The sequence below is a fragment of the Phyllostomus discolor genome, chromosome 6 (assembly GCF_004126475.2).
Source record: "Phyllostomus discolor isolate MPI-MPIP mPhyDis1 chromosome 6, mPhyDis1.pri.v3, whole genome shotgun sequence".
NCBI classification, from domain to species: Eukaryota; Metazoa; Chordata; class Mammalia; order Chiroptera; family Phyllostomidae; genus Phyllostomus; species Phyllostomus discolor.
Window position 1 is genome coordinate 49,287,755 of NC_040908.2, and position 72,089 is coordinate 49,359,843.

Consider the following 72,089-nt stretch of genomic DNA (forward strand, 5'->3'; position numbering starts at 1 on the left):
AGGCCTTGACTTTGGGCTTTAAAGACTTGAAGGAAACACTAACATAGTTTCTAACTGCTCAAAGCCACCTCCTTGGGATAATCCTCGCCCCCCTTAAAGTGCCCATCTGCAATAACCCAAGGTTCCCACAATAATTTTGTTTGTTCCATTCAACCCATAAAGATGGAGCCCTGTGTCCCAGGACTGTGAGATGGTAGGAGTCTACCCCATGAGCACAAATCCCTACCCTCGTCATTCCCTTTTCAATCTTTCACTTCCCTGACTTTACTGGGCCCCTGCTCATCCTCCTCCAGATTCCTTCATTCTCCCTTTAAAGGACCCAGTCACCTCTATACAAATTGAAGTTCAGTTCAGGCTGTACTCTTTTCCCCATTAAAATAGTACATTATGATTAAAATGTAAACTTTAGTGTCTGGCTTTGTTTATCTTCAACAACACTCAAATCTATAATTCTATCCCTGTTCCATGTCTTTTTTCTTCTTTGAAACTATTCTGAGGACATTCATTTTTATACCATCTTACTTCCTCACATCTCATTCCTTTCTTATTCTAAATAGGATAAATGATATTATGTCTGCCTTAGATAAGATGGGAAATTCAGAAGTGAAATAAGAAAATATAAACATATTTGACTATATAAAACAAACATTTCAGGTAGCTAAAGAAAGAATTTTTAAAGTTTTTAAAAATAATGCGCATGAAAAATATTTGCCAATAACATAACAGGTAAGATTGTGATGTATACCACAATCATGCAAAAAACTCCACAAATTCATAAAAAGAGGTGCACAACTCAATATAAATATGGACCAAGTCTATGAATATGCAATTCATAAAAAAGAAAGCAAGTGCCAATGGCCAAAAAATACACATGAGTAAATGCCCAACTACAGTAGTAATTTAGACAAACTATCTTTGAGTATATTGGCAAAAATTAATAAGACTAATAACATCTTACTGCAGGAGAAAATGAGGTAGAATGAACTGAGATCTCAGGAATGACTTTCAAATATTGTTGGTGGTTGTGTGCATGACTAAACCCTTTTTTTTTTAATTTTTAAAAGACTTTATTTATTTATTTTTAGAGAGGAAAGGGAGGGAGAGAGAAACATCAATGTGCAGTTGCTGGGGGCCATGGCCTGCAACCCAGGCATGTACCCTGGCTGGGAATTGAACCTGCAACACTTTGGTTTGCAGCCTGCGATCAGTCCACTGAGCTATGTCAGCCAGGGCTGACTAAAACCTTTTAACAACAATTATTTAAGTCAGAAATCCTACCTTTGGGAATCTATTCTACAGAAAAAATCAGCTGCAAGGATATACCTATGCACGTAACCTGAATGTCCATCAATACCACACTTATGGTTATTTATACAATTTACCATTTAATAAATTGTGGCACATTCATTCTATGGACTATTTTACAATTATTTAAAAAATTAATTAGCTTTGTTATAAGTTGAACTGGAGAACATCTAGAATGTAAGTTTAAATTAGAAAAGAAACTTGCAGGTATTGCAAAGTAATACCCATAGCATAACCATATTCTTTTTTTTTTTTTTTTTAAAGATTTTATTTATTTATTTTTAGAGAGGGAAGGGAGGGAGATAGAGATAGAGGCAGAGAGATAGAGAGAAACATCAATGTGCGGTTGCTGGGGGTTATGGCCTGCAACCCAGGAATGTTCCCTGGCTGGGAATCGAACCTGGGACACTTTGGTTCCCAGCCCGCGCTCAATCCACTGAGCTACGCCAGCCAGGGCCATATTCTTTTAAATAACAAAAAACCCCAAGTACTAATATACATGTGCATCTGTATACATATAAAGCAAGATGTGGAAGTTTATAGACTGATTTGTTAACATTAATTACCTCTATTCTACAGAAGTAATTACCTCGAGAGGAAAAATAAGGGAATTATTAATCTTTTCCTTATTTACCTATATTGTTTCACTTGCCACAGTGAACATATATTAACTTTTAGAACTTTAAAACTTTAACAAGTTTTCAACAAAACTTTATTAATTAATATGATAACAATATGTAATAAAGTTTTTAAAGCTTAAAAAATACTTCTGCTATATCCATACAATGGAATTGTATATGGTTTAAAAAAGGAATGAAGTATTGATACATGGTATGACATAGATGAATCAAAAAAGCATAATGCTAAGTTGAAGAAGCCAGTAACAAATGACCATTTACATTATTATTGTATGATTCCATTTACTTGAATTGTCTAAAACAGGCAAATCTATAGAAACAAAAGATTAGTGGGCTGGAGATTGGGGTGGGCTAGGAAATAGGGAATGACTGCTAATTGGTAAGGGTTTCCTTTTAGGGGTGATGAAAACGTTCTAAGATTGATTATAATGAGGATTGCGTATCTCCATGAATACACTAAAATGACTGAACTGTACTTTAAATGAACATATTGTAAGTTATGTGAATTATATAAAAAAGCTGTTAGAAAATACAATGCTACTCACCATTAATATTTGTCTTATTCATCCTCAAAAGATTAATATTTTATACTTTTAAGTAAAGTCCAAAGGATGTGCCATAGATTCCAAAGACAATTCCAAAAATGGAAATCCAAAAGTGTCACGGTCTAAACTACTTTGAAGAGGACATCTCATTTTTAATGTGCACATTCTCCTATGTTTACAAAATATTTCACCTAACTTATGAAATGCAATAGTGCATAATGAGTACACTAAACCACATTTCAGAACCCTAATTATTCTGCTTCCCCTCAAAGAGTGCTGAAATTTATAAATCTTCTGACTCATTTGGTTTTAAGATTCTTGTGATCGATTTGCATTAAATAATTACATAAAATGTTTTCCAATGTACACTGAGTATACCAAAAAACGCAGATAAAAAGAAAAATTCAGCATAGATGCAGAAATATTCTCTTGGCTCTCAAAAATTTGCTTAACACAAATGACAAATTCTTTTTTTTTATTTTATCTATTTATTTTTAGAGAGAGGGAAAGGGAGGGAGAAAGAGAGGAAGAGAAACATCAATGTGTGATTGCCTCTCACATGGTCCCCAGTGGGAACCTGGCCCACAACCCAGGCATGTGCCCTGACTGGGAATCAAACTGGTGATGCTTTGGTTCACAGGCTAGCATTCAATCCACTGAGCCACACCAGCCAGGACAAAAATGACAATTTTTTTATGAAGCTCTTACTTTTTAAAATAGTTATATAATACATTTTAAGAATTAAATTTATTGGGGTGACACTGCTTAATAAAATTATATAGGTTTCCAGTGTACAATTCTATGATACATCATCTGTATATTGCACTGTGTACCCACCACTCAAAGTCAAGTCTTCCTGGGTCACCATATATTTGATCCACTTTTCCCTCCCCCTTCCCCCTTCCCTCTGGTAACCACCATACTGTTGTCTATGAGTTTTTGTTTGTTTGGAAATCTGTATTGTTTTGTGGGGGGTTTTTTTTTAGATTTTTTTCTTCTTTTTTTATGGGTTAGAGAAAGAAAGGGAGAGAAAAACTGATTGACTGATTCCTATATGTGCTGCCACCTATACAGGATCGAACCCACAGCCTTGGTGCATCGGGACACTGCTCCAACCAACTGAGCTACCAGGCCAGAACTGGAAACCTGCTTTTGTAAATTAAAAAAAAAAAAAAAAATGTAATTGAAATTTCTCTGTACAGAAGAAATAGGAACACCCATTGAATTGTACTTGAATGAGAGAAAATAAATTATTTCTTAAATCATTAAAAAAACAGCAAATTATAAACTGATACTTTTGGTTTCTAATGAACAAATTATCCTGAGCACGAACACTCACTCGTATTTAGTCCTAGAAACTTCAGCAGCAGCAAGAGCTAACAGCGCCGCTGGTGTAGTGGTATCATGCAAGATTCCCATTCTTGCGACCCGGGTTCGATTCCCGGGCGGCGCATGCTTTCTATTTCCTACTCTTTCTACCTTTAAGGGTTTAATAAACCTTTTACTTCTAGAAACACAACTTTTAATTCCTATGTAGATTTCTATTTCATAATTCATTGTGAAAATATTCGAATCTGGAAAGGGAAGACAATTTCAAAAAACAAAAAAGCAAGCCTGGAAATAGTTAACCTTTACGACTGCCCAGTCGGAGACATTCCTGACGTCGGTGGAAGAGCGCCTGCGCATCTAATGAACCTATGGATTGAGGTGCAGCTTGGCGCCGGAGGGTTGAAAGTGCACGATTATTCTGCGCCTGCGCGGTTCTGGGCACTTCGCTGGCTGCTGGTAGGCCCCCGGCTCGCCGCCATCTTGTATTGGGGCTTCATTGTTCGCGCTGGGCCGGGCGATTTAGTATAATTGCCGCGCAAGAAGGAGGTGGAGTAACCTCCTGTTAGCCGAGAAACCCCGCTATTCTGCAGCCAGAGCCGCTCAGGCATTTTGGGAGGTAGTAAAGAGTAGGGAGCTGGACCCAGAGGCGCCGCCGCGACAGCAGCAGCCATGGAGGACGAGATGCCCAAGACTCTGTGAGTCTGAGGCAACAATATGGGGGTGGGATGGTGGTGGTCCAGGAGGGAGGTCTCGTCCCTTCGCCGCTCCCCAGACTATTGTCCTCAGCAGACGCCACGATGTCATGATTCCTCTCCTTAGTGCACACCTGGATGCTTAGGGACCGAGACTCTGGCTGTGAGAGGACTAGGTGGAGCGAGTAGGGGCTCAGCCCTCGGAATCAATCCCTTCACTTGACACCATATCATGGCCTTTGGCCTCACCACCAGCCCTCTGGGGTCTCAGGCCTGGAGAAAAGACTTTTTCATTCAAACCTGTTTTTAGAACTCGGCGATCCTTCTTTTTGTCCCTTGCTTTCCTTTTCTTTTTTCCCTTCGCCTCTTCTTGATTAATCTCTTTTGATCTATACGGTCGACTTTAATTTTACTTTGATTTCTTGCTGAAATTTTTTCCTTTAATTTTTCCCTCGTCAATAGGAATTTTTCTTTTGAGGCTGCTTGTACTTATTTCCAGTGAGGTGAACTTTATTGTCGCAGTTGCCCACTGGAAAACCAAGTATTTTGCTTTAAGCTCTCTTTGGCTTTCCTTCTCTAGCATTCTCTACCCCCACCAGAAAGTCTAAAACTGGACATCCTAAGGATTTTGAAGCTGCTTTTGAAAAATGGAAATCTCACCCGGAGGTATATATCAACTGAGGGGAAGTAGATAATAATGCATTTTTATCATCGCTTGTTACTGTTGTGGTTGACATGTTCCTGAACGAGCGGGCAGCTTTTATGAAGCAACAGTTGATAAATGCCTTAACATATTTAGTCACCTCTGAGAATCCTTACAGTGTTAAGGATTCTCAGTGTTAAACGGTCTCAGCTTAGGGTATTTTCTTTGTTGGCTAGTTTCTCCCACAGTGTCCTCTCTTTTTCAAAGTACCATCGGATGAGTTGATTCTCATTGTTGCTTTTCTGGAAAAGAAAGAACAAAAAGCTTGATAAGCTTTGACATGCCTTTTTGTTTTATTTGTAAAATACTGGCTCTTTCAGAACTGTGCATTAAAAATACAATGTTAAGTTTCTTTTTTGCAACTCTCCGGACATTACAGTTGTTATGAAGTACAATGTAATCAAATATTTCTTTTCCACCGAAAGTTTCCATTTTGTAATCTACATGAGTAGTCACACTTAATACTTATGTATTCTTAAGTATTAAGACTTGAGAATACTTATGTATTCTTACTAGATTAAACATTTTGCTAGTTTATCTGATAACGTTAACTTCAGTATCTTTTCAATAGGATGCAGCAATTAGTACACGACCTTTGTTTTTTGAAAGATTATATCTGTAGGTGAATACTCGCTAGAAAACTTAGCCCCATAGAGCTTATGGAAATCTTTTTTTTTTTTTTTTTTTTTTACTCTTGTGTCTTCTAGAAGTATGATAGCCAGCAGCATACTGGGTTTAAAAATGTACATCTTTTGTAATGTCTTCAGAGTTAAAATTCTTGTATTATTTTGTAATTTTTAATTTTAGAAACTCCCAGAAATATCTGGAAACAACCTTTTTAGCATGTTAATAACGAAGTTAACTTCAGCTCTCTTGGGCCGGTGTACAAAACCACTTAAATAGCTTGGGGACAGGAGACCAACCATTACAGAAGAAATAATGAAGTTTTGTTCAACAAATACTTACAGTGTTTGTGATTTGTAAGGTTTTGTGTAAAATGCTGTTACGTGCTTGATTAATCCACATCAGAACTCTGCAGTAAATGGGTCCATTTTGCTGCTGAGGAAAAGCTTAGAATTAAGTCAAACACTTTTTTTGTTCAGCTTTCTGCAACTTTTCTGCCCTCAGCTCTGAGCTCTTAGGACTAATTTTGCCATGTGTGCTTCACTGGAAGACACCATCCAAGAATGTTTTTCCCAAAGTATTCAAAGCTCTAACATGTCTATCTCCTCCATTCCTTCTACAGCCTTCAACCAAAGCTCCCATTTTCCAGTCAGACCAATCTTGATTAAATGAGTAGGTGTGGCTCAGTTGGTTGGGTGTCAGTCCACAAAGCGAAAGGTTGTTGGTTCAATTCCAGGTCAGGGCACATGTCTGAGTTGAGGGTTTGGTACCCCAATGGGTGTGCACAGGAGGCAGCCCATTAATGCTTCTCTCCGTCTCTTCCCTCAGTACCCCCCTCTCTAAAAATAAATAAATAAGATCTTTTTTTAAAAAATGAAAGATGTTAATCCCTAAGTTTTCCTAGCCGTATTTTTACTTTTACTATAAAATGTTTTAATGACCCTGGAAGTCAGGCCCTTTTAATATGTTCTTAGCACAGTATCTGGTTTGTGGAAAGTGATCAATAAATCTGATTTAAAAACTGGTACAATTCCAAGCAGTGAATTCAGATTTTACTCATTTTTGAGGGTAAGATATACTTTGAATCACAGTATCACCTATGTACCTAAAATGGCTCAGAAAACGCCATCATCTGCCACAAATGAATGTTCAGCATCACCTTTTTAAGTTAGAGATTACCAATATTCAGTTTCTTGTCAGCAGTACTTTGGGACTACTATATTGTGAGAAGTGGTTTGAGTCTGGAAACATTTTGAAAGTAGCGCAACAGCAATTACCAGTGGATTAGATGTGGAATGTGAGAATTAAGTTGACAATAAGTAGGTTTATTTATAAATGTGTCATTTCAGTCATTTAAAACGATAACTTGTTGCAAAATATAAATAAAAATGAGAACCGGCTTAAGAGCATGAATGTCTTCAGTTGTAGTGTTACATACGTTTGTTCAGGCTGCTTTATATATTGTATGTGGTCTAGTCTCCAAGTGAAGGTGGTGCTAGCTAATAACATAAGAGGCTTTCAGCTATCATGCAACAGACTATCCTTTGTTAAGAGTAGACAGTTGTTTAATAGTAAAGTTATGATGCTGGTGTACAGTGTATATGTATAAATGTATATATATGTGTTTGTATAGTATATATATGGGTGTGCAAAAGTAGGCTTACAGTTCATATGGAAATAAGTACTCAACTGTAAACCTATTTTTGCCTATATATGTGCTTATGTACATATATAAGAATTTACTGTTCTATATAATTTCATAATTAGTAGAAGATATGTACCTTTTCCCCCTGAACTAGAGCAACTCAAGCAGAATAGGATAATTTCCTAGCAATTTGAAATATTCAAAAGTAATTCTGTGAGTACAATTACCTCCTAAATAGATATTTATAGAACATTTACAGTGTTTCAGGCAGAGTTCTAGACAGTAGATATATAGTATAAATAAAAATCTCTTTCTCAGTTGTGGCTAGGTAGTTCAGTTGGTTAGAGCAGCGTCTGGATATGCCAAGGTTTCAGATTTGATCCTGGGCCAGGGCACATACAAGAAACAACCACTGCATAAATTAATGGAACAATAGAAGGTTGTTTCTCTCCCTCCCTCTCTCTCTCTCTCTCTCTCTCTCTCTCTCTCTCTCTCTCTCTCTTTCTCTCTTTCTTTCTCTCCCTCTCCCCCCCTTTTTCTCTCTCTCTCCCTTACTCCTCCTCCTTCCTATCTCTCTAAAATCAATCAATAAAAAAACCTTCTAATCAAGTTTATCATTAGCAAAAAAACCTATTTACTCATGATGTTCATTCAGATTTTTACAGAGGTCTTATATCAAATTCTGCATTTTTATACAATGATTGTGGCTCAAAACAATCCAATACAGCATTCTGCTTTGTAAATGTTTCTAGGTTAAATTTTCTAGAGCTGTACTAATATGAATTAATATTTTAAATGTTTTAGATTACAGTTTTACAACTATCTGAACTTAGTTACCAGCTTCAAAAATATGTGCTAAATTGATATAAAATCCTATCCTGGCAGAATGTCATGTTTTCATTGTAACATTGGTGACTTCTTAATTGAATCTTCACAGGTAGCTTTTTACTTTGAAAAAATTAAAAACTTACAGAAAAGTAACAAAAAATAGTACATTAAAGAGTTAAGTAACTTACATGTGGATTTACCAGTTGCTGATGGTTAGCCAAATAGTCAAAAGTAATTCTGTGAGAATGTAGTTATCTTTTTTTTTTCCTGAACCATTTGAAAAGTCATTGAAACATGTTAGGCCTAACTACTTTACTATGTGTTTTCTAAGAACAAGGGCATTCTCTTACATAACCATTATACAATTTTCATGTTAAGGAGACTAAACATCTTGAAGTAATATACAATTCACATTCATTTATCCAGTTGTCCAGGGAAGACACTTTTTAGTTCATTGAAATCTATTTGCCTTAACAGTTAATTATCTTCTACTCTTTACTTCCCATTCTGCGTAAGATTGGTCCGTGATCTCATAGGTGTTATAACACGGAATACTTCAGTCCATGCTGTTAACAAGAAGTCCATTGGACAATTAAAAATAGATGCTTCAGCCGTGGCTGGTGTGGCTCAGTGGATTGAGTGCTGGCCTTTGAGCCTTGAGGTCACCAGTTCATTTCCTGTTAGGGCACATGCCTGGGTTGCAGGCTAGGCTTCTAGTTGGTGTGCAAGAAGCAACCAATTCGTGTTTCTCTTGCACATCCATGTTGCTCTTCCTCTCTTTCTCCCTACCTCCCCCTGTATCTGAAAGTAAATAAATAAAAATCTGTTTTAAAAATGGATATTTCAATGTTATTCTCCAAAAAAAGCATTTTTGAAAAATAAAAATTAATGTAGGAAAATTACAGTTTTGTTTAGTAGTCCAGTAGACATCATGATAGGAACCTTGGCTTGCTTGCCACTGCCCTGAGTGTCAATTTTTGTATCAGTCAGGATTTTCATAAATGCAAGCAGCAAAAATAATTAACCATAAAAGGAATTAATTAAAAAGATAATGGACACTACCAAAATGTCAGGAGGGTTATGGAACCTAACTTAGAAAATGTTCAGGAAAGAGAGGGAACTGTCAGGCCACAATCCCTACTCAAGCTACAGACCATCGCAGAAAAGATGCTAGTACCAAATCTATTGAGGATCAAATTCACTGAGCATGGGACTTCATTGCTATTTGACACCAAAATGGAGTCTAATCTCTGCTATATGCCTGGTGTTCAGGGCTGGTATCTCTAATTTGACTTAGCCTAGATTGAATGCAAAGTAGACTGCAAAACCATATCTAGGTGTTTCACCTCCTATAGAGGAGTCAGGCTTTGTCTTAAGGTGAGGAATTTTCTAAAAATAGGAGGGAAGATGTTTGGTGTCCAAAAAGAAAAAATTCTGAATTCATACTGTTAATATGAAATCCTTTGGCTTCAGAAACAGAATAATATGTGACATGGAATGAAACAACTAAAGAAAGAAACATAAAAATGAGAATTAACTTTGTAAAGTATAGAGCATTCTACAAACTAAAAAACTTACTTTCCATTGGAAGTACTTTGAGATAACAAGTATCTGTAGATTTCAAATTTCAAACTTCTATGTATTCAGCAAATAGAGTTGGAAAGTCATAACATCATCAAGTTGTTTGTAAAAATTTGAGATCGATATCAGTGATTAACTTATTGGTAAAAAGAAAAGACTAGCCCTGGCCAGGTAGCTCAGTTGGTTAGAGCACTGTCCACAATATGCCAAGGTTGCAGGTTCAGTCCCAGTCAGGGCACATGCCTGGGTTGCAGGCCACGTCCCCAGTGGTGGCCACATGAGAGGCAACCACACATTGATGTTTCTCTTTCTGTCTCCTTTCCCCTCTCTCTGAAAATAATAAATAAAGTCTTTTAAAAAACCCACTAATTTGTAACCCTGGCTGGCGTAGCTCAGTGGATTGAGCGCGGGCTGGGAACCAAAGTGTCCCAGGTTTGATTCCCAGCCAGGGTACGTTCCTGGGTTGCAGGCCATAACCCCCAGCAACCGCACATTGATGCCTCTCTCTCTCTCTCTCCCTCCCTCCCTTCCCTCTCTAAAAATAAATAAATAAAATCTTTTTAAAAAAACCCACTAATTTGTAATGGGTTATTTTTTTAAGGTTTTATTTATTTATTTTTAGAGAGAGGGGAAGGGAGGGAGAAAGAAAGGGAGAAAAACATCAATGTGTGGTTGCCTCTTACGTAGCCCCCACTGGGGACTTGGCCTGCAACCCAGGCATGTGCCCTGACTGGGAATCGACCCCGCGACCCTTTGGTTTGCAGCCTGCGCTCAATCCACTGAGCCACAGCAGCCAGAGCTGTAATGGGTTATTTTTATTAGCACAAGGAAGAGAAAGATGTCTGTCCTTTGATTAATATGGAAATGTTATACATGTTAATTATAGTTTATTGTAATGGTGCCTAAGGCTGAGTGCATCTTGTTTCTGTAACTTTCTCTGAAGCATTTCTCGAAACAGCTCTGTGTAGAGTTAATTGATAGAGGTTCCTAGAGCTTACATCAAATAAACAAATGTAAAGGCAACACAAACCATAGTGCCTTTTTTTTTTTTAATCCTCAATGGTGGACAAGCTCACTGATTTTAGAGAGAGGGGAAGGAAGAGAGGGAGAGAAACATCCATTGTCTGCTGCCACCACACAACCTGAGCTGCTACCCAGGCATGTGCAATACTAATACTCTCTTTGTCCTGCTTCCCTATCTATGGAGATGACACTCACAACCAATCAAACCATACTTGCTAGGGCACCCATAGTGCTCTTTAAACTAGCTTAATTTTTTTTTAATCACATGTATTCAAACTTAGAAAATATTTCTCAGAAAATCTTAGGCAGTTTTGCAAAGAGTAAATAATAGAATTCGGGTTCTCTAAATACCGTGCACTTGTCACTAGGTTATCTTGCTTTAAAATCAAAGTACATAGATATTAGAATTAAATTTTCAAAAGAGCTGTTTTTTCATTGACATTGCAATCCTGAGAATTTCTCATAGGAACAAGAGTCAAGTCAGAATACACACATAAGAGTTATAGAGAAAATACAGTTCTCACATAACCTTCGCCCAGCTTCCCTTAAAGTTAACATAAACTTACATAACTATGGTATGCTTATCAAAACTGAGACATTAGTATGGTACAGTACAAGCTTTATTCCAGTTTCCCAAGTTTTTCTACTAATGTCTTTTTTGTATTCTAGGATCCATTCGAAGATATCATGTATTTACCTATTTATTTTTATTGATTTGAGAGAAACAAAACATCAATTTGTCATTCTACTTATTTATGCATTCATTGATTGATTTTTGTATGTGCCCTGACCTGGGGTAGAACCTATAATCTTGGTGTATGGGGACAATGCTCTGACCAACTGAGCTACCCTACCAGGGGCAAGATACCACTTTATTTAGTCGTGTCTCTTTACTCTCCTTTAATATGAGAAGATATCTTTTATGACCCTGCATTTTTGAAGGGTACTGTTTCTCTTCTTCTCAACATATTCTGTTAATTAGAATTGAGTCACTAAGGCTGACCCACACTAAAGGAGAGAGAAATTAAGCTTCACTTCACAGAGGCTGCATATCAAAGAATTTGTGGGCATATGTTAAAACAACCAATTCATTGGTTAAAATGAGTAATTAATACATATTTTATAGGTGATACCTGAGGCTTTACACATACCTTATGTCTCCTTAAAGTTGTATCATCTATGAAACATCCATGGGTGGATTTTGCCAGTTGCAATTATTACTGTGGTATTTTAATGGTGATTTCCCTCATTTCTTCCACAGTTATTGGGGGGCTGCCCCCACCCCCCAATCCAGGATCCAGTCAAGTATTATTTATTATATTTGGTTGTCAGTGTCTTTTAGATCCTTTTAAATCAAGAACAGTCCTCCCTTTTTAAAATACTTTTTTAGAACAATAATATTTTGGAGAGATCAAATAAGTTACCTTATACAAAATTCTATATCTGGATATGTATAATTGTTTTATTATGTGTCTAATATTCTGTAAACTTCTATCTAAATTTAAGCTTGACTAGATTCAAGTTAGACCTTTTTGATTTGACTGCTTCATAGGTGGTGTTGTATAATTTATACTGTACACACAATGACTTATTGTTCATCTATAAAATTACTTGATCACTAGGTCAAAGTGGTAAAACAGCCAAAGCTCTCATTTTTAAGGTAGGGCTTTTCCCTTTGGAGTTGTTAAATGATCTATGTGATAACTTTGATACCCTTCAAATAATCATAGTATAATACCCATAAGGCTTACACATAGTTAATTTAATGTGGTCTGTCTAAATTTATTGGCTAGCATTTTTCTGTAAAGAGTTTTACCCTCATTTACTGGAGCTGTTAGATAACATTATACTGGAGTTTCTACTGCAAAGGCAAGATAAATGCTTAATTCTATCCCTTTAATTACTGATTTTCAGAACAAGAGCTTGGTATAATAATAACCTCCAATATTGGAAAAGTTGCTTTTGGTTAGATGTTGCTTTTATACTTTTTACCTGATCTTTAAATGCTATTCATTGTTTTTTAAGATTCAGCACTTCTCCCTTTACCATTTTAGCCTATTCCAGTGCCTTTACAGTAATCATTCAATGTGTTTATTGAATAAGTAAATGGAAGGAAGGAACTGATATGTATAGATGTTTATTTTTCTGGGGAAAGAGTCCATATCTTTCATCACATGTTTTCTGAAGGATTCTTGGCAGAAGAATGAAAAACTGCAGTTGTTAGGAGACAGCATTCTCTGATTTTAGAGGTGATAAACCTCTAATTCTAATATGTCTAGAGGTAATCTTTCAAAATCCCATTTTGAAAATTTATTTATAAAACCTTTAAATAAAGATAATCTCACTCATGTGGTCTTGTAACACTGCATTAGTTAACTTTGCTAGTCACCAATTCATATTATTTGTTAAAGGTCTCTTCTGGAATCTTTGTAGTCCCTCTGCACATCCACTAATCAGTGATAATTCATTTATAAGTTTTCCATCCCTTGCCCCAGCCACTATGGCTCAGTCAGTTGGTCATTGTCTTGTAAACCAAAAAGTCACAGGTTCAATTCCCATTCAGGGCACATGTCTGGGTTGAGAGCTAGGTCCCAGGTTGGGGGCGTGCAAGAGGAAGTCGATTAATGTTTCTCTGCCTCTCTCTCTCTCCTTAACCCTCTCTAAAAATGAGTAAGTAAAACCTTTATTTTTATAAAGTGTATCTGCCTAAGGTAAACCTAGGAACTTAGAAAAAAAAACTGGTTTAATTTACAATACCTTGACAAAACACACACTAGCTTCCCCTCTACTAGCAGTGTCTAATGTACTTGCAAGTCACATTATAGTACATCTTTTTTTGGGAGAGATTTTAATGTTTTGGCAAACTATTATAAGCTGTTCCCAAGTAGTATAGTTACAGGTAAAGATCTACCTTTTCTTAAATTCATTTTTCAGTAAGCAACTTTAGAAACTGGTCCAAAGAAGCAAATTTAAAATGGTAAGTTGTTTTTCTTTGTGTTTCAGATACGTTGGTAACCTTTCCAGAGATGTGACAGAAGCTCTGATTCTCCAGCTCTTTAGCCAGATTGGACCTTGTAAAAATTGCAAAATGATTATGGATGTAAGGGTATTTTAACTTAACTTTCTTTTTTATGTACATTATTAAATCCATTACTTCTAAATCTCTTAAAGTGGTTTATATACTGTGAATTCATAGGGGTTTTAGTGAATTTGTAATGAATCTGTTTTGGCCACTGAGTTTAATGTTTTATTAAATAAAGAAGAATAGAATTAATCATTTCTAGAGCAGATGAGAACTATATATATGTAGGTTCCTTTTTTGCATTGAAGCGTCAGAATTGTTTATATATGTATCAGTCAATAGGCTAATCTAGAGATTCAGTTATTACAATTAGATTGGGAAATTGGGTCAAAAATAATAGATAATTGATACTGGGATATGTTTTTAACTTTATTTTCAAAGGTCATGATTCAAGGGGGGTTTTTTTGTTTTTGTTTTTGTTTTTTTGCATTATGGCAATCACCATTCATCAGATCTTAATGTATAGAAAAAACCTTGAATTAATTCCTCTAATTGGTATTAATCCTGAATCATAACATGTAAAAAGACATCTAAAGAGTGTTTTTGATAGTGAAGACAGCTAAAGAGAAATCCTTTTATCCCATGGAGTCCTTTTTGTTTTTCTTTTCATTTTTCTTTTCGTTTTTCTTTTCCCCAGGAAAGAAAATTGTGTGTGTGTGTGTGTGTGTGTGTGTGCTACTTTTTCTGTTGTTTTCTAGTTTATCTCTTTTTTTTACTTGGTAATTAAAAAGTAATTGTTTAGCCAATTGGCTTTTGTTTGTTGTCTAAGATTTTAAAATGTCAGACCTTTCTCCTAAAGTGTCAGTTACCTGCATGTAATAAAGATGGATTCAACTAATGTTTTTTATCTTTATACTCTTCTTAAGTGTTTTTGTGTCACATTCAATATTTATATGCCCTTGGATAAAGAAGAAAAGATCCCTCTGTACCCATAGAGAAAGATAAGAAGTAGAAATTGGAAAATGATGAAAAATTTAAAATCTTTGATTGATGTGGACCTCCTTCCTTATCCCAGTAATAGCATCTATGGAATGCTTGCCTCTTATTTAATGCTAATGCATTATTATAATTGCTCAACAGAAATAGTGTAAAGCACATGTTATTCACATTTAATATGTGCAGAAATGAGCAAAGCAAGAATGTAAATCCAAATTGAACTATCTAAATGCAAATCTTCTCTGTTGGTTTGTAGGCTGCCAGTCTCTCCCTTAGTCACTCTAGATATTTGACTGCTCAAGATCACTAGGCAAAATGTTACTGACTGCCGTGGCAGGGTGGCTCAGTTGGTTGGAATGTTGTGCCATATCCTAAAAGGTTGCAGGTTCAATCCCTGGTTAGGGCAAGTATGGGAGGCAACCATTAGATGTTTCTTTCTCATATCTATTTATCTCTATCTTTCTCTCCCCCACCTTTTCTCTTTATAAATCAATTTTAAAAACATGTCCTCAGATGAGGGTTTAAAAAAAATGTTAGCCCTGGCTGGTGTGGTTCAGTCGATTGACCACCAGCCTGCCAATCAAAGAGTCACCAGTTCGATTCCCAGTCAGGGCACGTGCCTAGGTTGTGGGCCAGGTCCCCAGTAGGGGATGGACAAGAGGCAACCACACATTGATGTTTCTCTCCCTCTCTTTCTCCCTCCCTTCCCCTCTATCTAAAAATAAAATAAAATCTTTTTTTTTATGTTTAGGTTTATACTTTCATTTCTTTCTTTTATTTTTATTTTAATCATTGCTCAAATACAGTTTTCTGCCCTTTGACCCCATTCCAGCCCACCCACCCATCCCTCCCCACCTCCTTCCCATTTTCACACCCCCCCCTTCATATTTTGTCCATGTGTCCTTTATATCTGTTCCTATAAACCCTTCCCATTCTCCCCTGAAATTCCCTCCCCTCTCCCCTCTGGTCACTGTCAGCCTGTCCTCTATTTCAGTGTCTTTGATTGACTATATTTTGCTTGTTTCTTTGTTTTGTTGTTTAGGTTCCTGTTAAAGGTGAGATCATATGATATTTGTCTTTCACCACGTGGCTTATTTCGCTTAGCATAATGCTTTCCAGCTCCATCCATGCTGTTGCAAAGGGTAGGAGCTCCTTTCTTTCTGCTGCATAGAATTCCATTGTGTAAATGTACCATAGTTTTTTGATCCATTCATTTACTGATGGGCACCTAGGATGCTTCCAACACTTAGCTATTGTAAATTGTGCTGCTATGAACATTGGGGTGCAAAAGTTCTTTTGGATTGGTGTTTCAGGGTTCTTAGGATATAATCCCAGCAGTGGAATTGCTGGGTCAAAAGGAAGATCCATTTTTAGTTTTCTGAGAAAGTTCCATACTGTTTTCCATAGTGGTTGTACCAGTCTGCAGTCCCACCAACAGTGCGCTAGGGACCCCTTTTCTCCACAACCTCTCCAACACTTGTTAGTTGCTTTGTTTATGATGGCCATTCTGACTGGTGTGAAGTGGTATCTCATTGTGGTTTTAATTTTGCACCTCTCCAATAGCTAGCAATATTGAACATCTTTTCATGTGTCTCTGGATCCTCTGTATGTCCTCCTTGGAGAAGTGTCTGTTTAAATCCTTTGCCCATTTTTTAATTTATTTGTCTTCCTGGAGTGGAGTCATGTGAGTTCTTTATCTATTTTGGAGATCAAACCCTAGTCTGAGGTATCATTGGCAAATATGTTTTCTAATATAGTTGGTTCTCTTTGCATTTTAATGCTGTTTTCTTTAGCCATGCAGAAGCTTTTTATTTTGATGCGATCCCATTTGTTTATTCTTTCCTTTATGTCTCTTAAAATAAATAAAATCTTTAAAAAATAAAATAAATGACTGCCTGACTTACAGAAAAAACTCGGTTAGCCTTTGCCACTTTATATAAATTTTGGGTTTTTATCACTCAAAGGTGTAGATTAACATTTTGTTTTTATTATTAAAGTCTTAAATTCCAATCTATTCATATGATGTTCATATTTATGAATTTTACACATTGTGGAATATTAAAGTTGATAATGTCTATGCTTAGATTCTTTTTATCTAAAAAGTACAGTTTTTTCTGGGTACAGATCAACTAACTGAAGTGAACATTCTTTTATCATTTACTACTCTTAAGTATAAGCTACTTTTTCTAACTACCTTCTGGTTCCTGTTGACATTGATCTGTGTACTAAAATTCTCATTTATCAAGTGTAGTATTTGAATTAGACAACTTGAAAAACGTGTTTATATTCCCTAATGTTTTTAATATAAAGTAACAGGTAGTCTCAATATTAATTTGTTGTCTCCTCTTTGCTCTAAAATACTTAAGAATCATTTCCAATGACTTTTAAATTATTAATTGTGCTTTAAACAAAATGATATCTTTATTCTAGTATTTTAGTCTTTTAGTTTCTTATTTTAACAGTCTTTCTTAGGGGATTATAGCAAGAATTTTAAAATGGTCTATGATATCATTTGGTATTTTGCACTGATAGGTGGTGGGTGTTTTTTCTGCTTTAATTTACACTAAAACATCCAGGCTTCACATATCATCAAATGTCAACTACTTGGAACACCAGCAGAAAAGAGGAGAGAATTTTTAAAAAGACTATGAAGCAGCTAAAAAATGACGTCAGAAAGTCCAAATTCTAAAGCCTATTCTAAAACTTTACTTACCAGAATACCTCTTGTATTTACTTACATTGTAGAAACAAGTTTAAGATGGCTGGATGAGGTTTTCTGCTGCTCAGTAAGTTAGAGGCACCAAGAATATATGTACATCTATAGCAATAAAAAGAGAACATATCACAGGGAAGAGACAGAAAAGTTATTAAAAGCCACCCTTACTGGTGTGGCTGAGTGGGCTGAGCATCATCTTGCAAACCAAAAGCTCTCCTGTTCCTTTTACTAGTCAGGGCACATCCCTGGGTTGCAGGCCAGGCTCCTGACTAGGGGCATGCTAAAGGTAACCAATTGATGTTTCTCCCTCATATCTGTGTTTCTCTCCCTTTCTTTCTACCTCTTTTCCCCTCTGAAAAATAAATAAAAATTTTAAAAAATAAAAGCCAATATGCCCTAGCTGGCATAGCTCAGTGGATTGAGCGTGGGCTGCAAACCAAAGTGTTGCAGGTTCGATTCCCAGTCAGAGTACATGCCTGGGTTGCAGGCCATGACCTCCAGCAACCACACATTGATGTTTCTCTCTCTTTATCTCCCTCTCTTCCCTCTCTAAAAAATAAATAAATAAAATCTTTAAAAAATAAAAATAAAAGCCAATACCAACACTTGATAATATAGGATTCTAGTCAAACATAACCTCTGTAGCTTAAAGAAAAGGTGGTATTTTATGATAATGGTGAGAATGTAGCTATATATTATTTGTCCATAATTGGGACACTTAGTCATTAATAAAAGATTAAATTATACATAGTAGTATAATACAACTTGATGAAGTTAGTTTTCTATAAAAATAGCTCAGTTTTTTGCCCTGGCTGGGTGATTCTGTTGGAGTGTTGTCCAGTGTACCAAAGAGTTGCAGGTTCAATCCCTGGTTGGGGCACGTACAGGAGGTAACCAAAAGATTACATCTCTCTGTCTCTCCCTCCCTGACCCCCCCTCTCTAAAATCAAACATATCATCGGGTGAGGACTTTTAAAAAAAAACTCAGTTTTAAGTGTTTACTTCCTTATCTAAAGATTTACCTGTGGGTCCTGGCTGAGTAGGTCAGTTGGTTAGAGTATCACCCTCATATGCCAAGTTTGTGGTTTTGATCTCTAGTCAGGGCACATACAAGAATCAATCTCTCTGTCTCCTCCACCCCCCAAATGAATGAATAAAAAATTTTTTAAATAAAGATTTACTTGTGGAATGGACCTTCCATTTTTTATGGCCTGGTAATGGATGTTATAAACTTTAAGATAATGGGAGTATAAAACTTAAAATTGGCTGTTGTGTTTTTTGTTTAACAGACAGCTGGTAATGATCCGTATTGTTTTGTGGAGTTTTATGAGCATCGTCATGCAGCTGCAGCACTAGCTGCTATGAATGGGCGGAAGATAATGGGTAAGGTAAGCTATCATAATTAAAGGTGACTTGCACTGGATATTTTAAGTTGTATAGTTTTGTTTTCTTTTTAGAAGCATTATATTCACTTTATAGAAAATGATCATGTGTATTATTAAAAAGGTGGGATAAAAGCTATTAGAGGGCATGTTTATGTTCATATTCATGGTGCCTTGGCACATGGTAAATGCTAAAATATTTTTAATTACTCAAGCTTGGAACATCTAGGAACATTGGATACTAATGGGAAGAATAAAAGGCAAAATTCATTAGTACTTTAGGTAATAAAGGATTGGTTGAATGTTAACAGAAGTATGAGGTCTGTCCAGAAAGTATCCAGCCATATACTATGAAAAATAGAGATGTTTATTAAAGACGATAAAGATACAAGGAACATTGTACATAGGACAGTGATGCCTCAGTCCCCTTCAAAGTAGGCATCTTAGGACCTCACACTGTTCTCCCAGTGTCTCTTCCAGTGTTATAACACTCTGCAAAATCCTTTGTTAGAATTTCCATCAGCTACCCTATCATATTTTCCTGAATCTCATCAATAGTCTGAAATCTCATCCCTTTCAAAGGTGGGTTTTAGTTTTGGGAAAAGCCAAAAATCACAGGATGCCAAATCTGGACAATAATGTGGCTGAGATACCTGGGTGATTTGACGTTTCGCAAAAAAACTGTAAGACATGATGTGTGATTGGGCACATTGTTGTGATGAAGCTGCCAGTCACCAGTTGCCCATAGCTGCAGCCTTCTGAATTATCCAAATAGTTTCCAAGGAGGAATGTTCAAGCTTAATGCAAAATCTGATGCAGATTTGTTGCTCTACTTGCTCATTTGGAATGCAACAGCCACACAGTACACATGCTCACTCAGTGGCATCTACCACCCCCACTGAGAGTGAAGTCATCATATTCATACATGTTCATTTCAGTTCACTCTCCTTGGCTGCCAGGTTACATTGATGTTGTACATGCCATTCTTGTTATATTAACAATGGTTGGACTTTTTTCCGGACAGACCTCATATGTAAGATTAAGATTTGACAACATTTTTTCTGTACATGTAGGTTAAAAGATAAACTGACCAGAAGTAGTATCTGTTTCATCTCAGGCATACACCTTCCTATGTGTTGTTTATAGATGCAAATCTTGTAATACCTGATTTTGAGCTTTTTTTAATGGAGTGTAAATGTAGAAAAATTTTTTTAGGAAGTCAAAGTGAATTGGGCAACAACCCCCAGCAGTCAAAAGAAAGATACAAGCAGTAAGTATATTTTATACTCTTCGAACATTTGTTTTTATTGTACACAGTAGTTTTATTGTAAAGCATTAAACATCATACGTGTTTGCACTAATGTTTTGATCGTTATCCTTAGATATGATTGAATGTGTTTGTGTTAATAAATTTAAGAACAAATCTAATCTTTGTCATCAGGTAGTACCGTTGTCAGCACACAGCGTTCACAAGGTAATTGTATCTTCTTAAACATAAAATGAAATCTCTTGAAAGGGTATTCACTAACCACCTGAAATTTTTTTGTTTGATGTTGGGGGGAGCGGGGAGGGAGGAGGTCGTGTTTCTATTTGTCTCTCTGGCAATATTTTTCCCCCTTCTTCCCAGTGTTGACCAAGTGTGGCTTGTCCACCACTTTGGTGCTATTTCAAGCTCTCTGACCCTCTTGGAGGCAGCTGATGCCTTAGACATACTTTCACCAACTCAAGGGCAAGATACCCTGCTTCCTTGAGGTCACGATCTGTGCTCCATATCCAGATCTCCTGATTGCTTGAGTTGCTTCTGAAACTGTGTTTCCCAAATGACAACCCAATATGTTGCTTAAGGCCTGCCAAGTAGGAGTAACTTTTCTTTCCAAATATACTTTGTCAAAATTGATATATATATGTCTATTTTAAGTGTTGATCCAACTATTTTGTATTTTTTACATGTTTTTCTTGAGCATTGTCTTCTTTTTTTTTAAACTTCACATGGGATGATTATTTCTCTCCAATGCTTTGTTAATGGTTCTAATATAAAGTGAAGGGATTACTGTTTTCATTCTGTTGCCTTCAGTCTTAGTTCACATGCACATGGATTCACATAAACTGAATGGTGTAATGTCTGGGCAACCAAAACTGTTGGCTTTTGAGAAAACTGTCAAATACTTTAACATCAAACTGTTGCAATGCAAGGTATTTCTTTGCTTGTTCTTCACAAACTATGGTTAAACCAAGTATATCATGTAGCTAGCTTCAGTGAATTGTCTTAACTGAGGCAAATCTAGTCTACATAAGTCACAATACCACTATTTAATTTGTAAGCTTTAATAGAGTGGTAAATTGATTAATGTAAATAATTACTATTAAAATGGTACTTAAGTCATTAATTTTTTGCAACACTTGTTATCTATCATATTAATAGTTTATTTTCTTAGACCAGTATAATAATTGGTTATAAGCAGAAATATAACTCAGTTTCCAGTTAGATATATCAGTCTTTAGGAGAGTCTTTCCTGTATTGTTACCTTGATTTATTTTGTTTAAAATTGATAGGATTTGTATAGATATAGGATAGTGTTTTGCTTATATGTTACTATAAATCCATAAATTATTTTAAGGAAACTTTATTGAATAAATTTTAGCACTTTTTAAATTCTAAAATTTTATTTTTCTTTTCACTTCCCCTTCCTTCCCCTTATAAGATCATTTCCATGTCTTTGTTGGTGATCTCAGTCCAGAAATTACAACTGAAGATATAAAGGCTGCATTTGCACCATTTGGAAGGATATCGTAAGTAACAGAAGATAAAAGTAAAATACTTTTAATTAGGAACAATCTTATTTAGGAGTACTTTGAAATTTTTTGTGAATTTTGGACATTAATTTTAACACTTGAATATAATGTATTACATTGTTTAGCAACTATTCATGCAGTTAAGAGCCAAAGATTGTTTTCCTTCTGATAAATAAATTTTTTGTCTTCAGTTATCTTAAAATCTTTTTTTCAATTGGCATTAGCTTTTGAGACAAATTTACTATTGTGCATCTTGTTTCATATATAAGTGTCTTGCTAGCTTGGTCATAATCTTTAGTAAACTCCTGCTGTGACTGAGGAATTTAGACCTTTTGGGCACTTCTATGATACCGTGCATTTTGTGTTAATCTATTTTAACAAAGAGAAACCTCATTTTAACACCAAAAGCAGTTACTAAATGTTAATTCCAAGGTATTTACCATCTTCTTGTTGTTACTGTTAATAGCAATAACAGTAATGCCTTTTGGTTTTTTGTGAAGCTCTGTCTTGCTTGCATTTGTTATTATTAATCAGCTTAAGCCCTTTGTAAATAGCTCACTCAGGGCATTATTCATCATAAAAGAACTTCACTATTTTGAAAAACATGCCATAATAGAGTAAGAATAATAATTTAATTGTAGTACTTTCTTACACATAATTACTGAATTTAGAAAAGAGAATTTTGTTAGGATTTCTGGTTGCTTTATTATTGTTGTTCCAGCTAAAAGAGAGTAAATTGTCTTAACTGAAGTCAAAAGGAATCACTAGCTTTGGTTTTGTTTGATGAACAGACCAGCAGCAAATAGAGGTGAGGAGAAAAGTAAATGCCAATAATTTGGTGATGAATTTTGGGAGAGTTTTCATTTGAAGAGTTGTATTTCATTAGTAGGATGATGAACGTGCATAATAAGGGAAAACTTTAAAGGCAGTTGGTGAGATTAGGGTTTATAAATAGACTCTTTTCTGGTAGGTGACTTTTTTTAATCCTACCCTAGGACATGCTTATTGATTTTAGAGAGAGGAGAAGGTGATGGAAAGGAATGTCAATCAGTTGCCTTTCACATGGGTCCTGACTGGAGACTGAACCTGCAACCTTCTGTTCAGGGGAAGATGCTCCATCCAACTGAACCACACTGGCCAGGGCTGATATTTTTCTTTATGAGAACTGATTAGGAAAATAAGTTCTAATTTCTTGATTGTTCCTTTTAGTCTGTCTTTGAATCTTGCTGATCATTAGCTTGCCTTCAAATATCTAGACTGGATGGTCTTAACTGTTGGCCTTTCAAAGGCTGTATAAATTTCTGTATACAAAATATGTTTGTTTTCTTTTTGGTATGGAGTATCTTTGTAAGTTCTATCATATTTCCAGAGTAGTCATAGGACCATAAAAGGATAAAAGAAGGATTAAAGAACCCTGGTTTAGATATTTGCTGCTGCTGCTTCCTTAGAGAATCCTGTCAAAAATAAGTAAGAATTAAATATATTTTAAGGCTAACATTTCCTGAAATTTAACCCTAGGGAAAAAAATTTCTAACATTTTAATAGATTAAATAGCTATTTTATTAAATGTTTTAATTTTTCTTGAGGTAACTTCTGAAAACATGGGAATTATTGTTTGGGATTAGATAAAGATTATTTAACAATCAGTGAAGTTAAGTTAAAGGATGTTCAAATTTTAGTAATTTCTTGACTTTTTAATCATGGATCAGTAATTTTTTTTTCTTAAATATGTTGGTATCATAATTATAGTCTGTAGATCTTATTATGGCCAACCATGATTATTTATGTATATATTAGTTTTTCTAGAGTAAGGCCTTTCCTTAAGTTTTATAATTTTTAGTTGAGGTAATATATAAATAATATTTAAGCTTTGGGCTACCCAAAGAGTGTGTTCCTAAATTTAAAAGAATCATTTTCAGTAGAGTAGCATCATTTCCTGATTATATTTGTTGTTAAAGGAAATGAATTGGTAACTATATATTAAAAGGTTCTTATGATAGTCTCAGTAGAAATCCTACAACAGTGAGTTACAGAAAATACACAATAAATGATGACCTAGTGAAATATTTAGTATAAAAAACATAGCTCTTTCCCTAATTAATATAGTAAACTCTTCCTGTTCCTTGAGTTTAGGGTAATCTAACAAGTTTTGGTATAGAAATGAATCAGCTACCAAATTGCATGTGTACCATTCAGATAATTTAATAAGTATTTTTACATAATAAGTGACTTGAATTAGTTTTCCCTTTTTACCCCTATGTCTTTGTCATTTTGACCCTAAACACTTCATAAATCACTCCTAAATTGATCAAAATATGCTTATGTATACTTAATATAAAATTATATTGCATGGCTTTCTGACTTGGGTTTTTATTGTGAAAGTGCCTGTTTTATTCATGTTGTCCTGAGAGAACAGCATTGTGACATACCTGGCTAACTTAAAAGCAGATTGCCTGTGAAGCACAATTTGAGTCCAATTTTTGAGGTATGGAGTTTTAGCTATCATGACTGGGTTTTTTACTCAATCTCAATAATAGGGCTCTGGTTATTTTGCAGAGTATCTCTGAAGAATGGACAGAATTGCCCCTGGCTAACTACAAGCTACGGTTCACAATGGATAAATGTTGGCGTGCTTTTTTACTTTCTGACTTTTTAAAATTTTGCTCTTATATCTTGTAGTTTCCAATCAATCTTATATGATTGCTACTTTAAAATTCAGTATAAAATCCTTTCATATATAGTTTAAAACTAAAGTGTATGTGTAGTATTTTTCTTCAGTTATTAGCATTTCTGAAAATATCAAGTTTATCAAAATTTAAATAGTCCATAAGGAGGGGGATATGAATTGATCTGAGAAAATGATTTACTTAATTTAGGGAATATACATCTTTTTCATTTTCTTAGTTTCCAGTTTTCTATCTTAATTTTTTAATGATTAGGTAGTATATGGTATCAAATAGCAAATTATAAATTGCATGGTTAAACAAAGCCATTCATCTAATGTGCCTGTGAACCCTAATAAGTGGTTTAGTAATTTATCTGAATAGCTGTCTGCACCATGCTTAGTATTTAAAAGTTTAAAACTTTTGAAATGGGAGGCAGTTTCTGTACAATGTATACATACATATTTAAGAAGTTATTGATTTGCATGTTATAAAATTAAGCCTCATTTGCTAATACATGATAAATTTTATAGAATAAAAGGTGAATTTGTGTTAAAGGTTCATTTTAGTGAAGATGAAACCTGAAAATGAGTTGTGTGTGAAATTCTCACTTCTTGTCCACAGGAGAGTTTGCAAACCTAAACTTCTGATTGCTTCTGATTTCAGAGACGCCCGAGTGGTAAAAGACATGGCAACAGGAAAGTCTAAGGGATATGGCTTTGTCTCTTTTTTCAACAAATGGGTGAGCTCGATAAAAAGTGCATGTGCAGTACTTCAAGAGTAAAGAATGAAATATGCATTTATTTTAGTTATTAATCTTTTCTTTCATGTGCCATTTGTTCATTTCACTGAAAATTAACACCTTCAACTAAAGGATATGTTCTTTCTCCTCTTTGGCTATTTATTCACTTCTGTTTAGTACCTATGCATGCAGAGTACTGATAAATGTTTTCAGAATATAGAAAGTGGACATGTTTAAATTATCAGCCAAAGATATTGAAAATCTCATTTTATCAACCTGTTTATATGCCCATGATAATTTAAAGTAGCTAATAAAATGCTTCAATAGGTGGGGACTTTTTTAACTGTTTATTATGTACTTGAAATGTTTCATCATTTCTTTCATCCAACAAACATTTACTGATACTAATTCACATGGATTTGAAATTTCTGGTTTTTCCAGAGAAAAGGAGGACAGTGCAATTTATCAAATGAGAGGTGAGAGTAGGGTATAAAGAAAGAAAAGGCTCATTTCATGTGACAGCTGGAGAAATCTTTTTGTGTCCTCTATACAGTGTAAATACTGTGCTGTAGGTATTTTTTTTAAAAAGGCCTTGGCTGGTGTGGCTCAGTGGATTGGGTTGCTCGGATTCCCCCTCAGGGTACATGCCTGAGTTGCAGACCAAGTCCCCTGTTGGAGGTATCTGAGAGGCTCTTGCATAAGGATATTTCTTTCCCTCTCTCCCTCCTTCCCCTCTCTAAAAATAAAATCTTTTTTAAAAAAGAATATGAAGCTTTGTAAGTACAGATTATGGAAAGATTTCATGGTATATTGTTAGGTGGAAAGCTTATTTAGGTGTAAAAGGGAAAGAGAACATATGTTTTGTATGGTGGTGCATGCGTGTGTGTGTTTTCTTTGCTCATAAACAACCTTGTTGCAGCTTTCCTGTTAGTGAGTAGGTAATAAGAGTTAGGCAGATGGGGGACAAAGAGGAAAGTTTCTCACTGTATTGTATGTTTGAGGTTTGAACCTTGTAAATGTATTACAAGTTCAAATAAAGTAATTAGTGTTTTAGTGTGGTAACTCAAGGTTTAAAACAGTTAAATGCAGAGATATCACACTTCCAAAAATATAGGAGTGGGAAATTTGATAGGCACTAGTCTTGCAGTATACACAAAGGTTTCATTAACCTTGGGTTTTCTTGTATTGCCTCTATGTTATGACTTTTTTGTCAATGGTAAGTACAGATTTACTGTACTTGCTGTGTAAGAGTGCCTTAGAATGAACCATTGAAAGTTTTTTATAGTATAAAATGTGTTTTAGAAAAGACTTTTCTTGGTTTAGTAAAGGGAATATTTGAAATAGATACATAATTTCTTGATGGCTTCAGATTGAATACATCAGCATCAGTTATTGTGCCAGTTCCTTCTTGGTTTTTACAGTTATGCCAAATAGTGTCAGACTATTTTGTTTTTTCTAGTTCCCGTGTCTACTTAAATTGGAACTAATACTAATACCTGGTTATCCCTCACTGTGAGTTCTTGATGAGGAATATTGGCTATAGCATGCAACCATTTTGCCTAGAATTTACTTTTCAAATAAAAAATCTGCCCTAAAAATGTTTACATGGATTACACATTCAGATAAGGGAATGTAGAATGCAGTAGCATTGCTCAGTTCACACAGGAACATTGTGTCTTCTGGGTGGATTATTTAAGTGTATAATGCAGTATAGCTATCATCTTCTCGTGAAGTGAAAATGTCTTCCAAGAAAGGGAAAAAATCTGTGAAGAAAGTGGGTAAACCTAAGAGGTCAGGAAGAACCCACATATTAGAAGAAAAATTGTAAATGGTAAAGCATATTGAGAAGTGAAAACACAAAATTCTACCATATATTGTCCCATCTACCAATTATAAAATTTTTTTCTGTGAGAAGAGAAAATAAAAACTGTGAGAATGTAGTTGGTTCTGAAGGCTTTACTGTTAATCATAATAGTTAGGAAAATACCCCATATATTGGGCTGATGCCACAAATAGTGTGAGTTCCTTGGAGGGTGGATATATATAGGATTTTTAGTATACTATTTGAGAAAGTAGGTTGGAAGCTTTGGGTGGAATAGGAATTTGCTCTTTCCATTTGAGATAATGGAATAAAGGTTCCTGCTTTAGATACATTACATATTATATATGTATAATATATATATATATATATATATATATATAAAGATTTTATTTATTTATTTTTAGAGAGTGAGGAAGGGAGACAGAAAGAGAGGGACAAAAACATTGATGTGTGAGAGAAATATTGATCATTGCCTCTTGCATGTCTGCAGCTCGGGACCTGGTCTGTAACCCAGGCATGTGCCCTGACCTAGAATCAAATTGTCAACCCTTTGGTTTGCAGGCCGCTACTCTGGCCAGAGCAAGTCCCCTGCTATATAAAAATCACTATTAAATGCATATTTAGTTTGAAATAGAATCAGATAGCAAAGAATGTCTGTGGGTGGCCTCTGGAGTTAGCCAGAGATGAATTTGAACCCTGACAACCATCACAACTTTGAGTAAGCAGTTTGATCAAATCTTCTTGAGTTTATATTTCAGGTTTTATGAAACCTGTGATGTGTGATTACTAGACACTGGTGTTGTGAAGTGCCACAGTCCAGATTGCAGTTACTCCCTTTGCCTCTACCCATGTTATGCATGCTAGGCAAACCCCAATGTTGATTGAACATACCTTTTTTTTTTTTTGCCTACTCTGCCATAAGTGAATGTTGCTACAGAAAAACTGGTTTCACTTCTAATTTAATGGTCATACACGTTAGATGAGCACATAATGCTATGTTTGCAAACCTGTTTCTCTAGTAAATTTGATGTTCTGTTCTTTTTATTTTTCTACTTACTGATTTTAGAGAGAGAGAGAGGTACATTGATTTGTTGTTCTACTCGTTTATGCAATCATTGGTTGGTTATTGTATGTGTCCTGACCAGGGATCCAACCCACCACTTTGGTACATCAGAGAGCATTCTAACCAACTGAGCAGCCAGGGCTGCATTCTTTGTTAACTATTTCATGTCCCCTCCTATCTCCTCAAATAGTCTTTACTCTTCTCCACCATCACTCTGAGTTGCATGCTTCACTAAGAAAATAAAAGCTATCATACAGGAATTCCTCAGATTTTTTTAAAGCTTTTTTGTTTTCGTTTTGTTTTGTTTTTGTTGTTTTTTATTTTTTTTACTTTTAGAGAGGGGAAGGAGGGAGAAGGGGAGAGCAACACCAGTGTGTGGTTGCCTCTCCCACTCCCCCCACCAGGGACCTCTCTGGTATCCTCATCTAGTAGCTGCATCACTTGGATCTTTGTCTTCATCTTTACATAGTCCCCTTCCCTCTGTGTGTATCCACATCAGCTTCTCCTCTTCTTATAAGGACCTCATCTTAACAAATACATCTGCAAAGACCCTATTTCCAAGCAAGGTCACATTCATAGTTACAGGGATATGGTGTTAGTTAGAGCTTCATATTAATTTAAGGGACACATTTCAACCCATAACGGTAGATAAAGATCGTATGGCGTTCAACAAACTGGTCGGTGTGGTGAACAGTGTTTCTTTTTTTTTTTTTTTTTAATATATTTTATTGATTATGCTATTACAGTTGTCCCATTTCCCCCCTTCTCTCCCCTCCACCCTGTACCCCCCTCCCACCCACATTTCCCCCTTTAGTTCATGTCCATGTGTCATACTTACGAGTTCTTTAGTTTCTACATTTCCCATACTATTCTTGCCCTCCCCCTATCTATTTTCAACCTACATTCTATGCTACTTATTCTCTATACCTTTTCCCCCTCTCTCTTCCTCCCACCCCCCTGCTGCTAACCCTCCATGTGCCCTCCATTTCTGTGGTTCTGTTCCTGTTCTAATTGTTTACTTAGTTTCTTTTGGTTTTGCTTTAGGTGTGGTTGTTAATATTTGTGAGTTTGCTCTCCTTTTACTATACATGTCTTTTCTTTATCTTCTTCTTAGATAAGTCCCTTTAGCATTTCATAAAATAAGGGCTTGGTGATGATGAACTCCTTTAACTTGACCTTATCTGAGAAGCACTTTATCTGCCCTTCCATTCTAAATGAGAGCTTTGCTGGATAGAGCAATCTGGGATGTAGGTCCTTGTCTTTCATGACTTGGAATATTTCTTTCCAGCCCCTTCTTGCCTGTAAGGTCTCTTTGGAGAAATCAGCTGACAGTCTGATGGGAACTCCTTTGTAGGTTACTGTCCCCTTACCTCTTGCTGCTTCTAGGATTCTCTCCTTCGTTTTGACCTTGGCTAATGTAATTATGATGTGCCTTGGTGTGTTTCTTCTTGGGTCCAACTTCTTTGGGGCTCTCTGAGCTTCTTGGATTTCTTGGAAGACTGTTCCCTTTGCCAGATTGGGGAAGTTCTCCTTTATTATTTGTTCAAATACGTGCTCAATCTGTTGCTTTTCCCCTTCCGATTCTGGTACCCCTATAATTCGGATATTGGAACGTTTAAAGGTGTCTTGGATGCTCTTAATCTTTTCCTCAATTTTTTGAATTCTTATTTCATCATGCTTTCCTGCTTGGTTGATTCTATCTTCCTTCTGGTCCACTGTAGTGTTTTGAGACTCATATTCCTTCCTTTCACTATTGGCTCTCCTCCGCGTGTCTTCCTGCATCTGTTTTATGGTAATCTGCATTCTTTCATCTAAATTTCGTCCAAAATCAATCAGTTCTGTGAGCTTTCTGATCACCAGTGTTTTGAACTGCGCATCTGATAGATTGGCTAATTCTTGGTCACTCAAAAGGATGAGTCCTGGGGGACTGATCTGCTCTGTTGAAAACATATTTTTTTTTTCCCCGTCTCTCCTTTTTTTTTTTTTTTTTTTTCCGGTCTGGTTGCTCTTGTTGCGGTGGGGGGCGGAGCCTTAGGTGCTCACCGGGGCTGGGCACCCCAGTCGCTAGATTGTGACGTTATCTGTGGGGGCGGGGCGGGAGCGGGGAGGGAGAAAACAATGGCGGTAGTTCCATTCCCCTGGACTCAGACCTTTGTCTGGGCTTCTGGGCCGCGGGTTCTGCCCTGGTCCACAATCGCTACCCCTCTGGGTCTGCCAGCCGCAGCTTGCGTACTCAGGGATCACCGCTGCCTTCTTGCTCGCCGGATGGCTTTTGTGCCGATTTCGCGCCAAACTTTCCCCCGACCTCCGCGCGCCGCCAGCCCCGCGCCCGCCCGGCTTATCTTCTCCTACCAGTCCGGATGAACGCATCTACTTCAACTTCTTGGCTTCCCGACTTCCATTCAGATAAATCCTCTGCCAGATCTGGGTGTTATTCTGATAGTAAATTATTGTTGTAAATTATTGGTTTTCTAATCTTGGTTGTACGAGGAGGTATGGTGCGTCCACCTATTCCTCCATCTTGCCGGAAGTCCGCCAACAGTGTTTCTTTAAAAGAATACAATAGTACCCCTTATCTGCACTTCACTTTCTTTGGTTTTAGTTACCCAAAGACAACCACCATCTGAAAATACTAAATGGCTAATTCCAGAAGTAAACAACTAATACATTTTAAATTTAATGCCATTTTGACTAATGTAATGAAATCTCCATCCCACTTAGGACATTAATCATCTCTTTGTTCAGTGTTATCCACACAGTATATACTACCTGCCCATTTGTGGGTTAGCTGTCTATTATCAGATCAACTGTAGCAGTACTGCAGTGCTTGTTTTCAAGTAATCCTATTTTACTTAATTATGGACCCAAAGTACACAAATAGTGATGCTAGCAATCATCTGTGTCAAAGAGAAGCCATAAAGTGCCTTCTTTGAGTGAAAGGTTAGTACAGTACATTAAGATATTTTGAGACAGACCACATTCACATAAGTTTTATTATGGTATATTGTTCTATTTTATTAGTTATTGTTAGTAATCTCTTACTATGCCTGATTTATAAATTAAACTTTATCATAGGTAGGTATGTATGTATGCATGTTTGTGTATATGGGAAAAACATAGCATATATAGGGTTTGGTACTATCTGCATTTTCAGGCATAAACTGAGGGTTCTGGAACATATTCCTTACACATAAGGGGAAGCTACAGTATGTATTTCCTTTTTGTGGGTCTCAAGATGGCTTTTATCCTTGACTTTGTCTGTTCTTTTTCTAAGTTAAGTCCACATTTGACACATGCAGACCAAAGCTGCACCCCAATTACTTTTCAGTTCACTCTAAGCTGGCTTTTTTTTTCTCTCTAGTATCTCTCTATCATTGTCCACCAACACTTCTGTTTTAAAGTTCAGTTCTTGGCTCTGTGACAGTATATTTTTGTGGATTTCTTCCTTCATCACTAGCTACTCCTTAGTCACCTTAGCTGTCAACTTTTCCTTTACCCAACATTCAGGTTTGCTGCATTTCAGGGGCTCTGTCCCAGGATGCTTTCTTTTCTCGCTCAAATTTTTCTCCGTGACTCTAATTTTATATCTCCAGTTCAGTTTATTTCTTTGTGCTCTATGCATATAAATGAATGATCTTCATGTAAGTCTCTTATAAGCATCTCAGACTTAATGTGTCTTCAGTGGAGTTCTTTGTTTCTTCCTCAAAACTTGTTCCGCTCCTCCCTCGCAGGTTTCGTATTTCAGAAAATGCTAGTGGTACTGTCCTGCCCTACTATCGAAGTAGGAATTAGGAAATATCTTTCATTCCTCTCCTTTTACTTACTATGCATCCCCTAGTTCTGTTGACTTCCTTTAGATTACATTCACTGCTACTGTACTAGTCCTGACTGCAAACATTTTTTAAATCTGGATATTATATTAGTCTCATAAAATATCTTTGTCCTTTTACTACCCATTTCCCTAAACCATTCTCCTCCTAGTACTAAGAATGGCCTTCTTAAAACATGAATTAGAGCATGATAATCTCTTACTTAAAATCTTTCTGGTTTTTCTTCTGGCGCCCTTCCTTTTTGCTCAGTAGATTCCACTGAAATTTAGTCATCTTTCATATTCTTTCAGGTGCATATGAATCTCTTTATTGCCTTTACACACTTTACAATGCTTTTCCTTCTACCTGGGCTTTCTTCCCTGGTGTTGTGACTTGGCTAGCTCCTTTTCCTCTCAATTTCTGCTCAACTATCATTTCAAAGAGACCCTCCCTAATCATGCTAGCTAAAGTAGATCCCCATGTCCGTAACTCTATCTCAACCTTTTGTTCTGTCATGGCATATACAGTTTGCAATTACTTTATTTGTTCCCCCAAAATATGTAAGCAGCGTGGCAACAGAGATCACGTCTGCCTCACTCACCAACATATCCCTAGCACTTAATCTGCTGCCTAAAACATGATAGCTGTTTAATGTTTACTTGTTGAATAAAATGAGAAATGAAATGCAGTGGTACCTTAGTACTTGTCGGCTTCAGAACTTGTCAAACCTGGTACTTGTCATGTTTTGACAAGAAAAAAAATGTTTCAGATTTCGAAACTTATTCACCACCTTGTCATACCTGCTAAAACTTGTATAAGTCATGACACTACCCCCCAAAAGAAGATGCTTCATCAGTCATCACTTGCTCGTCACTCATTGGAATGACTTAATTACGAGTACTGAGGTGTCACTGTACTGTCATTAGCAAACTTCTATAAAGTGAGACTTTCATCCGTAATACTCCAATTTATTATATGAACTTTTAAGACAGCTACCTCAGAAGGGTTTTTGGGCTTTGGTTTTTTTCGCTGATTAACATCACCAAAATTTGATATCTAAATAAAAGAAAGATAATTTATTTTTTTTATTCTTTTTATTGTTGTTCAATTACAGTTGTCCCAGTTTCCCTCCCCTGCCCTTGCTCTCACTTGCCCTGTCCATTCCCCCCTCACCCCATTGTCCTTGTCCTTGGGTCCTTTATACATGTTCCCTGACTTAACCCTTCCCCTTCTTTCCCCCATCATCCCCCCACACACACCTCCCCTCTGGTCACTGTCAGTATGTTATTTCTGTGTCTAAAGAAAGATAAAAGTACCATTGCATTTTAGATGAGCTATCATATATTGTGTACTTCAGAAAGCATTTTCATTTAAAAATATTTGTGAAAAGCATACACAAGTTTTCTCTGACCAACAGTTTTTAAACACTAACTAATAGTGGGTTCTTTGTTATTTCTAATGTTGTGTGGAACAGGATGCGGAAAACGCCATTCAACAGATGGGTGGCCAGTGGCTTGGTGGAAGACAAATCAGAACTAACTGGGCAACCCGAAAGCCTCCAGCTCCAAAGAGTACATATGAGTGTAGGTGTATTGGAGAAGAAAAGGAAATGTGGAATTTTGGAGGAAAATACACTAGATTTTAAATGTTAGAGCTGTTCCCGGAGACTTATTGCAGAACTAGATGAGAAGCAAATCAAGACTACTATTCTAAAATGTACTTAGTTTCATTTTGTAATTACACATAATAAATATTATCTCTAATGTCAAGTCTCCTGTTAAATAGACAGTATTGGGTAATATTTTAGACATTCTTGGGGGAGGTTTAATCTTCATTCATATGTAATATATATGACATAAGTATTTTGGTCAAGGTAACTATTACCATTACAGTAGTGTAGTTAATACTGCATTCCTCTTTCTGAACATTTTATTTAATGAATTAAAAACATAAAACTTTCCATCCCCAGCAAACACCAAACAGCTCTCATATGATGAAGTCGTAAATCAGTCTAGTCCAAGCAACTGTACTGTATACTGTGGAGGTGTCACTTCTGGGCTAACAGGTATGGGAGCTTTACTTGTGTGGCATTTTGAGATTAATTTTTAAACTGAAAAGCTTAATATTGCTAGGATTTTAATTTAACTTAATGGGTTTAAAAATTTTTTTTGTCTTAACAGAACAACTAATGCGTCAGACTTTTTCACCATTTGGACAAATAATGGAAATTCGAGTCTTTCCAGATAAAGGATATTCATTTGTTCGGTAGGGGTAGTTTTGTTTTTTTCTTTTAATCTTTTTCCCCCAAAACTATTTTTAAATATTTAATTTAGTGGTTTTCTTAAAAATTTACCTTGGTAGCCCTGGCTGGCGTAGCTCAGTGGATTGACCGTGGGCTGTGAACGAAAGTGTCACAGGTTTGATTCCCAGTCAGGGTATATGCCTGGGTTGCAGGCCATGACCCCCAGCAACCACACATTGATGTTTCTCTCTCTCTCTCTCCCTCTCCCCCCCCCTATAAATAAATAAATAAATAAATAAATAAATAATTTGCCTTAGTTATAAAGAAATAAAAATTTCTCTTAGCATTGAGTGTATTTGCCAGGATTTTTTTTTATAGCTCCCTTCTTCCAACACAAAGCCAGTAAAATATCCTGTATTAAAAGAAGTTTTTCCAAGCCCTAGCCTAGTGGCTCAGTTGGTTGGAGCATCATCCCGAACACCAAAATGTTCAGTTCTTGGTGGGGGCACATACAGGAGGCAGCCAGTTGATGCTTCCTCTCTCTCTCTCCCCCGTCCCCTCATTCCCTCCCTCCTTCCCTTACTCTACACACACACACACACTCCCTCCCTCCCTTACACCTACTAAAATCGGTGACCATATTCTCTGGTGAGGATATTTTTAAAAATGTTTCTCCAGAATTACAAGATCTTTAGGGTAGGGGAAGCAAAGAAAATATGCCATGTATTGATTCTTATGTATGAACTGCCTGGCTCAACTTGATTTTTAAAAATAAGGTTTTATTCTGAACTATTTAAAATAATTTATATTGAATGATTGTTAATAATTGTTTTTAATAGATTCAACTCCCATGAAAGTGCAGCACATGCAATTGTTTCTGTTAATGGAACTACCATTGAAGGTCATGTCGTGAAGTGCTATTGGGGCAAAGAAACTCTTGATATGATAAATCCCGTGCAACAGGTGAGAGGGTTCTTGACTTTGCAAAGTAATACTAATAATAAGGTTATTTGAAAATGAAATTGCTGATAATCCATGTTAATAAGTTTCTAGTTCATACTAAAATGACAGTATATAAGGGATCTTCCTACATGTATTATAGTTCCAGAGTGGTGGCTCATGGATTGCAGTTGTGACATGATGAATGTGACCGCCTCAATTGACTCATACACAGTGGATTTTAAAATGCTCCGACAAACCTAACAGGGTATTAAATTTTTTCTTAATACTTGGTAGATTTATTCACATACTCTTTGGAGAACTGACATGCATTGTTGACGCAATTGAAAAAAATGTAGTTATATTTATGTTTAGGGCTTTGGCATTTTGCTGCTTTTCTTTTTTCTAGGCAGCTTTAATGGTTAACTTGATCCCATAAAGATTTCTATGAGGGAATTGTAAATGGAGCATCACTATAAATAGGAGTAAGAAAACCCTAAACTATAAGTTCTTTAAATACACTGAATATAGAAGTAAATAATCTTTGTATTTTCCTTATCTAAAGGAAACAGTCATAAAAAGTGTACAGAACACTTGAACATTATACTGAGTTTAATATTTATTACTAGAACATTACGCATTGCCTTACAAAGAATATGCCATTCAGAGCATCAGGTTGAGTTACAGCAATATAACCTCACTTTTTTTTTTTTTAAAGCAGTCACTTGCTAAACTTTTGTTGATTCTTTCATTTTATATGTAATGATGGCCCTATGTATTATGGCTATGCATATTAGTTATTTGTGGTATATTAGGACCTAACTTCAAATAATACTAATAATCTGGTGTAATTTTACTTAATAGCCAAATCAAATTGGATATCCACAAGCTTATGGCCAGTGGGGTCAGTGGTATGGAAATGCACAACAAATTGGCCAGTATATGCCTAATGGTTGGCAGGTACCTGCATATGGAATGTATGGCCAGGCATGGAACCAGCAAGGATTTAAGTAAGCATATTTGCTCTTTTCCTTTATTATTAGCCTTTGAAAATGTCAAGAACTTTGGGAGAGATTTTAAGTACCTTATTTTTTCAGACCATAACATGCACCTAGGTCTTAGAGGAGGAAAATAGGAGGAAAAAATTGAAGCAAAAAAATGTGGTAAAATATTTAATAACATAAATAACATAGTATTTCACCAATGTATATGTAAACAGAACTCAACAGCAGCATTAACAACCATTATTCCTCCCAAATGGTGGGAGTGGAGTGCTCTTACAGTCCAAAAAATATGGTAATTAGTAGGCAATGTGGCCCTCTTTCTAAAGCATAGCTTTAGCCTTTGAAGGATTTATTTAGAGTGGTTTTTAATTTATAGTTTTTGGTATATCTCTTTAAAATTTTTCCCAGAGAAATGTTGCCTTGAAGTTAAACCAGCATTACAAGAATTTGGGTAATGAAGCAACTAATATTTAAGTAAGAAAATAAGAGCTTGCTCTGGCTGGTGTGGCTCAGTGAGTTAAGTACCAGCCTGCAAACCGAAAGATTGCCAGTTCAATTCTTAGTCAGTGCACATGCCTGAGTTGCGGGCCAGGTCCCTGGTTGGGGGCATGCAAGAGGCAACCGATTAATGTTTCTCTCCCTCTCTTTGTCTCTCCCTTCCCCTCTCTCTAAAATTAATTAAAATAAAATTTTAAACAGAAAATAAGGTCTTAATAGTTATTAGCTTTCTTGTGACTAATGGTCACTTGGCAATTCTTTCATCGAATTTTGTTGCTGGTGATTTTATTTTGTTTTTTTTTCTGTGCAAAAGGGTTTATTGTCCCATGGAAACTTCTTGATAAACCCTGAATTGTGTAATTTTGCTTAAATTTCTGAGAAACAAACTAGAAATTAAAGTACTTTTTTACAATTTTTATTTAAAAAGTAATCATATTTATAATGTTGAAAAACTTTATGAACTTACATATGCTGTAATTGTTTTACTTTCTTCTTTGAGTAATATAAATGTCGTATCAAATGGTCAGGTTTATTTTAGGAAATTACTTGTTCAGTGTTTGTCCAACCCAGTTGGACAATATTCCTTCCTGAAACAAACCAATAAACAAGTGTTGGAGAGGCTGTGGAGAAAAGGGGACCCTAGTGCACTGTTGGTGGGACTGCAGACTGGTACAACCACTATGAAAAACAGTATGGAATTTTCTCAGAAAACTAAAATGGATCTGTCTTTTGACCCAGCAATTCCACTGCTAGGATTATATCCTAAGAACCCTGAAACACCAATCCAAAAGAACCAATGCACCCCAATGTTCATAGCAACACAATTTACAATATCCAAGTGCTGGAAGCAGCCTAGGTGCCCATCAGTAAATGAATGGATCAAAAAACTATGGTACATTTACACAATGGAATTCTATGCAGCAGAAAGAAGGAGCTCCTACCATTTGCGACAGCATGGACGGAGCTGGAAAGCATTATGCTAAGCGAAATAAGCCAGGTGGTGAAAGAAAAATACCATATGATCTCACCTTTAACAGGAATTTTATCAACAAAACAAACAAGCAAAATATAACCAAAGACACTGAAATTGAGAGCAGGCTGACAGTGATCAGAGGGGAGAGGGGAGGGAATTTCAGGGGAAAAGGGGAAGAGTTTGCAGGAACAAGCATGAAGGACATGTGGACAATAACAAGGCAGGGAGTGGAAACAGGAGGGAGATGTGGAGGGCTGTGGGTTTGGGCTGGGATGGGGATAAAAGGCAGAAAACTCTACTTGAACAACGATGAAAAAATTTTTTTAAATTCCTTCATGATATGAAAGATGAGTTTTCTCTGATGTCAAAGGGGATAAATGTTTACAGTTAAGGGTATTTTCATAGCTGTAATTAAACTGCGCGAATTAAGCCTATGAGGGTGCTTGTTTTTAAGAAGAAGAAAAAACTTTTGCTTTCCTTTCATAACAATTCTTACATTTGGGCTTCAGAGAAAGTATATTTCCTTTATGTATGTTATTTATTCTTTGCATTATATTTTGTTTTAACCAGTGGATTTCCCTCCCCTCTGCTTCTTTCACATGCTCTACCAGTCAGACACAGTCTTCTGCGCCGTGGATGGGACCAAATTATGGAGTACAGCCTCCTCCAGGACAGAATGGCAGCATGTTGCCTAATCAGCCTGCAGGGTATCGAGTGGCAGGGTATGAAACCCAGTGAAAAAGGACTCCAGAATCTAAAGCCAGTGGCTCAAGGCTACAGGGAGTGTAGTAAAGCCGTTGTTTACTTAAAGATTTATCAAATCAGTCCGTGCAAATGTCAGATACAATATATTTATTTAAAAGGTTCAATTTTTAATCATGAATTTACTTACCATCCATATTGTTTTAAAAAGAAACAAGATGCTGGATGTCTGCCAATTTTTGCATTCATCAACTTTTTAAATAAAGTTTCTCAGATCCTTGTTTCAAATACAAATGCAGGGATTGCTGCCACTTTTTTTAAAATTAAGAGGCAGAAAATTGCACAATGTTGAACTTTTTTCCACTAAAGTAGTGTGCAGTTTTAGTTTGCATTCCTAATATGATTTCAGACATGTAATATAAAGATGTTTAAAAAAAAAAGCCAAAACTGTGCAAAGCCTAGAAGTTCTTTGTAATCTTCAGCTTGTGCACAATTCTGTTTTAAGTTTGTTTTTATTTTTTTTTTAAGGTATTGTTTGAACGATCTCATCTTTACCATTTTCCCTTTGGGGTTTTTAAATATAAATTATTAGTTTACATCATTTTTGTATCTACATTTTTTCAGAAATTTGTCTTGCCTTATTAAAGTTCTGTAAAATATACTTAAATGGGAAAAAAGAAGTTCACTTAGATTGAAAACTTTTCTCAGATGGATTAATTGCATTCATCTTACATTTTATATGAGAAGGTGCCTCAAGAACTCCCTGTTGACCTTGTTTAAAAGAATTTTTATCTTCTGATAAATTTTGCTGTGTACCAGGAAATACAAAAACAAAACTTGTTACTAAAGAAAATCTCTGAAATGTGATGAGTTATTTTGAACCTGTGCTAATTTCATATGTCAACTTCTACATTTACATGTGTTATTTCATTATGTAAAATGTTTGACCAGTTTAGTATTTTGCACCGTTAGGAGACTTTGTATGTCATTCCCTTCTTAAAGGTATCATTCAGAGTTGACAGGAGATTTATAAGGTTTTAAGTTGTTTGCATGTGAATATCAAATATACACTTTGGTAGTCTTTGAATGCAAAGTCATCTGCTCTTGTTTTTTGAGAATTTTGAAACAAAAATTTATGTAAAGAAATACATTAATTTGTCATTTTCTAGTGCATATGTACTCAAAAAGAGTAAATCAACTTAATCTTAATTTGTACAAATGATAGCTGTGAAACTGTAGAAAATCCTTATGTCAGGCTTGGGTTTGTTGTGAACTCCAAAATTAGCCTGAAGAACCAGCTGAGCAAAGCATTTTTTAAATGTTCAGAGGCCAAAAGATAAACAAACAAAAAAACCTTAAAATCCTACCTCTTTAAACAGCCTTCAAAGAGGAGAATCCTCAGTGCAATCATTATTTTGATTCTTTTGGTACCTGCTTTCCTGGAGTTCCCAATTTTATTATTTTTGGGTGGCTCCTAGGATTAGAGGTTTAATTTTTGATGGCATTGTTCTAGTTTTGAAATTTCTAGTACATTTCAGAGTCTCTTAAATTAGTTATGGGAGATTTTGTTTTGTTTCATTTTCAGTGAAACTCACAAACTCCCTTCTTCCTTGACTCACAAAGGGCCCCAGTATACATATTTGGGTGGGCAGTTGTTTTTAAGACCTTCAGTGAGCTCCTAGCATTTTATTTAGGAACAGAAAAGGCCTGTGTAAATTTTGTGTTTTCCTGGCCAGTAGTATTCTCCAAGCAGGAGCAAATGACTCTAAGCTGGTCTCTAAGCCAATACTCTTGTAAACCAGAGCCCAGGAAAGACAACTAGTAGGTATATAATTCTCTGGAGCTCAATTCTATGCAGTTGTACTGATGTTTCATTAAGTCACTGTGTATTTTTAAGTGTTACATTAAAAGTTGCTTTATGAAAGATGAGCAGATTTTTTAAAATACCTGGAAATTTTATTTCCTTGTTAACTTCTACAGATCAGGGCATGCAACCAAAAGCAGCTTAAGCGAAATACTCAAAAAATAAAATATCAGGAGCTATTTTTAAATTCTTCTGGCTTATGTTTCTATTTTAGGACCCTTATTTTTCTGTTTCAGAAATATTTTACTACACAACTGTGGAATGCAGGGTAAATTATTTGAGCATAGATAATTTAATCAAAAATATAGTTTTTCTTTCATTTTGACTATCTCAAGTAATAACACTTTTCATTAGCCAGTATATTTTTTTATTGCACAAATCTTAAAATGTACATTGACTACTTTTTGAAAAGAAAGTGGTATTATTCATGATGAAAAGGTTACTACTGAACAAATTCATATTTCAGGAACATTGCTAACTTTGGTTTAAATCTTACTCTAGTGTTAAAACAAATCATTCAGAGACTTTTCAGTCTAAACCTACTGTCATTAGTATCAGGTAAGGAAATTAAAAGTTTTTAAAATGGTTTTATTCTCTGCGATATGCATTCAGATTTTACTTTAAAATACATCTGGTACTGTAAAGAACCTAAAGTGATTCACACTTAATGAATGGGTCATTAATCCAGTATTTTTTGCCCTGTTTGGATATTAAAATTCCTTTATGTTTTCTATAACCTGTGGGATCTTCTTGCAGTGATTATTGTGTGATTTTGGGGGGTTTTGGTGTAGCTATATTGTTACATTCATTCAAATACTTGTTTGATTTTTTTAAAAAAATCTTATTCCAGAAACAATGGTTTGCATTGTGTTACTATTTGATGGCACAAAGAATTGGAATTCTCTGGATTCAACTCCTTATGGAAACCAAGATCTCATTTTCCTTGTTGATATTATCTCTATGTTGAAAACAAGATTCACATCGTAGTTTTATTCTTCTCTTTTGTCCCTGTGCTTCCTCCTCTTCCTTTTGTATATGATGTGTTAGAGTTATATTACATTTGAGAAGGCAGTTGATAGGACTAGATTGCATATATAAAGAGAGTTAGGTTTATTAAGTGCTGTAGGGTGTTCTTGAGGTTAGAGTGAGTTTGAAAAATAAAATGTGTTTATAGGAAATAAAAAGCACACCATTTCCATGAAAGAGTGATTTCTAAAAACAAAATCATTTTTTGTATGGGGATTATTACATTTTTTTTTCAGTCATTGCATTTTACTGTTGTGTTTAGAACTTGAAGAATATACCTCTAAAATATGAAATTTTCATTTAAGAGCCATAATAAAATGTATGTGAATGTGTCTCAATGGAATAGTATTTTATATTACAGCCTCTAAAGTTGGAGGCTAAAGTTATTTTGATAGTAATTCAACTTTTAGTTTCCTTTTTAAGGAAAAGGTAGACATCTGACTCAGGTTACTAAGCTAGGGTGAGATGCTGCACAGAAAATAGCATTTAAGCATAGTTTTACATACTGGATAAATGAGATCCCTAGCTCCTTCTTGTTGAGCTCTAGAGTATAAACGGCCACACCTGCACACACTAGGCAGGATCTGGAGGATTCTTCTTTGGAAAAACTAAACTTTTTTTTTTTTTTAGATTATTTATTTATTTATTTATTTATTTTTAGAGAGAGGGGAAGAGAGGAAGAAAGAGAGGAATGGAAACATTGATGTGTGAGAGATATATCAATCAGTTGCCTCTCATGCCTTCAACTGGGGATCTGGCCTGCAACCCAGGCATGTGACCTGACTGAGAATCGAACCAGTGTACTTTTAGTTCACAGGCAGGCGCTCAATCCACTGAGCCACACCAGCCAGGGCAAAAAACTCTTGAGATTAGAGACAGATGCTGACATTTGAGGGTCTTCACCAAAAAACCAAATGGCCACCAATCCCCCTACAGTGAGGAGTATGCCAATCATTAAGCCCTTCTCATGAACACAAATCTTCCAAACAGGTTTTTAATGCTTCTCTTTTAAATAAAGACAACCAAAGACCACCAGAAATTGAGGGAAAATTTTATTGTAATTGATAGATCTAAACAAAAAGCAACTATCAAAGAATCAGAAAATTGTCAAGAACTATAATATCCTGAGATGAAAGAAGATACTATATTCAAGAAATTAGAACAGGATACTAGTAAAACATCAGAACAAAAAACTAAAATAGTAAATTCAGTGAGATTATTAAAAGACAAATATTCTAGAATAGAAATGAAAAATACAGGGGAAAAAATACAGATCAATTCAGGAGGTTTAATATACAACCAATAGGCCTAGGAAAGGAACTGAGAAAATAAGGGAATAGGTGGACTTAATTGGAAAATAAAAGAGAATTTCCCTGGTAAAATGATTCTCAAGATTGAAAGAAGGCTACTGAATCAGCACAACAGATAAAAAGACCCTTACAAGGGCATACCACTGTGCAATTTTAGGATACCAGACATGACAAAGAGAATATTCTAAAATTTACCAGGTAGCACAAGGGTTGAGAAAATACTCAACCAAAACATTGGAAACAGGATCAGTGGGGTATTATCTTAAAAAGTTTGAATTCTCTATCCAATTGTTTTGTCCTGATACAAATAGAATAAAGGCATTTTTAGACATACAGGTTCTCAAAAGATTGTCTTCCCATTCACTGCTTCTCATCTACTGGATACACTGTCGAAACAAGAAAATAAAAGAAAAAATAGGTAGTGTCTAGAAACAGGATCCAACACAGGAGTGAAAGAAAGGGATGCCCCAGGATAACAGGTGTGAAGCAAATTGTCACCCAGTCCAGATTGATGTTCAGAGGGCTAGACTTGATGACCAGACAGGTTGGGCTATGCAAGTAATATAAAGTATGGAGGATGTGAGAAGACAAATACTGGGAGAAAATCAGGTAAAAGAGAAAATTGTCAGGAAAAACACTGTAGAAGAAAACAGTTCCTTCCCGAGCCAAATAAATGCACTGTAATATTTTAGAAGTTTTCTAGGATTTTACATTTTTGTACTAGTCTACTGCTTTGGTTTTCTTTGAAATTCCAATTGTATGTTGGATTTCCTGTCTGGCATCTGTTTTTCTCAGTTGTTCTTAATTCTTTTTATCTTTTTGTTTGCTTTCCTTATTTCTAAACTGTTCCTTAACACATTTCCTGTGATATACAGACTTGCTTGTGTTGGTCCTCGTTTCTGAAATGGTTTTGTCTTTCTCTTTTTTAAGTTCTACCAGTTTCTGTTTCACTTTAGGGACATCACTGAATTTTTGTATTTTTAAACTGTGATTGCTTCTTTTTTAAATTGACATTGAAATATTTGTGCATTATTTTTAACTGCACTGTGCAAATATTTTTCCTGTGAGTTTTTTCCCAGGGAAACTAGTTAAGTTTTGCTACTCTTTCATACTTTTAATTAGAGTATCTTTGTATAAATTCTGTGCTATTCATTCATAGTTGAAACAGTTGAGATTTCCTAGACCAAGTACCCATAAGAAAATGAAGGGACCTTGTCTAGGTTAACTCTAAAAGTGTAGCCATGTGTCCTCTCTTGGGATGTGACCTTGTTCAGAAGTTCTGTGCCAGCTCTAAGCTCCCCTGGTTCCTTCATCTGCTACTTAAGGGACCTAACTCCAATCCCCAAACTTGCTTTCTGAAACCATCTCTAGACCCCCTAGGCTCTTCACACACTTTCCTTCCCTTCTCCTAGCTCTCACACACTTGTTCAGTCTTCAGGGCAGGTTCTCTTCTCAGACTGAGTATTTGCTATAAGATCTGCCACCACCAGCCCCCTCCTCACTCCCTGTTCTTTCCCCACTGCACTCTCTTGGCCTCCCATCCAGTAGTACACTTCACCTCAATGTGGAATTCATAAGTTTTTCTCTGCCTCTCTAGTTTCACTTAAATACTGTTTATGGGGATCAGTGGTCATGTTTCCCTTGCTCTCTATGATTTCCAGAAAGGAAAATCCAGAACTAGGCTGCTAATAACATTGTTCTACCAAAAATCAGAAGCCCAAATTTCTTTTTTAAATATATTTTATTGATTATGCTATTACAGTTGTCCCATTTCCCCCCCTTCACTCCCCTCTGTGCTGCACACCCTCTCCCACTCACATTCCCCACTTTAGTTCATGTCCATGTGTCATAATTTCTTTAACTTCTACATTTCCCATACTATTCTTGCCCTTCCCCTGTCTATTTTCTATCTACCATCTATGCTACTTATTCTCTGTACCTTTTCCCCCTCTCTCCTTCTCCCACTCCCCTGTTGCTAACCCTCCATGTGATCTCCATTTCTGTGGTTCTGTTCCTGTTCTAGTTGTTTGCTTAGTTTGTTTTTGTTTTTGTTTTAGGTGTGGTTGTTAATAATTGTGAGTTTGCTGTCATTTTACTGTACATGTTTTTTATCTTCTTTTTCTTAGATAAGTCCCTTTAACATTTCATAAAATAAGGGCTTGGTGATGATGAACTCCTTTAACTTGACCTTATCTGAGAAGCACTTTATCTGCCCTTCCATTCTAAATGAGAGCTTTGCTGGATAGAGCAATCTGGGGCATAGGTCCTTGTCTTTCATGACTTGGAATACTTCTTTCCAGCCCCTTCTTGCCTGCAAAGTCTCTTTTGAGATATCAGCTGACAGTCTGATGGGAACTCCTTTGTAGGTTACTGTCCCCTTATCTCTTGCTGCTTCTAGGATTCTCTCCTTCATTTTTACTTTGGCTAATGTAATTATGATGTGCCTTGGTGTGTTCCTCCTTGGGTCCAACTTCTTTGGGACTCTCTGGGCTTCCTGGAAGTCTATTTCTTTTGCCAGATTGGGGAAGTTCTCCTTTATTACTTGTTCAAATAATTCTTCCACTTGTTGCTTTTCCTATTCCCCTTCTGGTACCCCTATAATTTGGATGTTGGAACATCTAAGGATGTCCTGGAGGTTCCTAAGCTTCTCCTTTTTTTGAATTCTTATTTCTTCCTTCGTTTCTGTTTGGTTGTTTCTTTCTTCCTTCCTGTTGTTTTGAGTCCGAGTTTCCTTCCCATCACTATTGGTTCCCTGTGCATTTTCCTTCATTTCGCTTAGTGTAGCCTTCATTTTTTCATCTAAGTTGCAATCAAATTCAACCAATTCTGTGAGCATCCTGATCACCAGTGGTTTGAACTGTGCATCTGATAGGTTGGCTATCTCTTAGTCACTTAAAAGTATTGGCTCTGGGGCTTTGATTTGTACTTCCGCTTGAGCCTTTTTGGAGGGGGGTGTCTGGTCGTGCCTGTTACTTAGGAGGGGCAGAGCCTTAGGTGTTCACCAGGATGGGGCAACCCAGTCGCTGGGATGTGATGTATGTGGGGGTAGGGTCTGAGAGATAACTGGCGCTCCTCTCTCCGTCAGATTTCAGTGCCTTCCTCGGCTTTCCCCAAGCTAACTGGGCCTTTCTGGTGCTAATTCCCATGTGGGTGGGCTTGTGTACGTTTTAGGACCCCGTGGGTCTCTCCAGCGCACTCTCCTGTGAGGCTGGGAGCCTCTCCTTGCACTTCAACCCCCACAGGTGTTTTCAGTCAGTGTCCGGAGGCTCTGTTTTCCCGCGCTGGGACCCTGGGCCGCACAGTCTGTCTCACTGCCTAATTTAGCCTGCTTTATCTGCACGCGAGTGTGGCCCGGACCGCCAGGCACCTTGCGTGCATTGCCTCGCTTCACAGTCACCTTATGCGCCCAGTCCCAACCACTGTTTGTGGTGACCCCTCAGCCCCTGACTGTCCATCTCCACCCCTTCTACCAGTTTGGATGAATGTGTATACTTTAACTCCTTGGTTGTCCGACTTCCATACAGTTCAATTTTCTGTCAGATCTGGTTGTTATCTTGTTTCTAAATTGTTGCTGACCTTATTTTTGTTGTTGGAGGAGGCACAGTGTGTCTGCCTACATCTCCATCTTGGCCAGAAGTCAGAAGCCCAAATTTCTTAAACTCTTAAACATGTACACCTGATCATGACACTCCCCAGCTTGAAAGTTTTTGTTTGCTTCAAATTGCATTTAGGATGTACTCTAAAATCTCTAAAGTGCAATCTATACTTACCAACTTTACAGCAAGCAATGCTGTACTTTCCCATAAGCAAGCCCTACCCACACCACATTCATCTTTGAGCTCTTTGTGTCTTTTTTTAAGAAAGAGAAGAGAGGAAAAGAGCCTCTTTCATGAGACCCTGCTGGGGACCGAACATGCAATCTAGACCCAGTCAATTCATGACCTTCTGGTTTATAAGATGATGCTCCAACCAATTGAACAACATGAGCCAGGGCCATCTTTTAGTTTTTTGAATAAGGAAACACTTTATGTCAGGGTCCAGTCAGAAGACACACCAACACTAATTTTTTTTTAAAGATTTTGTTTATTTTTAGAGAGGGGGAAGGGAAGGAAGAAGAGGGAGGGAAACATTGATGTGCAAGAGAAACATCAATCAGTTGCTTCTCAGGCATGTGCCCTGATCAGGAGTCAGACTGGCAACCTTTCACTTTGCAGGATGATGCCCAACCGATTGAGCCACACTGGTCCGGGCCCAACACTAAAGTTTGAAAAGGACCCTTTAATGTAAGTAGTTGTTAATAGTTAAGTGGTTAACTACTAAGAGGGGTCCATAAGTTGCAGGGCTAAAAAAGCAGCTACTACTTATAGACCAAGTGAGGTGATGAAGGAATGGGTTAGGAGAGCCCTAAGATCCTGACCTCTTCAAAGAGGGCTTGATTACCACAGGAATGTGGAGCCTGGTGAAGAAGCATGCCAGAGGGCATGGGCCAGAGCTGATCTATAGTATAGAAATACAGTAGTTGACCAGGTAGTGAAACAGCTGTGGTTCCCAGATTTAGCAAATAAAGATAATTCTAAATATTGCATGGAAGATACACTAAAAATTAGTTTTTTGACGGAAATTCAAATGCAACTGGGTGTCCTGTATTATATATTCCTGTTTTTACAATATATCTTTAAATCTTCAGTTCCCCACTAGAGTAAAAGCTGATGACTGTTATCTTCAATGCTGTATATATTCAGTACATGGCAAATAATAGGTGCTCAATACATGTTTGTTGAATCAATTAATTGTTAAACAATCTGGTTTTGATCAAATGTCTTTCTACCATGTGCTGATAGTACTACTGGATAGAGTACTGGATGTGAAGTGATGAGACTTAAAACAAAAGCACTAAATTAGGGTCAATTCTTTATGCCATACAAGTGATTTGAACTTCTCTTATCCTAAAGGTCCTAGGGAGCCATTGATCTAATCTGTGTTTAGTCAAGATGTCTTCAGGGTTTCTGGCTTGAGCAATTGGATGGTAGAGCTAGTTACTGGGGTGGGAATAGGAAGAGGAGCAGTTTGTAAGGCAAGTAAGGATCAAAGCTAGAGGGCAAGGGATGAGAGCTGATGAGTTCCATCCTTAAAAATGTGGAGCTTGGACATGTGTGACACTTAGATAGAAATATCCAGTAGGTAATGATTGAGAATCTAGAAGGGAGGTGGAGCTCCAGCCGAGTAGCTCAGTTGGTTAAGTGATTATATACCAAGGTTTGCAGCTTCCATCTCAGGTCAGGAAACACAAGAATCAACCACAGTATAGTTAGAATGTCATCATCCAGATGATCTAGGGTGCTGATGCTCATTTAAAAACTTACAATAGCCCTGGCTGGCGTAGCTCAGTGGATTGAGCACAGGCTGCGAACCAGGCATCGCAGGTTCGATTCCCAGTCAGGGCACATGCCTAGGTTGCAGGCCATGGCCCCCAGCAACTGCACATTGATGTTTCTCTCTCTCTCTCTCTAAAAATAAATAAATCTTTTAAAAAAACGTACAATAGAAATGGAAAGACAAAACTGGAAGTTTTCCGGAAAAAGTGTGCCCTTCTCCCCCTTCCTCCAGTTTAGGAAATAACAGTCCTGGAAAGGCCCCTTTTCCCAGGCAACTTTCCTACAGCACCACCACTAGTAAGTAGCGGGAATCGAGCCAAAGTTTCAGGAAATCAACACACACAGGCCTTAGGAGCTTTGTGTCTTCTTCAATCACGAACAAAGAACATTTAGATTTATTCTGTGTAATTCCAAGGACCAGGACTAGGATATAGAAGGTTGATTTCAACTCATTATAAAAGAAAACGGTAGAGTAATATGTGAGAATGTAGTTAAGGGAGAAAAACAACGATATAAACACTAAGTGATAGAAACAGTGCATACTTCAGTGAATAAGACCTCCTTTGAGAAAACAATGTCTCAGCCGACATCTCCTGACAGCGTAGAAGCTCTAACGCGATTTTTTCATCATTACCAGTGGAGCTCTACTCAGAAAGTGGACTCTCTCAAGGCCTGAAACAGTCATGACAAGCCCTAGACAGCTGTGTCGGCGCCTTCGGCCAGCAGGGAAAGCCAGAAACACCTCAGTCCCGGTGACGAAACTGAACGAAATTCCCCAAGTAAACGTAGATTCTACTGCCTGCCGGATTCCGCAGCAATTCTCAGCAGTCTCTAGGAGGCAGAAACTTCAACTCCCACCAGGCAACGCGAGCTGAGGTGGGCGGGCACTTGCTGCACGTGGGCGGCCCTGACCAATAACGACTTTTGTTACAGCGAAGAGTTTGGCCGTGTTTGTAAAAGACCGCGGCAGGCGAAGAGAGAGGAGGTGAGGGCGGTCATCAGCGTGGGGCTCTGGGACTGCTGGGTGGGGGTTGGGGGCGCAGGGCAGGTAAGGGGTCCCTGTTGACAGAAGGTGGGGGCGGCGGTGGAACAGGGTGTAGAGCCTGGAATTCCGACAGGCAGCGTGTCCAAGCAGCAGGGTGCTGGCCTGGCGGTGCTTCTGCTTAGGCCTACTTAGAACCGGAAGTAAGCCATGGCGCCGAGAATGGATGCCAGGAAACAGGTCCCCGGCGGTGCGACCTGGAACGGGCTGGGTCCCGCAAACCCGGCGGGAGGTACGCGTCCTGGAGGTCCTTTTTACCAAATACATTTCTGTATTTCCCCAGAGGCCTTTCTGCGTTATTCCGAGGCTGTGCAGGTCTAATGGAAGCGCCCTGGACCAGAAGTCCAGAGTTCTGGCTTCTAGCCCAGCCCCTTCCTCTCACTTACGGTTTGACAAGGAATCCAGCAGATTCCTGACGCACGTTAGCATATCTGGTGGCTGGCTGTGAGACATTAATCACATCATTACTTTATCTGAACCAATTTCTTCAACTCTAAAGATAAGTACAGTAGTATCTACTTCACAGGATCATGGTGTCATATAAGAACCGTCTAAATCTGTAAGAATTTTTATGAGTTTATTTGAGCCAAACTGACAACAACTGCTGGGAAGCAAAATCTCAACGGATTCAGAAAACGCTCCAAAGAATGGCAGTTTTGCACCTTATTTTATTTTTAAGAATCAAAGACTAAGACATAAGGGGATTTATGAAATCCATGGGTGATAGATTAGAGAGGTGAGAGAAAGCAAAGCGGGGAAATATCTGTAATTGGATAAAACGTAAACCAAATAGACACATTAGATGCGAAAAGATAGTAGACAGGCTCACTTAAGGTGAAGATTGACCTTTGTCAAGAAAGATAGTGGCCTAGGACATGACTACCCGCCATTACTTGATTTTAGTTAAGAAACTTTAATTTCCGATCATCCTATGTTACTTTAGGTCTCTGAGTTTGTAAGGCCCGCCAAGCACGCCTCCCCTGACCTTGTCAGGATTAGTGGGGGGCCCCTTTTTCATCCACAGTGGTGAATAATGCATAAGTAAAATGCATGGAAAGGACTAACTTCTACTCAGTAAACCTGAGTAAGTTTCATTTGTTCTCTTCACTTACTGTGCTTTACAAACATTAAACAGTACCCACCAAACTTTATAGCTATACAGCCAAATAGTAACTGGGTGAAGACCCACCTTCCAGGGAGCATTTGTGGGTTAGCTCTTCCAGCACCACTCCTTTTACACCATGTTGCTTTTATAGGCAGGATTCAAATACAGGTTCTTTATAAGTTGTGTTAACTTGTTTGTATATGCTTTCTTTTTTTTTTTCTTTTTCTTTCCTATATGCTTTCAATATATAATCTGTAAGCCCTGGCCTCTGTGGCTCAGTTGGTTAGAGTGTCATCCTGTAACCAGAAGACCGCTGGTTTGATTCCTAGTCAAGGGCACATGCCCAGGTTGTGGCTCAGTCCTCTGTTGAGGCACACGTGGGAGGCAACTGATCTGTATTTCTCTCTAGCATCGATGTCTCTCTCTCTCTCCCTCTCTCTCTCTCTCTCTCTCTCTCTCTCTCTCCCCCCCCCTCCCCTTTCCCCTCTCTTGAATGAGAATAAAATAAACCTCTAAAAAGTATATAGTCTGTAATAAGTGATACTAGTATATGTTTAAGATCCAAATACTACAAAACAGTGAAATGTAACTGTCCCTCCTATTTTCTATTCCTAAGTCCCAAGTCACTTCTTGTGGCAATAGAAATTATCCTATGTGTGTGTTTGTGTGTATCTTTTCTTTTTAAAACAACAGTATCATATTAGTCCTGGCTCAGTTGGTGGAGCGTTGTTCTGTACACCAAAAGTTTGCAAGTTTAATCCCTGGTCACAGCACATACCTAGGTTGCAGGTCAGTCCCTGGTCGGGCATATGCAGGAGGCAAATGATCAATGTTTCCCTGTTTCTCTCCCCCAAATCAATAAACAAATGCTCAGGTGAGGATTTTTTTAAAAAGGTATAGTATTCATGAAGTACTACACATTTTTTCACTCCACAGTATATCTTCATACTTGTTCCTTGTCAATATGTTTATAGGCCTGTCTGATTGTTTTTAGTGGCTTTATATTGGCATATTGTATGATTATACCATAACTTATAAGGGGGACCCTAAAAATGAAATTTATTTAAAAATTGTTTATTCTTATGTTTTAACTTCAGTCACCTTCAAACTATTCTACATTTGATACAATATACTTATTGAGACTTTCCACTGCTCAAAACAGTTTTTGAACTCATCCATTTTTATGCCTTTTAGTGCTTCTGCTGCTTTTTTGTTTTACCTCTTCCACATTGGTAAAATGTTTCCCTTTAAGGACTTTTTTTCATCTGGGGAAACGAAAAGAAATCGCTCAGGGCAAGATCCAGTCAATAAGGAGGGTGGAGCATGGGGATCGTGCTGTTTTTGGTCAAAAACTGCTGAACACTCAGCATGGTGTCAGCAGGTATGCTGGTAAATCACCCATCATGAAATGGGTAAAAGTGTTTAAAGAGCCTTAAAAAAATTTTTTTTTACTGAAGCCAAACGCAGCCTCTCATAACAGTGCCAGTTAGTACACCAATATAGATGGGTTCCCAGAACACTCACCTAGTGGGGGAAGCCTGTACTATAAGGGACCTGGCCACCAGAAGATAATTACGGCTTTTTGTTGGGGTCAGGGGTCCTACCTCATATTTAGTCAGCTCTTAGACTGTTTTTGTTTTTGTGCAATTATGGGCAACCCTGCATGGAGTACCCCTGTGCATACTTTGTGTACATGTGACCCTGTAACTACTGAAATCGTAAAAGTGGAATTGCTAAGTCAGAGTGTGTATTTTACATTTATTTTAATTACATGCTTTTAAGAGGATGTTCACTCTACACTCCTACCAACAATGTACAGAACCTGTTTTTCCACATCATCATGAACACGGTATTAACATTTATGTTTTACTGTCAAAGTACTATCTTGCTTTATTATTTATTTATTTATAATCCTCAGGATATGTTTATTGAGTTTAGAGAGTGAGAGAAAGATGGATTGGTTGTCTCCTGCATGAGCCCAGGCTGGGGATCAAACCCAAAATGTAGGTGCGTGTCCTGACTGGGAAATCATGACCTTCTGGTATACGGGGATGATGCTCCAACCAGTTGAGCCATCCCATCAGGGCAGCCCCGTCTTGTTTTAATTTTCCTCTTATTCTAAGGGTGAATTTTGGGTGTTTAAAATCATTTTTATTTTTTCTTTTCCACAAGCTGACTTTTCATGCACTTTGCTTATTTTTCTGGTGAGCTTTTTCTTACTGATTGTAAAACCTCTTTCTTATATTTGGAAATCAGCTCTTTGACATTTGCATTCCTAATATTTTCTGTCTGTTTTTTTATTCCCTTATGGAAATGCATTTCACATAATGTAAAAGTCAGCCTTGTAAAGTGTTACAATTCAGTGATTTTAGTATATTGGCAGAATTGTGCAAGCTTTCATTACCCCAAAAAGAAAGCCAGTTGCACACATACGCACACACCTACGTGTACACACACACGTTAGCCATCACTCCCAATTTCCCCTTTGCCTGCAGCTCCTGACAACCACTAATCTATTTTTTGTTTCTATGCATTTGCCTATTCTGGATATTACATTTAAACAGAATCATAGAATATGTGGCTTTTTGTGTCTCGCTTCCTTTACTTTGCATAATATTTGAAGGTTCATTCATCCATGTTGTAGCGTGTATTAGAACGTCATTCACTTTTAAGGCCAAATAATATTCCATTGTATGGATATACTACATTTTGTGATATTCATCACAAAATAGTTGATAGACATGTAAATGATTCTGCTTTCTTGATATCATGAATAATACTACTATGAACATTTGGGTACAGATTTTTATATGTTTCAGTTCTCTTGGATGTGTATTCTCTTGGAGTTATATGGTAACTCTCTTTAACATTTTGAGGAACCATGAATTTTCGAAAGTGACTATGCCATTTTATAATACCATCAACAATAAATCAGGGTTCCAATTTTTCTAGATCCATGTCAACGCTTATTATCGACTGTCTTTTTTAGTCATATTAGTGCCTGTCAAGTGGCATCTCATTATGGTTTTAATATACATTTCCCTAATAGCATGATGTTGAATTTCCTTTCATGTGTTTATCAATTTGTGTATCTTCTTTGGAGAAATATCCATTCAGATCCTTTGCCTATTTTTAAATTGGGTTTTTTTTTGTCTTGTTGACTTGTAAGTGTTCTTTACATATTTTGAATACAAGTCCCTTATATATAACTTGCAAATATTTTCTCTCATTCTATGGACTGTTCTTTTCACTTTTTTTTTTTTTTTTTAAGATTTTACTGAGAAGGGAGGGAGAAAGAGAGGGAGAGAAACATCAGTGTGTGGTTGCCTCTCTTGCACCCCCAACTGGAGACCTGACCTGCAACCCAGGCGTGTGCCCCAACTGGGAAGCAAACCAGTGATCCTTTGCTTTATAGTCTGGCACTCAATCCACTGAGCCACACCAACCAGAGCCTTTTCACTTTCTTTATGGTGTCCTTTGAAGTACAGATTTTTAAATTTTGATAAAGGCCAACTTTTATATTTTTTCTTTTGTTACATATGCTTTTGGTGTCGTAGCTAAGAAACCATTGCCTAATCCAAGGTCGTGTAGATTTACTCCTGTTTTCTTAACTCTTACATTTATGTCTGTGATCCATTTTGAGCTAATTTTTATGTACAGTGTGAGTGTGGGGTCCAACTTCATTCTTTTGCAAGTGTATACCCAGTTATCCCAGCACCATTTGTTGATAGGACTATTCTTTCTCCATTATGTGATTTTAGTATCCTTGTCAAAAATCAGTGAATTCATCATGAATGTGAGGGCTTATTTTTGAATTCTCAAATCCATTCCAATGTTCTGTATGTCTCTCCTTATACCAGTACTACATTGTCCTTTTATCTACAGCTTTATTGAGATGTAATTGACATATAACATTGTATAAGTTTAAGGTGTACAACAAGGTGATTTGATACACTTTTTTTAAAGGATTTTATTTATTTTTAGAGAGAAGGTAAAGGAGGGAGAGAGACATCAATGTACGAGAAAAATATCAATCAGTTGCTTCTCTCACACCCCCAAATGGGGACCTGGCCCTCAACCCAGGCATGTACCCTGACTGGGAATCAAACTGGCGACGTTTCAGTCCATAGGTCAGCACTCAGTCCACTGAGCCATACCAGCCAGAATATGATTTGATATACTTTTATGTTGCAAACTGATTACCACCATAGCCTTAGTTAACACCTCCATCAGTTCACATAATTACCATTTCTTTTTTGTGGTGAGAAAATTTAAGATCTACTGTCTCAACAACTGTCAAGTATATAATACAGTATTATTAACTATAACCACCATGCTGTACATTATATCCCCAGAACTTACTCATAACTGGAAGTTTTTACCCTTTGACTGATATCTCCCTATTTCTCCCACTCTTAAGCCCCTGGAAACCACCTTTTCATTCTTTCTTTCTGGGAGTTCAGCTTTTTAAGATTTTACATAGAAGTGATACAGAGTATTTATCCATTTTTGTCTGAATTGTCTCCATTTGCTCTGTGGTAAGTTTGAAATCAGGAAGTGTGAGCCCTTCTACTTTCTTTTTCCTTCTCACGATTGTTCTGGCCCTAGCTGTGTGGCTCAGTTGGTTGGGTGTCATCCCACAGACTGAGGGTCTCGGGTTTGAATTCTGGTCAGGGCACAGCACATGCCTGGATTGTGGATTCCATCCCCATTTGGAGTATGTGTGAGAGGCAACTGATTGATGTTTCTCTCACATCCATGTTTCTCTTCCCTCTTTCTACCATTCTTCCCCCATCTCTAAAATCAATAAGCGTGTCCTTGGGTCAAGATAAAAATAATTATAATCATAATAAAATTTTTAAAAACTTAAAAATAGATTTTTCTGGCTCTCCTGGGTCCCTTGCATTTCCATTTCAATTTTAGGATCACCTTGATAAATTCTGCAGTTAAAGGGGGGAACATGGGATTTTGATAGGGATTACATTTTATCTGTGGATCAGTTTGGAGAAGTACTATCTTAAAAACATTACTGTATTTTCCCATGTATAATGTGCTGTCATGTATAATGCACACCCACATTTTTGGCCCAGACTTTCAGGAAAAAAATCTTTTGTTTTAATTTTTTCATACAATTTTTAAGCTCTTTTTGTTTTAAAGATTTTATTTATTTATTTTTAGAGAGGGAAGGGAGGAAGAGAGAGAGAAAGAGAAACATCAGTGTGCAGTTGCTGGGGGCCGTGGCCTGCAACCCAGGCATGTGTCCTGACTGGGAATCGAACCTGCGATGCTTTGGTTCGCAGACCGTGCTCAGTCCGCTGAGCTATGCCAGCCAGGGCTTAATTTTTTCATACAATTTTTATTCACTTATATTTAGATACTTTTTTGTATTATATAGGAATTTTAGCATTTATTTTTTAATATATGGTATAAGAAATTTTATGTAACAAATAATTATAAAGCACAAGAACAGATACAAGGTATTTCAGGTACTACCCATGTATAATGTACATCCTTATTTTCCCCTCAAAAATTTGGGCAAAAAGTGTACATTATACATTGCAAAATACGGTAAGACTTCTGGGCAATGAACATGAAATGTCTTTCCATTTTTTAGGTCTTTAATTTGTTTCAATGATGTTTTGCAGTTTTCAGTATACACGTCTTGCATTGCTTCTGTTGCTCAGTTTGTTTTCATCTTTGGACTTAGCTTATAGTACTTTTTGACATGGATAAAATTTTTGTTTTTATGTAATCAAATATCAGTTTTAGTTTAAAATAGACAAAATATTTGAATAGCTGTTTACCCAGAGAGATAGATATATGGCTAAATAAGCATAGGAAATGTTGTTTAACATGATTATTCATTACAGAAATGCAAGTTAAAACCATAATGAGATGCCACGTCATACCCATTATAATCAAATAGCTATCATCAAGAAACAGTAACATGTGTTGTTAGCCAGGAAGTAGAGAAACAGGAACTCTCTTATGTTGCTGGTATGGATGGAAAAATGATGAGCCAATTTGTCAGTTTCTTAAAAAGTTAAACAAATTTATATGACCCAGCAATTCACTTCTAGGTATCTGCCCAAGAGAAATTAAGACATTTATCTTCACAAAGACTTGCATGTTTATTTTCTCAGCAGCATAATAGCCAAAAGTTGGAAAGCATTCAAATATCTGTCAAGCGGGTGAATGGATAAACACAATGATATATCTATATGATGGAATACTGTTCAGCAATATAAAGGAATTAAGTATGGGTACATGCTACAATGTGGCTGAATCTTGAAAATGTTATATTGAGTAAAAGAAGCCAAACAAAAAAGGCCACATATTATATGATTTCATCTAAATGAAATGTCCAGAAAAGGTAAATCTATAGAGACAGAGAGCAGATTAGTGACTTCCTGGGGGTGGGAATGGTAATTGACCGCAGGTGGCAAGAGGAATTAATAAATATCATTGATTTCCACATTTAAATGGATGAATGTTATAGTATGTAAAATACATCTCAATAAAGAGGTGTTTTAAAAAAATACTGGTACAGCCAGGAAAATTTTTAATCAGTATTTTTTGGATTCTGAGTGTTGTATCATTAGGCCATCCTCATTCTGATATCCTTAAACAATATTTTAAAATCCTTCCCTCTTTTTTTTTATTCCCCCCTTCACTCCCCTCCACCCTGTACATCCTCTCCCACCCAAACCCCCCCTTTAGTTCATGTCCATGTGTCATACTTATGAGTTCTTTAGCTTCTACATTTCCCATACTATTCTTACCCTCCCCCTATCTATTTTCAACCTACATTCTATGCTACTTATTCTCTGTACCTTTTCCCCCTCTCTCCTTCTGCCACTCCCCTGTTGCTAACCCTCCATGTGATCTCCATTTCTGTGGATCTGTTCCTGTTCTAGTTGTTTGCTTAGTTTGTTTTTGTTTTTGTTTTAGGTGTGGTTGTTAATAATTGTGAGTTTGCTGTCCTTTTACTATACATGTTTTTTCCTTATCTTCTTTTCTTAGATAAGTCCCTTTAGCATTTCATAAAATAAGGGCTTGGTAGTGATGAACTCCTTTAACTTGACCTTATCTGAGAAGCACTTTATCTGCCCTTCCATTCTAAAGGAGAGCTTTGCTGGGTAGAGTAATCTGGGATGTAGGTCCTTGTCTTTTATGACTTGGAATACTTCTTTCCAGCCCCTTTCTGCCCAAGAGAAATTAAGATATTTATCTTCACAAAGACTTGCATGTTTATTTTCTCAGCAGCATAATAGCCAAAAGTTGGAAGGTCTGTAAGGTCTCTTTTGAGGAATCAGCTGACAGTCTGATGGGAACTCCTTTGTAGGTGACTGTCCCCTTATCTCTTGCTGCTTCTAGGATTCTCTCCTTCATTTTACCTTGGCTAATGTAATTATGATGTGCCTTGGTGTGTTTCTTCTTGGGTCCAGCTTCTTTGGGGCTCTCTGAGCTTCCTGGATTTCTTGGAAGACTATTTCCTTTGCCAGATTGGGGAAGTTCTCCTTTATTATTTGTTCAAGTACGTACTCAATCTGTTGCTTTTCCCCTTCCCCTTCTGGTACCCCTATAATTCGGATGTTGGGACGTTTAAAGATGACCTTGAGGTTCTTAAGCTTCTCCTTGTTTTTTTTTAATTCTTATTTTTCATGTTTTCCTGCCTGGTTGTTTCTATCTTCCTTCTGGTTCACTGTATTGTTTTGAGACCCAGTTTCCTTCCCTTCACTATTGGCTCTCCTCCGTGAATCATCCTTCATCTCTTTTAAGGTGACCTGCATCTTTTCATCTAATTTGCACCTAAAATCAACCAATTCCGTGAGCTTTCTGATCACCAGTGTTTTGAACTGTGCATCTGATAGATTGTCTATTTCTTGGTCGCTCAAAAGGATGAGTCCTGGGGGACTGACCTGTTATTCTGTTGGAAACATATCTCTCCCTGTCTCTCCTTTTTTTTTTTTTCCGGTCTGGTCGCTGTTGTTACGGTGAGGGAGGGAGCCTTAGGTGTTTACCTGGGCTGGGCACCACAGTTGCTAGATTGTGACGTTGTATGTGCGGGCGGGGGTGGGAGGGAACAATGGCGGTAGTTCCGTTTTCCCAGGAACACAGTCCCTTCTTTGGGATCCTGGGTGCGCGCTCTGCCCTGGTCCACAATCGCTGCTTCACTGGGTCCGCCAGCCTCCACTTGCACACTCACACCGCTGCGATCTTGTGCACCCTGGATGGCTCACTAGCCGAGTTCACGCCCAGTTCGCGCTGAGTTCTCCCCGATCACTGCACGAGTGCCGCCGCCGACCTGTGCCCGCCTGTTTCTGCCCTGCCTACCTGTCTGGGTGAATGGGTCTACTTCAACTTCTTGGCTGTCTGACTTCCATTCAGATAAATTCTCTGTCAGTTCTGTGTGTTATTCTGGCTCTAAATTGTTGCTGTTCTAATCTTGGTTGTGCATGGAGGTAACAGTGCGTCCGCCTATGCCTCCATCTTGCTGGAAGTCTCCCAATAAAACCTTTAAGAAAAGTAGAAACAATGTTTCTATTGTTTCTATAGAAACAATCTACTCCACTGAAATACTTGCATCTGTGTACTAAGATAAATGTTTAGGATGTTGATTGCAGCGTTGTCTGGAGCTGAAAAACCTGTTGGTAGAACTGGTTAAACTATGGTATATTCACAATACAGATTACCGTACAGCCGTTAAAAATCATTTGTGCTGACATGGATAGAAATCTATGAAAAAATGTTAAGGAAACATCTCACAGCAAAGTGTATAATTCCACTTTTCTAAAAACTAAAACCTACATCTGTACATATATTCATTTAGTTACAAACATAAAATGATCTGATGGATATATGCCAGCATTAACTGTAGTTACTATTTAGGAGTGAGAACTTTTTTGGGGGGGGGGTAGGATATGTGGAAATAGTGATAGTGGTAAAAATGGGACTAAAGAGGTCTTTAGCTTTTTTTTTTTTAAGATTTTAATTATTTATTTTAGAGAGAGGGGAAGGGAGGGAGAGAGAGAGAGAAACATCAATGTGTGGCTGCCTCCCACACGGCCCCCACCAGGGACCTGGCCTGCAACCCAGGCATGTGCCCCAACTGGGAATTGAACCAGCGACCCCCTGATTCACAGGTCAGTGCTGAATCCACTAAGCCACACCAGCCAGGGCAGGTCTTTAGGTTTTGATTGTTATTTTTTTAAAATTGATTTTAGAGAGAAAGGGAGAAACATCGATGACAGAGAGAAACATCAAACTGGCAACTCAGGTATGTGCCCTGACCTGAGAGAGAATCCATCACAGTTTGGTGTAGTAGGGAACATGCACCAACCAACTGAGCCACTCAACCAGGGTGGGCCTTTAGCTTTTTAGTCTGCTTTTGCATTTTGTAAGGTGGCTCTGTTATCTGTACATTTTCAAATTTACATTTCTAAAAAGATCATAGTGCCCTGGCTGGTATGGCTGCATAGACTGTGCACCACCTGTGAACCAAAGGGTCACCAGTTCGATTCCCAGTCAGGGCACATGCCTGGGTTGCAGGACAGGTCCCCAGTGGGGAGCACTTGAGAGGCAACCATACATTGATGTATCTCTCCCTGTCTCCCTCCCTTACCCTCTCTAAAATAAGTAAATAAATAAAATCTTAAAAAAAATAAAAAGATCATAGATTTACATGGTTCAAAATGTGCAAATTAATAAACAAACTTCTTTTGCCCTGACTGAGGTGGTTCAGTTGGTTGGGCCCCGGTTGTCCAGCAAAGTGGCAAAGTGAAAAGTCACCAGTTTCATTCCTGGTCAGGGCACATGCTTGGTTGCATGTTTCTCCCAGGTGGGGGTATGTATGAGAGGCAACCCATGAGTGCTTCGCACATTTTGTACCTCTCCCTTTCTTTAAAAAATAAATAAAATCTTTAAAAATGAATAAATGAACTGCTTTTAAAGTGGAATCAGGAAGCTGGAAGAGAGGTTTCATGCAGAGCCACTTAATGCATACTGCTGATCTTAACAAGAAGTGATCACCTTGCGTCTCCCACAGGAAATATACCTTTATATTTTAGCAGGAGGGAAAAAAAGTTTCCTCCTTTCCTGGCAACAGCTTAGCCAATAGAAAACTGCCATAACAGCCAATGAAAAGTCACTATAATTCCAACTTTCAGTGTCCTCCAATGGACTCCTTATTTACAACAGCTCCTGTGGAGTCCATAAAAGAGCATTTCTCTTCTTTGTTTCTCTGGACTTGCTGGTGGTTCCCTATGAGGTTGCGTGTCTCAAATTGCAATTCTTTGTTCTGGAGTAAACACATTTTGCTGGAAAAATACCTGGCTATTTGTTTAACGTCAGCAAAAATAAACTATAAAATGTATGTAGCAAAACATTTCTCTGCCATACTGGTCCCTATTTGCCAATAAGGTAACTATACCTATTAGTGTGTCCTTTTAGAGTATTTTATTTATTTTCTTTTTTTTAAGATTCTATTTATTTATTTTTAGAGGGGAACGGAGGGAGAAAGACAGGGACAGAAACATTAGTGTGTGGTTGCCTCTTGCATGCCCCTTATTGGGGGTTTGGCCCAAAACCAAGGCATGTGCCCTGACTGGCAATCAAACCAGTGATCCTTTGGTTCACAGGCCAGCACTCAATCTACTGAGCCTCACCAGTCAGGGCCTTCTAGAGAGTTTTAAACATTTGTATTTCATTTACAAGCTAATGCAAATATACATCAATGTTTTCCCTTTTATACACAGTTGACAGCATATTATAAATGCTGTTCTATATCTTGTTTTTCCACTTAATATTTCTTAAAGATCTGAACTTCCTTAGTCTGTTTTTTAAAACAGCTGTAAAAGTATTTTATTTTTTGGAATATGTTCCGTTATATGGATATACCACAATGAGTTTAACCAATTTCTTCCTGATGGACATCAGCTTATTTCTAACGTTTTGCTATACAGAAATCCTTCAGTGAGTAGCCTCCTATGTTATTCATTTCACATATGGAAGTATGTCTGTAAGATAAATTCTTAGTGAAACTACTGGGTCAAAATGAATATGCAGACAAAACATCAGATGAGTCAAAGTTGAAAGAAATTCTTTGTAAAGTACCTGACTCTTCAAAATTGTCAAGATTATGGAAAACAAGAAAAGACAAACTCACAGATCTGAGAAGACTAAGGAGACACGATGGCTAAATGCAATGTGGTGTCTAGAATTGGATCCTGGAACAGAAAAAAGGACAAAATCTACAGTTCAGTTAATAATGTACCAGTGTTGGCTTCTTAGTTTTGACAAATGCCCAATGGTAATACTTAATGTATTCTATCTTTGCAACTTTTCTGAAAATGTGAAATTATTCTAAAAACATATATTTTTTAATTATTATTATACATTACCTATAATAAATAAATTAAAGGATTCTTGTCTCCCCTGAAAATGCTATAGCAGAATTTCTTTAAAATACTATTTAAAACAAATTTCAATCGTTAGTCTATTACAATTGTCCCATTTTTCCTCCTTTGCCTTCCTCCCCTTAGCCTACCGTCTGCTCCCACAGTCAGTCCCTACACCATTGTTCATGTCTGTGGGTTATTCATACATGTTCTTTAACTAGTTCCTTCTTCTTTCCACCATTATTCCCTTCCCTCCTCCCTTCTGGCTGCTGTCAGTCTGTTCCATGTTTCCATGCCTCTGGTTCTATTTTGTTAGTTTATTTTGTTCATTAGCTTCCCTTTATAAGCAAGATTTTAAAAAGAAAAGTTTATTGTTTGTTTTTAATATATTTTGTTGATTATGCTATTACAGTTGTCCCATTTCCCCCCCTTTATTCCCCTCTACACTGCACACCTCCTCCCACCCACATTCCCCCCCTTTAGTTAATCTCTGTGGGTTATACATATAAGTTCTTTGGCTTCTACATTTCCTATACTATTCTTAACCTCCCCCTGTCTATTTTCTACCTACCATTTATGCGTCTTATTCCCTGTACCTTTTCCCTCTCTCCCTCCCTCCCTCACCTAACCCCCACTGAAAATCTTCCATGTGGTCTCCATTTCTGTGATTCTGTTCCTGTTCTAGTTGTTTGTTTAGTTTGTTTTTGTGTTTTAGGTTTGGTTAATAGCTGTGAGTTTGTTGTCATTTTACTGTTCATATTTTTTATCATCATCTTTTTCTTAGATAAATCTCTTTAACATTTCATATAGTAAGGTCTGGGTGGTGATGAACTCCTTTAACTTGACCTTATCTGGGAAGCATTTTCTCTGCCCTTCCATTCTAAATGAAAGCTTTTCTGGACAGAGTAATCTTGGATGTAGGTCCTTGCCTTTCATGTCTTTGAATATTTTTTGCCAACCCCTTCTTGCCTGCAGGGTTTTTTCTTTTTTCTTTTTTGAGAAATCAGCTGATAGTCTAATGGGCACTCCTTTGTAGGTAACTCTCTCCTTTTCTCTTGCTGAGAGAATCTTTTAAGATTCTCTCCTTATATTTAATCTTGGCTAATGTGGCTCTTTGCACAACCAAAAGAAGGACAACAAATTTTAAAAGAAAAAACAACCAGAACTGACAGAAAATCAAACTGTATGGAAGTCAGACAACGAAGGAGTTAAAGAAGAAACATTCATCCAGACTGGTAGGAGGGGTGGAGACAGGCAGCTGGGTAGAGAGGACCCAAGGCAAGGCAGTGACTGTAGGACCTGGGTGGGCGAGGCAGCGGCTTGTGGACTGGGCAGTCCCACATTTGCACACAGATAAACCAGGAGGAACAACTGGGGAAATGAGACAAATGGCGCAACCCAGGGTTCCAGCTAAGGGAAATAAAGCCTCAAAGCCTCTGATTGAAAACACCTGTGAGGGTTGAGCCAGCAGCGGGAGATACTCCCAGACTCACAGGAGAGTTCATTGGAGAGACCCATAGGGTCCTAGTACATACACAAGCCCACCCACCCCAGAATCAGCACCAGAAGGGCCCAATATGATTGTGGAAAGTGGGGGAAGTGACTGAAAACTGGCAGAGAGCAAAGCAAGTGGCACTGTTCGCTCTCTGACCCCTCCCCAACATACAGTGCCACCACGAAGCGAAGTGGGTTGCTCTGCCCCTAAGGCTCTGCCCCTTGCTACGTAATAGGCACACTGAGACAAAGAAAAAAAAAAATGGCCCAAATGAAAGAACAGTTCAAAGCTTCAGAAAAAAATACAACTAAATGACAAAGAGATAGCCAACCTATCAGATGCACAGTTCAAAACACTGGTTATCAAGATGCTCCAGGAACTCACTGGGCACTTCAACAGCATAAAAAAGACCCAGGCAGCAATGAAGGTTGCGTTATGTAAAACAAAGAAAAATCTACAGGGAACCAACAGTGACGGGAAGGAAACCAGGACTCAAATCAACGCTTTGGAGCAGAAGGAAGAAAGAAACATTCAGCCAAAACAGAATAAAGAAACAAGAATTCAAAAAAATGAGGAGAGGCTCAGGAACCTACAGGACATCTTTAAATGTTCCAACATCCAAATCATAGGGGTGCCAGAAGGAGAAGAGGAAAAGCAAGAAATTGAAAACTTATTTGAAAAAATAATGAAGAACTTCCCCAATCTGGCAAAGGGAATAGACTTCCAGGAAGTCCAGGAAGCTCAGAGAGTCCCAAAGAAGTTGGACTAAAGGAGGAACACACCAAGGCACATCATAATTACATTAGCCAAGATTAAAGAAAAATTTATTCTTTAAAAAAGGGCAGTAATGGGCCCACTGGTGTGGCTAAGTGGGTTGGGCATTGCTCCAAGGACTGAAAGGTCACCAGTTCAATTCCTGGTCAGGACACATGCCTGCATTGCCAACCAGGTTCCCAGTTGTGGGCATGCCAAGGGGCAACCAGTTGGTGTTTTTCTTGTACATCATTGGTGTTTCTCTCCCTCTCGTCTCTAAAAATATCCTTTCAAACTTTTTTATCTACGTGTGTGTGTGTTTTTAAATAAAAATTGAAGCTCTGGCTGGCGTAGCTCAGCGGATTGAGCGCGGGCTGTGAACCAAAGTGTTGCAGGTTCGATTCCCATTCAGGGTACATGCCTGGGTTGCAGGCCATGACCCCCAGCAACCACACATTGATGTTTAAAAATAAATAAAATCTTTAAAAAAAAAATTGAACCATGCCATGTAAAAAAGGGGGGGAGGCATTAGTGGAAAAACTGCTTAAATCCAAATAAAGTCTGTAGCAGACTGAATAATATTGTACCAAAGTTAAAATCTTAGTTTTGACAAATGTCCAAAATGTTAATTTTTTAAGGTTTTATTTACTTATTTTTAGAGAGGAAGGTAGTGAGAAAGAGAGGGAGAGAAATATCAATGTGTGGTTGCCTCTTGTGCACCCCCTACTGGGGACCTGGCTTGCAACCCAGGCATGTGCCCTGACTGAGAACCGAATTGGTTACCCTTTGGTTTGCAGGCTGGCACTCAGTCTACTGAGCTACACTAGCCAGGGCATATCAGTGTAGTTTTTAGTTAAGCTCTTTCAATCATGTATATAATATTTTTTCTTATTTCGCAAATGAAAAACAACCTGAAGCACAAAAGTTAAAAGTTTTAGTCACCAAAATAATTGGTGGTAATGGGCCAACCAACTCCTCCATCTTTTGACTTTAGAACAACATTGTTTCCTAAGAACCCATGTTTGGCTGAATGAGAATACCTACTAAAGAAATTTATTGACCTGGGAAGGAAATGCTGTGTAAACAGCCTAATGTCTCTAGGTTAGTGATTTTTAAATGGGTTATTTTTGCCCACCAGAGGACATTTAGCAATATCTGGAGACTTTTTTTTTTTTTTACAACTTGGAGAGGGGTGTTGATTGCTACTCGTACCTAGTGGGTAGAGATTAGGGTTACTACTGAACATCCTGCAATGTGCAGGATTCCCCTCTAACAACCAAGAATTATTACCCACACCTAAATGTCAGTAGTGTCAAGGTGGAGAGGCCCTGATGTAGACCATATTTTACAAAGCTTTATTTGCTCAGTGGATACTCAGTAAGCAAATATTACAGTTGAAGAATTAGTTCATAGCGCCAGTGAAAAATGGACATTCTTAGACTTTTCTGATTTGTACTTTTCAGTTTGTTAATCAGTGGACTATAGAAGATACGAAGGGAAAAGGGAGGAAGCAATGCAATAGGAAGCCTATTTCAAAATCACAAGCAGATTACCTTTTTAAAAAAGCATTAAAAATATTGAACTTTGGTTAATAATATGTATGCTGAACTGATGTCTGCAGCTTTCTCTGAAATGCATCAAAGTAAAAGATTGATGGATGGAGAAGAGGGTGAAAAAATAGATATGTAATAAAGCAAATACAGTAAAATGCTGTAGAATCAAGTGGGTGAGTATATAGAGGTTCACTGCATAATTCTATTTTTTATATGTTTGACAATTTTGTAATGGGAAATCAAAAGCAGAGATTTATACTCTTCTTAATAGACACTGGATTTGTAGGAACTGCATAGCTAATATTTTGGGGTGAACTCGGTCAAATAGTTGAATGTTCATCTGAAGAATGGTGGTTGTTTGGCCCAAAGAAGACAGTAATATTGTGAGGTTCAAATAAAATTATGAATGTGAATGCACTTGGAAAAGCATAAAGTGCTCTAAAAATGTAAGGTGTTACTATTAGGAAGGATGAGTAACCAATTATAAACCGTGGCTCTAGGTGTTCTTGACAACTCCCTGTGTAGTGCCATTAGCACTGTTTTATCTTTATCTTCTTGCAGTTGGAAGTAAAAACAACCATTTTCATAACAATTTCTGCCAAATATTTGTGAAAGATTTAGATTACTTTTCTTAAGAAAAAAAAGAATCTTTCTGTCTTTGTATAACTTTAATATTTTTTCTTGTTTTATTTATAGACTGCAAAGATCTCCATGTAGGGCAGCAGGAATCTGCTTTGGCTGAAACATTGGGCAGGAGCTTTGCCAGTGAGTGGCCAAGAAAGAGGCTGCATTGTTACACTATGGAGTTCAAACTTCAGAAGACTTTGGGTTAAGCAGTAACATTTACTCTGTAAATGATTATGTCTTCACCTGTCCTCTGTGATCATCACAAACTAATGAAACACGCTTTTAGGTCTTATAAGTTTAGGTTACACAATTTTCCATATGCTCTGGCAGCTGAAACAGGTAGGATTGGGCTGGGTGTTGTAAGGAAGGGTGGAAGGGAAAGAAGTAACTTTTCCCATTCTCTGGTCCTTGCTCAAGGTAAACATGTGTGCATGTAAAGATTAGGTTCACTAATCTAGGTTGTTGTATAGAGCAAGATTGAACCTAGAGTAATGCTTTAGTTGTCACAAGGCAGTGTTTGAAAGGCAGTGTTTTCTTCATTTTTATTTTGTTTGAGGGTTTAAATCGATGTTGTATTTGAGGGTACGATTTGAAAATAGTGGATAGTTTCTTTGCATTTCATTTTCTGTACTAAATATCATAAATGATTTTAACTCTGTGTGTGTGTACATGTATATATACTCATGCTGATGGGCTTATTGCTTTTTCTAGGGGCCTATAAAAAATGGAACCAAACTCTCTGAGGACTAAAGTCCCAGCTTTCTTATCTGATTTGGGGAAAGCCACATTGAGGGGAATCAGAAAGTGTCCCCGATGCGGTACATACAATGGAACCCGTGGACTGAGCTGTAAGAACAAGACATGTGGAACCATATTCCGCTATGGTGCACGGAAGCAGCCTAGCGTTGAAGCTGTCAAAATCATAACAGGCTCTGATCTGCAGGTCTACTCAGTGCGACAAAGAGACCGGGGCCCTGATTACCGATGCTTTGTGGAGCTAGGTGTTTCAGAGACAACAATCCAGACAGTAGATGGGACAATCATCACTCAACTGAGCTCTGGACGGTGTTATGTCCCCTCCTGCCTGAAAGCTGCCACCCAGGGTGTTGTGGAAAACCAGTGCCAGCACATCAAGTTGGCAGTGAACTGTCAGGCAGAGGCCACCCCTCTGACTCTAAAGAGCTCAGTTCTGAATGCAATGCAGGCTTCCTCAGAAACCAAGCAAACCATCTGGCAGTTGGCCACAGAACCCACTGGTCCACTTGTACAGAGAATTACTAAAAACATACTGGTGGTGAAATGCAAGGCAAGCCAGAAGCATAGTTTGGGGTATTTGCATACATCCTTTGTGCAGAAAATCAGTGCCAAAACCTTGCCTGAGCGCCGTTTCTTCTGCTCCTGCCAGACTCTGAAATCGCACAAGTCGAATGCCTCCAAGGATGAGGCAGCACAGAGATGCATTCATTTCTTTGCTTGCATCTGTGCCTTTGCCAGTGATGAGACATTGGCTCAGGAATTCTCAGACTTCCTAAATTTTGATTCCAGCGGTAGGTGGTATGGTTGACACACTATGTTTTTCTAAAATGGCAGTGAAAGAATTCCACTGATGGCATTTGGAGATTGTCCTAGCAACCTTCAGAAGCAGTTGCTAGATAATTCAAATGAAAAGCATTCCTTCTTTTAATCCCAGGCAGCACTTGCATAAAGGTTGGTTGGTTGGTTGAAATTAATGATCAAGACACTCCGACATTTTCATTGAGACAATGAATCTAGTAAAGTTAGCTTTGCTTTGATTTTTTTACTCTTCCACAGATGGCCTATGTTAATAAAAACAAAAAAAGAAATCCCTTTTATTTTGGCTTTTTTGCTTCTTATCTTTGAAGCTAGGGAAAATAAGTACTTTGCTCAAAAGAAAACCTTTAAAGTTTATAAATCAAATCTTTTGTTGTGTGTATATATATGTATATATATATACACATATATATTTTTTAATCTTGTAAATGCTTTTTACTTTCATTTTTAAATAATTTCTAATTGACAGCAGCTCCCAACTTTTTAGTTTTACATTTCTCTGTAGATCCTTCTATCAAGTTAATGTGCTATAAACAAAAACATGTTTTTGGATGTCCTTTAAAGGAACATTTTTTGCAGGTTCACAATATTTTATTTTATTTTATTTTATTTTATTTTATTTTAATTGTTGTTCAAGTACAGTTTTCTGCCTTTTACCCCCACCCCAGCCCACCCCCCAGCCCTACCCTCACAATCTTTTTTTATTATTAAATTTATTTGGATGACATTGGTTAATAACATTAAGATTCAAATATACAATTTTATAATACATCATCTGTATATTACATTGTGTGCTTAACACCCATAGTCTGGTCTCCCATATATGTGACCCCCTTTACCCTGTTCATCCTCCTCCCTCCCTCCCTTTCCCTTCTGGTAACCTTCAGACTGTTGTCTGTGTTTCTGATTTTGTTTTGTTTTTTGTTTGTTGCTTTCTGTTTTATATCCCACATGTGAGTGAAATCATATGCTTTTTGTCCTTTTCCATCTGACTTATTTTGTTCAGCACAATACTCTCAAGATCCATCCATGTTGTGGCAGATGTCAGTATTTCAGTCTGTCTTATGGCTGAGTAGTATTCCATTGTATATATGCACCACATCTTCTTGATTCAATCATTCATCAAACGACACGTTTCTGTGTCTTGGCTACTGTGAATAATGTTACAGTGAACATAGGAATACACATACCTTTATGAATAAATATTTCAAATTATTTGGGTATCTGTACCCAGAAGAGGGATTGCTGGGTCATATGGTAGCTGTGTTCTTCTTTTTTTTTTAAGATTTTATTTATTTATTTTTGGAGAAGAGGGGGAGACAGACAGACAGACAGTTATCAGTGTGTGATTGCCTGTCATGCCACCCCAACTGGGGACCTGGCCCGCAACCCAGGCATGTGCCCTGACTAGGAATGGAGCCAGTGACCCTTTGGTTCACAGACTGACACTCAATCACTGAGCCACAACAGCCAGGGCTATTACTCTTTTTGAGGAACTTACATATTATTTTCCATAGTTGCTGTGCCAGTTTACATTCCCACCAGCAATATATGAGGGGTTCCTTTTTTCCCACATCTTCTCCAATACTTATTGTTTTTTCATAATAGCCATTCTAATAGGTGTGAAGTGGTATGTCATTGTTTCAATTTGTATTTCGAAGGAACTTATTTTAATGCAGGCAATCACTCCATTATTGGGGAATTTGGATTTTTATAAATTAATTTTTCTTTTTTTATATCCTCACCCAAGGGTATGTTTTATTGATTTGAAAGAGTGAGAGAGAAAAACATCAGTTGCTCCCCATGCCCTCCCTGCACCCACAACCTATAGGTATGTGCCCTGACGAGGGACTGAGCCTGCCATCTTTTGGTGCATGGGACAGTGCTCTAATCAACTGAGCCGCCTGGCCAAGACTAAATTAATTTTTCTATAAGCAGAGTCCATACTTCCTCTTGGATAGTATTAGTAATTCAGAAATCTGTTATATTTTAGGTCTTAAAGAGATTATTGTGCCCCAGTTGGGTTGCCATTCAGAATCAACAATATCAGCTTGTGAGTCTACTCCATCTAAGGCAAAAAAGAGGAAAAAGGATGAAGTATCTGGTGAGAAGATGTTTCATTTGTTTGTTTGATGGTATTATCTTTAGAGATTGTTTATGTGTTTTACTGAATCTCAGCAATTACAAGAAACAGTTTTTATGGTTTTTTTCCTGAAAATATTTTATCCTCCACTGATGATTCTTTGTCCGGTCAAGCTAAGATTGGTTTTACTGGCTAAATATAAGATCAACCCAAACTCAGCTTTTATTATTGAGTATGTTTTTCCATTCCTTAAACATTCAGACTAGTCTTACACCTTCACTTACCTTAGGACAGTGTTATGAGATTTTCATCCAGAGTATTTTAAGAAATGTGTTACAATAATTCATTATATTTTCCATACTATTATAGGAATGTAGTTTATGACTTGTGTTTTCATATATATATTTTTTAAAGATTTTATTTATTTAGCCGTGGCTGGCATAGCTCAGTGGATTGAGTGTTGGCTGCGAACCAAAGTGTCACAGGATCAATTCCCAGTCAGGGCACATGCCTGGGTTGCAGGCCACGGCCCCCAGCAACCGCACATTGATGTTTCTCTCTCTCTCTTTCTCTCTCTCTCTCTCTCTCTCTCTCTGTCCCTCCCTCCCTCCCTTCCCTCTCTAAAAATAAATAAATAAAATCTTTTAAAAAAAAGAAAAAGAAAGTGAGATTTCTTCCTTTAAAAAAAAAGATTTTATTTATTTATTTATTAAAGAGAGGGGAAGGGAGGGAGAAAAAGAAGAAGGGAAACATCGATGTGAGAGAGACAGGTCCCCTGCACACCCCCAGCTGGGAACCTGGTTGCAACCCAGGCATGCCCTCTGACCAGGAACCAGACCTGGTAGCTTTTTGGTTTGCAGGCTTGGGCTTAATCCACTGAGCCACACCAGCCAGGGCTATATACATTTTAAATTCAAATAATACCACTGTCATTTAAGGTCTCTTATAAATCAATATGAAAATGCTGAAGTACCCCATGAGATATATGTCAAAAGACACAGACTCTAAATAAAAGGAAAATATTACCTGGTCCACAAATGTGAACCAAACTCCAAACTCACTAGTGAACAGTGAAATGCAAAAATTGTAGACATACAAAATTAGAATAAGATATATTTTGCTATCAAATTAGCAAAAATTTCTAAAATGATGAGACACAGGTAAAGGTGAAATTCAGGCTCTCTGGCATGGCTGGTGTAATGTAAATTGCCATAATAATATGTAACAGTAGTTTACAGTTCCTGTTAGGAACCTGGAAAATGCTCCTATTCATAGGGATTATTGCTGGAGGTCAGTCAGGTGGTCATACACAGGAGTTTGGGTTCTGAGAAGTTGGACAAGGTGGAGGAACAAAGTGACAGGATCATTTTCATGTTTGTAAGAGGTAATTCTGGCAGCAGTGTAGAGCAGACATTGTTGTTTACTTACAGGTCTTTCCCAGGAAAACTTGAAATTCAAAAATAGTGTTTACCCTTAGATACAGTAATCTACTTCTAAATAATCTTTGTTAAGGAAATAATCCTTGGTGCAGGAAAAGCATTTTGCCCAGAGATGCTCATTTTATGGCTATTTATAATATTAAAAAATTAGAAACAACTAAGGGCCAACCACTGGGAGTAGTTAAATGAACCAAGATAAAACCACTTGATAGAATATCAGGCAACCAATAAAAATGATTATAAAGAATTTGGAGAAATGTTTAGGTCACTCAGGTCGTCAGGTAAAGTACAGAACGCTCAAACTTGGTTTTTAGACAAGCAATGAATTCATTTTTAGTGTAAGTGTTTAATATAAGTAATTCCCATACAATCTTTGGAACATATTTATGCTAAAAAATGTATTTATTTTAAATGTAAAAATAGTAAATTAATTATTTTTAGAGAGGGGGGAAGGGGAAAAGAGAGGAGAGAAACACTGATAGGAGAGGGAGAGAGAGACATTGATTGGATGCCTCTCATGTGCACCCCAACTGGAGACCAAACCCTCAACCCAGGCATGTGCCCTGACCAGGAATCAAACCTGGATGATTCCTGTCACTTTGCAGGATGATGCCCAACAAACTGAGACATACCAGCCAGGGCTGAAATGTAAAAAAATTTTTGGCCAAATCTAGTAGTCCTGGTAAAATCATAGCTACTTAAAATCACAAAACGAGCAAAATGATCTATTCATAGAAAAATAGAAGATAGTTCACCAGAAAATTAATAGTGGTTGTCTGAGAGGTGGGAGCAATGGGTGAACTTTTTTTCTTCCTTTCACTTCTGGTCCCCCCACCCCTGTTTCCTATAAGGAGCTTTGGAAACTTAAAGTGTTGTGTATAAAGGCTAATGCTAATTCCTTTTAGACACTGAAGCTAACTTAGAAATTATCAAAGACTTTTTATGTTTTAGAAGCTTCAGAAATTAGTATACAATCTATTTATATTCTACAGACATGTTATTAAACACTATCATGATTTATGGTTTAGGTGCACAGACGAACAGTTCACTCTTGCCTCAAGATGCAGTTAGCAGTAATCTAAGGAAAAGTGGCCTGAAAAAGCCTGTCGTCGCTTCCTCACTGAAAAGGCAGGGTAAGTTTCCCTGCCCCAGAATAGGCTAAAAAGT

General features: G+C 37.4%; 2 protein-coding genes, 1 long non-coding RNA gene and 1 other non-coding gene across 32 annotated transcripts in view; all 4 read left to right on the forward strand.

The window, feature by feature from the left end:
- Positions 1–3,870: 3,870 nt before the first annotated feature.
- TRNAG-CCC lies at positions 3,871–3,941 on the forward strand. The gene has a single exon. It is a non-coding gene; the product is annotated as a tRNA-Gly (tRNA).
- A 292-nt stretch (positions 3,942–4,233) lies between these two features.
- On the forward strand, positions 4,234–40,879 carry TIA1 (TIA1 cytotoxic granule associated RNA binding protein). 18 transcript variants are annotated; one of them, XM_036028109.1, is made up of 14 exons: positions 4,255–4,512; positions 13,917–14,013; positions 18,937–19,035; positions 20,245–20,299; positions 20,471–20,503; positions 21,104–21,222; positions 21,732–21,819; positions 25,152–25,227; positions 33,396–33,504; positions 33,891–33,986; positions 34,102–34,186; positions 35,003–35,126; positions 35,967–36,112; positions 38,189–40,879. In XM_036028109.1, exons 6-14 carry the CDS (start codon positions 21,216–21,218, stop codon positions 38,313–38,315), a joined length of 858 nt encoding a protein of 285 aa, XP_035884002.1. In that variant the 5' UTR covers positions 4,255–4,512; positions 13,917–14,013; positions 18,937–19,035; positions 20,245–20,299; positions 20,471–20,503; positions 21,104–21,215; the 3' UTR covers positions 38,316–40,879. The 18 variants fall into 18 exon arrangements, 13 of the variants coding, with proteins under 13 accessions (XP_035884004.1, XP_035884005.1, XP_028371839.1 ...); XR_003684821.2 differs by lacking the exons at positions 21,104–21,222; positions 38,189–40,879 and adding an exon at positions 35,266–35,370 and having other exon boundaries at positions 4,248–4,512; positions 13,917–14,019; positions 35,967–36,102; XM_028516038.2 differs by lacking the exon at positions 21,104–21,222 and having other exon boundaries at positions 4,251–4,512; positions 13,917–14,019.
- LOC118501130 lies at positions 28,632–32,473 on the forward strand. The gene is made up of 2 exons (XR_004903728.1): positions 28,632–28,805; positions 30,655–32,473. It is a non-coding gene; the product is annotated as an uncharacterized LOC118501130 (long non-coding RNA).
- Positions 40,880–48,771: 7,892 nt separating the features above from the next.
- C6H2orf42 (chromosome 6 C2orf42 homolog) overlaps positions 48,772–72,089 on the forward strand; it is a 41,183-nt gene continuing 17,865 nt past the window's right edge. The window contains exons 1-5 of one of the 12 annotated variants that reach the window (XM_028515507.2): positions 48,772–48,839; positions 65,898–66,029; positions 66,540–67,375; positions 69,394–69,504; positions 71,951–72,055. In XM_028515507.2, coding sequence (XP_028371308.1) covers positions 66,553–67,375; positions 69,394–69,504; positions 71,951–72,055 — 1,039 coding nt within the window. In that variant the 5' untranslated portion in view covers positions 48,772–48,839; positions 65,898–66,029; positions 66,540–66,552. The other 11 variants (XM_036028121.1, XM_036028115.1, XM_036028116.1 and 8 more) reach the window with 11 other exon arrangements.

Bases quoted from the DNA above. Each gene is read 5' to 3' on its own strand.
- TIA1 (XM_028516038.2), top strand. From the start codon at position 4,487: ATGGAGGACGAGATGCCCAAGACTCT. The intron at 14,020-18,936 runs GTATTTTAACTT...TTTGTTTAACAG, and splicing joins AAATGATTATGGATGTAAGG to ACAGCTGGTAATGATCCGTA. The intron at 35,127-35,966 runs GTGAGAGGGTTC...TTTACTTAATAG, and splicing joins TGATAAATCCCGTGCAACAG to CCAAATCAAATTGGATATCC.